We start from the raw sequence: 62,206 nt of genomic DNA on the forward strand, positions 1-62,206 counted from the left end.
CAGATAAACCCTTCTATTACATCCTTCCGGTCAGGTCTTCCAGTCACAGGAATGAAAAATCAAATAATAACATCAAGTCTTCACCTGATATCTGTGTTTCTCCAGGGATGGTTTCTAGAGATTTTTTGGTGACTGCTTCCTTTTATGAGACAGGGTCTCCCTGTGTAGCCCAGGCTGGCCTCAAACTCAAAGAGATCTGCCTGCTTCTGCCTATGGAGTGCTGGGATTAAAGATGTGAGCCATTATGCCTGGCATATGGTTGCTCTTTTGAATGGGTAATATTTCCCTGTTCCTTTGTATGTCTTGATGAATTTTGTTTCCATCTGGGTATGTGAAAATTATAATTTGGTAGCTCTGGAAATCAGATACCCTTTTCTCCAGGATTTGTTAGTTTTATTTATTTATTTATTTATTTATTTATTTATTTATTTATTTTATTAGTTCTAGTTAGGGAACAAGTCCCATTTATTTATTTTGAGACAGGGTTTCTTTGTGTAGCCTTGGCTGTCCTAGAACTAGCTCTGTAGACCAGGCTGGCCCTGACCTCACAGATCTACCTACCTCTGCCTCCCAAGTGCTGGGATTAAAGGCATGCACCATTACCACCTGACTTTTTTTTTTTTTTTTTAATTGTTAAGGGCTACATTGGCTTGTTTGTTCTGAGACTCCCCTAGACTACTTTTGTAAAGATTATTTATTGTAGGGGTGTGATGGGTGTCACTGAGTTTCTAATCATTTTGGTCATGTTTAACTAAGGCTTTGATGGGTTTTCTTAAAGAACAGGAGCTAAACCAAGAAAGAAGGAAACAAACAAATGTACAAACAAACACAAATCCAACAAGAAAAAGAAATACAGAAAACCAAAACAGGGTTAAGAAATGCCCAGCTACGTCCCCCAGTCTTTGCAGCTGAACCGTCTGGACACTCCTTCAACTTTCAGCTAGTCTTGCTGAGATCCTAAAGGTCAGCCTACAGTTGCTTTAGGTTTGGGATTAATCCAAGGTGAACACTCCAGGCTTTCTCAACTCTTTTCTGGGTGTGTGTCTTGCCTGGGCATGCGTGTTGTTTTCCAAACTCCTTTACAAACACAGTTCCTTTGAATGTCCTGTTTGCTAAAATAATTTTTCTCCAACTTCTGTAGTCCTTAGGTAGTCTTTAAAAAACAAAAAATAGGGTCACATGTGTTCTAGGATGATCTTAGACTTGCTATGAAGCCAAGGATGACATTGAATTTATGATTCTGCCACTACCTCCCGAGTGCTATAGCTACAGGGACATATCAGTTTATGTGGTGCTGGGGATTGCACCCAGGGCTTTGCACATGCTAGGCAGGCACTCTCCTAAGCAGGCTGCATCTCCAGCCCCACGGCACCAGCAGCATTTTTGTTCAGACATCTCTGAGCATGTAGTCTACTTTGTGTCCTTTGCATGCAGTGTCCATCTAACATCCACCCAGAGAGGCATAACCTAGAACTTTACAGCAAAACCCAGCTTTAGGAGGCCTAGTAGACTAAGTTCAGACACTTGTGAAAACACACCAATTAAAATGGTTAGAAATTGGAGAGTGAAGGGGTGTGTGTGTGTGTGTGTGTGTGTGTGTGTGTGTGTGCGCGCGCGTGTACCTATTTATGAGTATGTGCTTGTGTTTGTGTTGGGTGTCTTCCTCAATCACTCTCTATCTAGTTTTTTTAGACACTGAACCTGAAGCTAACTGAAGTTGTCTAGACTGGATGGCTACTGAGCCTCAGGGATCCTCCTGTCTCCTGAGGTACAGACTGAGGTACAGACTGGAACTGCTGTACTTGGCTTTTGACATGGGTGAGATCTGAACTCAGGTCCTCCTGCACATGCAGCAAGCACCGTATTGACTGAGCCATCTTCCCAGGCACTGCAGAAGGGAGATTTAATGGTTATTGCAAAATTGGGAAGTACAGATAAAGAGGTCAGTGACCTCCCCCCCCCCGTTGAGCCTTAGGCCATTTGTCTGGTAGCTAAGTGGCCTTGGTCAAGGTGGGTCTGCTTGATCAGTATCTCGGATCCAGCTTTACAGGTTGCTTTGAGGAAAGAAGTCCTTACTGCTTGAGGGCACAGGCCAGTCCCTAATGAATGCCGGTTCTGGTTGGGGGGTGTGTGATCTTACAGGTGGGGTGATATGTCCGCAGGCTCTGAGGTTCCTGGAATGTCAGGTGAGTGTGGCTCAGGCCAGTGACTGGGACGCTTCGGGCATCTTTTGGGGGTCTGATTTAGTACATTGTAAAAGCTGCTGATTCAGTTTCTCTTATCTTTGTCTCTTGCACCACAATGAGAAGGGTTAGGTAACACAGGCACACCTTAGTAATTAACATGCCTACAAAGAGTCACGTCCCTGACTGTCCTAAAGAAACAAGTATCACACAGGAATTGATGCCCGCTGTCACCCCACTTCTAGTTCCCTTGTGGGCCTATATGAGAGGTCAAATAGCCTCTAACGAGAACTTTCTAAGTGTCGGGTCTGAGATCATGACAGTTGTACACAGTACATTTCAAATAAGGTGTGTTCCTTCTCTGGTTTGAGAAGGAACTGGACGATGGCTGCCAAGATGGGCAGGGGCATGGGCCAGATGTGACATTTCTTCAGGGCTTCCCTGTCATTTTGAAGGTGACATTTCCCTCCCTGGCTGTGTGTTTGCTCAGCTGCGGCAAAATTTTCACTGCTTCACAAAGCACTGAAAATGCTGGTTTTGACAAGTTTTTATTTGTTTGTTTGTTTCCCTGTTTCTGTGGGGAAACCAGGGGCTACAGCTTCCTACCCCACCATTTTCATCACTGCTGTCCTGTTTAATTGTGCGCCTTTGTAACCTTGCCTTTCAAGGCATTTTGTCATATGAGGTTGGTCACACTAACTCTGGAATAATGAACAGAAGAGGTATCACACAGGATTGAGTGACAGGAGGTGGGGCAGTTAGGGGTCATCTTAGATTATTTTCTAAAGAAAAAAAGGGGAAAGTTACCCTCAAAAGATCACAGTTGACAGTCAGAGATCTGACACATCAAAGCCGGATCTTTCTGTTGGAGAGGTGTAAAGGCCTGGATTCAACTCAGACAACAACGACTGCTTTGCTCTGGCCTGACACCCACTCTGTGGCTTGTAGGAATGAGTCAGACAGGCTTCTGCCTTTGAGGAAACCCCAGACACCTGAACAAAGTCCCGTGATCTTCCAGGGCACCAAGTGGAGGAGTCTACCAGCTCAGCATAGCTGCCGGGAAACTTTCAAGAGGACCCCCCTCCCCCCCCCAATTGAGTTTCCAGAGATGGGAGAGTCGGTAAGATTGAGTAAATATGGTCACTTCACCTCAAAAGATGGGAGAGTCAAGGGAAAGGAGGAGACACTGATGAGTGCACTCTAAGCAGAAGCTGCTGTGTGAGGATAGATCAGGGTCTCATGGGGCAACATGAAGCATTACACTTACTATGAAACATCTTACAGTGCCGAACATAGAGGTAAATCTGTGTGTGTGTGTGTGTGTGTGTGTGTGTGTGTGTGTGTAATGTGTGTGGAGGTATTTGCCAGCACTGCACATGTATATGTAGAGGCCAGAGGTTGATACTGGGTACCTTCGTTTATCTCTCACAACCTTGTGTTTGAGATAAGCTCTGTTTCTCACTGAACCTAGAACTCACTGTTTAGGCTAGACTGGCTGGCCAGCAATCCCCCAGAATCTGTCAACCGTTTGCATGGATGCTGGGACCCAAATATAGGTCCTCATGCTTGCACAACAAGCATTTCACCCACTGAGTCATCACCCTAGCCTGGAAGACATTTTTTTCCCCAAGACATAGTTTCTCTGCCTAACAGCCTTGGTTGACCTGGAACTCACTCTGTAGACCAGGCTGGCCTCGAACTCACAGAGATCTGCCTGCCTCTGCTTCCCAGAGTGCTGGGATATAAGGTGTGTACACCACAGCTTGGAAGACATATTTTAATAGGAGAATTTACACAGTTCTATGAGGACACTTTAGAGCTCACTTGGAAGGAGCAGGAAGGTCATTTTGTAGGAGATTCTTGGGTTTTAAATGGGTGGAAAATAATGGCAGAAAAAAGCCATTTCCAGCACAGTGAAGAGCTAGGAATGCAGGGCCGAGGATGGGAAAACTTGGCATCCTTCCATGAGGAGTGGCCTGAGGCCAGCTGGATGAGATGGACGTTGGGGGGGGTGGTCTACACAAATGGGTTGTTTGCAGTGTTGTAGTATGAAGGGCTTGTGTGATTTTGTGTCCTTAGGGTTTTTTTGTTTTCTGTGTGTGTGTTTGGGGGCGGGCAAGATCTTATTAGCCTTGGATAGCCTCAAACTCACTCTGCCTCCACCTTCGGAGTGCTGGGATTAAAGGCATGTGCCTTCATGCCCTGCATATCATTAGTATTATTTTTAAAGGTGGATTTTACTTTTAATTATGCCTGTCAGTGTGTGTCAGTGTGTGGGTGTGTATGTGTGATTTCAGGTGTCTGTGGTGTGGGTTTCCTGAAGCTGAAGTTACAGGCAGTTGTGAACTTCTGGACTTGAGAGCTGGCAACGGAACTCAGGTCCTCTGCAAAGGCAGCAAGTGCTCTTAACTGCCCAGCCATCTCTCTAGATCCATCCTCAGGTTTTGAACCATGTCCTTCCTATTGTTGAGGAAGGTTGCATTTCAGTGGTGACCACAGGGCTGGGACTACAGCTCAGTGGTAGAGCACTTGCTTAATGTGCCTAGTACTCTAGCTTTTACCCCTAGGTAAGGAGGAAAAAGATGGCTGCATGATATCTGAGGATATGGGTCTCTTCAGAGACTTGCATAGTAACAAACACTACAAATTATTCATTGATTGATTTAGGGTGTGTGTGTGTGTGTGTGTGTGTGTGTGTGTGTGTGTGTGTGCGCGCGCGCGCACGAGCGTGCACACTCGACACTTATCTAGAAGTCAAGGGACAATCTGTGGGAATCAGTTCTCTCCTTTTACTATTAGGGTTCCAGGAATCAAACTCTGGTCATTAATTAGGCTTGAGGAAGAGTAGCTTTACTCATGGAGCCTTCTCACCAGTCACAGATATTTATAAATGCCTAAGATAATTTACACTTAAAAAGAGTTAAAAGAATTTCCTATTTATTAAAAACTCATGTTTTTGTTTGTTTGTTTGGTTGGTTTTTCAAGACAAGGTTTCTCTGTGTAGCTTTGGAGCCTATCCTGGCACTCACTCTGGAGACCAGGCTGGCCTCGAACTCACAGAGATTCTCCTGCCTCTGCCTCCCAAGTGCTGGGATTAAAGGCATGAGCCACCAAAAAACTTATGTTTTTTATGGGAAAATGTCTAAAGAAACAAACAAACAAACAAACAAACAAAACAAGAGAGAGCCAGGCACACCTTTAATCCCAGCACTTGGGGGACAGATGCAGGTGGATTTCTGAATTTGAGGCTATCCTGGTCAACAGAGTTCCAGGACAGCCAGGGCTACACAGAGAAATCCTGTCTTGAAAGACAACAACAAACAACCCCCCAAAACAACAACAACCAAACAAAAACCCCCACCAACAATCCCCCCTAACAAACAAACAACCCCCTAAACACCACCAAAACCAAACCAAACCAAAATAAAAACCCAACAACAACAAATGGAGAACAAAACATCCCCAAATCACTACTCAAAGGAATTATTTGTTAAATTTCAGTGTATATTTTCCATATATATGTATATGGATTTTAAAAGCCTCCAGTTGTACCCTTACATTGAAATGAATTGTAGCAGTGTGTACTTTGAAAATGATGAAATTGGGGTGGAGATATGGCTCTGTGGTGAAGAGTGATTGCTGCTGTTTCAGGGGCGAGAGTTCAGTTCCCAGCACCCAGGTGCCTCAACTCTAGCTCCAGAGCTCCATGGGCACACACATGTGCACACATGAACATAGACTCACACATGTACACATAAAAATAAGAGCATATTTTACAACATATATAGCTCTTAATTGACACTTTATTGAAATGTAAATCTCAAAAAAAAAAACAAACCCTGAGTATTTTTACATTTTCTTAGACAAAGTTAGAGGAGCCGGGTCAGAGAACAGGTGTACCTTAATCTTCTGCTCTATGCTGCCAGATTACTCTGGAGAAGGGAATGCCAGCGTGGCTGGTGGCATTTTGTTATCGTTCCTTGGTTTAAGTTAAAAGTCCTCTTTATCTAGTAGCAACAGAAGTCTGTGAGAGCCCTCCAGTGGCCAACTTAAGTTTTGCAAAGATTATTTTCTGTGACGTTAAATACAAAGGTTTTTTAATTTTAGGATTAAAACACCAAAGATTTTTAAATCTTAGCAGAGGTTTATCTTGGCTGTTTAAAAGGCCTTTTCTTAGCTGGATGTGGTATGCACCTTTAATCCCAGCACTCGGGAGGCAGAGGCAGGTGGATCTCTGTGAGTTTGAGGCCAGGCTGGTCTACAAGAGCTGGTTCCGGGACTGCTTCCAAAGCTACAAAGAAACCCTGTCTCGAAAAACAAAAAAAAAAAACCAAAACAACAATAACAAAAAAGACTAATGTTTCTTGATCACCTTCTACTGCTCCAAGCATTTTACATATTTCATGTACACACACACAAACACACACACACACACACACACACACACACACACACCTTTCAGGGATTGGCTCTCTCCTTCTGTCATATGAATCCCATGATCAGACTCAGGTCATCAGGTTTGGTAATACATGCTTTTAGCTGCTATACCGTGTTACGGGCCCATTATCCATCTCTTGTTTTAATTCCTCTTTTTTTTTTTTTTTTTAACTGACTCTTAATTGGAATGTAAACCGTGCCTTCAATTTTTACAGCTACAATGAAATAATTACTATTAACAATATCGTTCTGTTGGTGGGAAACTAATCACAAAATGAGAAGGCTACATATGTCATTTGAGTGACTTAGCCAGGGTTTCAACCCAGTGTTCATAACCATCTCACAGCAATGTCTCCTTGGTGCTTGGTGTCCAAGCATGTCCCCATTCAGGATAACCTAGAAAGAAAACTATTTATGTAAGAAACAGAAAGGGGACTGGAGAGGTGGCCCAGCTGTTAAGAGCCACTGACTGCTCTTTATGAGGACTTGGGTTCAATTCCCAGAACCCACATGGCAGCCCACAACTGTCTCTATCTCTAGTTCCAGGGAATCTGACAACCTCACACAGACACACATTCAGGCAAAACACCAATGTACATAAATAAAGTTAAAAAAGAAGCAGAAAGAAAAAGACAGACATGGTGGGCATGTCTGTATTCTTATCACAGAGAGTCTGAGAAAGCAGGAGTACTAGTTAGAGGCCAGGCTGGTAAACATGAGACTTGATCTTGGAAAAAAAAATGAAATAAGATACAGAAAAAGACACCACAAGCTTCCCCTCTGGCTCTTTACAAAATGAAACAGCTGAATAGTGTTGATAACAAAACTTCTCTTTTTCAGAGGCTACAGCTTTTTATTATTTTAAATTATGTTTATGTGTGTGCATGGGTATATGCACACAGGGCTTGAAAATTGACAAATTGGTCATATACCAATGTCCCACATGGTTAAATGACAATGCTCGTTCTTACTGTCTGAGCTACCATACTCAATAGTGGACTTTTAAAGATTGTCTTCTCATTTTCCATCCAACACCCATGTATTTCATTATTGTCATGTTTTTAGGAAAATGTGATCTCCAGTGTAGGGTTGACACAGTCCTTTTACTAAGGAATCAGGAAGTGTGATTCATGGCTGAAACTCATGCCGTCACCCCTACTCTTCTCAGGCTCCTGGAAGAAGAATGAGCTGTCTGAAGAACACAGAAAGGACACAACCCCAAATGCCAGCTGTTTCTCACAGTCATTATTTCACTTGTGTATAACTGGAAGGAAGGCAAGTTTGGGATAAAAATGGGCTCTGGGCCAGAAATTGCACCTGTAGGCTTTCTTGAGTACAGTTCTCACCCCTATTGCAGAAGCTTCTTGCAGCAGACAGAGGCTATTACAGAGCACCACAAAGTGACTGTGGAGTGTTCAGCCCAATAGGACATGCATAAGACAATACCTACACTCAAGGCTCAGAGAACACTGCAAGTGGCAGGGGGCAAAAACTAAAAGCTGAAGGGTAGGCAGGATTTCAAGGATACAGCGTCTTCTGGACAGGGTGGGATGTGAACCATGAACTCCCAATAGTTGTGGTTGTCTGCGTGACCTGCACAAGACCACACCAGTCAACCTTCCAGCATCAATGAGTGTCTTAGTTAATGTTTCCATTGCTGTGAAAAGACACTGTGACCATTACAACTCTTATGAGGAAACATTTAATTGGGGCTGGCTTACATTTCAGAGGTTTAGTCCATTATTTTTTTTTATTTTTATTTATTTATTATGTATACAGTCTTGTGCCTGCATGCCAGCAGAGGGCACCAGATCTCATTCAAGGTGGTTGTGAGCCACCATGTGGTTGCTGGGAATTGAACTCAGGACCGCTGGAAGAACAGTCAGTGCTCTTAACCGCTGAGCCATCTCTCCAGTCCCCCTGTGCATTTATTTTTTATTTTTTTTTATTTTTGGTTTTTTTCAAGACAGGGTTTCTGTGGCTTTGGAGGCTGTCCTGGAACTAGCTCTTGTAGACCAGGCTGGTTTAGACCATTATTGTCACAGCAGGAAGCATGGCAGCACACAGGCAGACATGATGCTGGAGAGGTAGTGGAGAGTTCTACATTCAGCTTGGCAGGCAGCAGGAAGAAAGTGAGATACTGGGCCTGGCTTGAGTATCTGAGACCTCAAAGCCCATTCCTAGTAACACAGTTCCTCCAACAACATCACATCTACTCCCAAAACACCACACCTCCTAATTGTGCTACTCCCTCTAAGTCTATGGGGGCCATCATCACTCAAACCACTACAGTGGGGAAGAGCTTACAAGGTCCACTGAGGGAGAGTCTGTTTTCTTTAAGGACAAGTCCCTTGATGGGTGGCCCATGCCCACATAGTTAGCTCTACCTTAACTATCCTTCCACATACAGGCATATGTGGAAGATGGCACAAATTTGAGAGGGAAATATTGGGAAATATGGGAGGAAGGAGGGTAGATGTGATAAAAATATATTGTACTTGTATGTGAAAAAAATTAGAAAATAAAAATGAAGGCTTTTGAAGAACTGGTTTAATTGAAGATGGAGGCCCAGAAATAGAGCTGTGAGCATGTTCCTAGTAGCTGATTTTTTTAAAAAACATTATTTATTTATTTTTGAGATTGGATTTTACTATGTTACCAAATCCCCCAGTTTAAGCAACCCTCCTGTTTCTGCCTCCTGATTAGCCGAGATTGCAGGTGTGCATGATGGTCCCTGGCTTTCAGCAGTCTGCTGTTCTAGATGAAGCGATGTGTGGAAGTCACTCTTTGCCAGTAGGTTTACAGAAGAGGCTGTTGGCAACCGGAAAAAAGCAGAGGTTTTGACGACAGGCCAAGCAGTCACAGCTCTTCGGTTGGAAAAGCTCTAAGAACAGCAGGTAAATGACTGGGACCACAGAGGCTAGACTTCACCTTTGCCCATTCCCTAAACCAGTGCGGGTTCCTTCTGATGTCTGCACACAGTGTCTTCAGATTCCCTTCCTAGGGACTTGGAGGCTTTGGAGCTCTGGCGGGTTCCTTCTGATGTCTGCACACAGTGTCTTCAGATTCCCTTCCTAGGGACTTGGAGGCTTTGGAGCTCTGGCAATCTCTTCTTCTATGTCTTTTGATTAATATGTATTGAATGTCCTCATAGGTGCCTCAGGTTTCAGTGATAAACACAATAGACAAAATCCTGAAAGCATGGGGCATTTAACGTTTTAAGTCTTCTTTTGACACACTTGTGAATCTGTTCTACAGTAATTCTAAAAAAAATGCATGTGAAGTTTTTGTATTACCAAATATTAAAATCTACCATTAATTTTTCATTTAAAAATAGATGCTATTAAGACTGGTTCAGTTAATGGATTACTCAGAAGCAAGAATGTTTGATCTTCAAAGTCTATGTAAAAAAATAGGCTGACTTTTTGTTGTTGATGGTTCAGCAGTTAAGAGCAGGTACAGCACCCACATCAGGCAGCTCACAATGACCCACAATTCCAGTTCATGGAGCTCTGATCCTTTCTTCTGGCCTCTTCTGGAACACACACACACACTTAAAACAAAATTCGTTAAACAAAAATGTGTGCTTGGTGATGTGCATTGGGAATTCCATCTCTGGGAAGGTGAAGACAGACAAACCCCTGGAGCTAGCTGGTCAACCAGGCTAGCTTACTTGTTTCATTCCAGGCCAGTGAGAACTGAAAACAAACAAAAATGTAAGAGGTGAATGGTGCCCAAGGAACAAGACTGGATGTTGTTTTCTGGTGTTTGCATGTGCACACCCACACACATGGGATCCCACCCTTCCACACACATATGCAAGACAATTTGTAGTCTTAGAGAAGTGGGTTCATACACATCTTGTATTTTCTAAAGAGATGCATATTTTTAGCATATGAAAAAAAAACTGTCCCAGAAAAATGCAAATTTTAGTTAAGTCTATCACCCACTTGACATGTGTGAAGTTGAGGTTAGGTTAATCCATCACCGGGTTATCTCATAACTCCCTCCCTTCAGTTTTTTGGTTTTTTTGGACACCTATGCAACAACAAAATCACTAGTGGGCGCTAAGAGCACACTTATCTGACCCAAAGTTCTCAGCATAAGCATTTTGATGCGGGCTAGCAAAAGCCCTAGCCTCATGTTAAACCAGCTTTCTAACTGAATGACCAATGTCATGTGTAAATGGTAGGCTAACAATTAACGAAGCTGTTTTCTTTTCATGCAAGTCTGAGCTTTAGTGCACTAATTGGTCTTCTAAACACTCCCTTTCAAATATCTTCAGGTTAGAGGACAGAAACTCCTGTAGAACTTTCCAGTTCCATGATAAACCGTGGGAATGTGGAGAGGTGACATGGCAGGGTTTCGATGAGTAAACAAGCCGAGATGGGATAGTCTGGGGACCCACTGGTGACACTTTCTGGGTATGGTTGGACTTAGATTCACGGTCAGGGTGGAAGGTTGCCTGGGATTTCCAGGGTCTTGGAATGCTGGTTTATTGAGTTGTATTAGGTGGGAAGTCAGATCCCTATTACAGGGAAGACTTGGGATGCAGTCACAGTAAGGAATGTGGGAGAAACCCTACCTCGAATAAAATAAATCGAAAAAGGAAAACAAAACCACGATAGAGCTGGTTGGCTTTCACCGGAACCCAGAGAGCCCTGCCATGGGATTGCATCCTCTGCATCTGGTACCCACGAAGCCATGTCCTATGGCTAGTGAAGGATTCTCAGGGCTTTCTTCCACTTGTTGGTCTCTGTGCTTCAATCGCTGGCTGGCTTCCTTTGGAGTGGATAATCTTTTTACTCATGCCTAATTTATAAAGCCATGTTATATGTGTGCAGCCGCCCCCCCTCCTCCCCAGGGAGCATTTTGTGTGTACTTGTCATCAGAAAATGATAATAGTAATTGTTTAGTGTCTTGTAGCTTACATTTTCAAGTGCTATATGGTACCTTAATCTTCACGATACACCTAGGGGGAAAATTCATGCTTCTTATTTCCAATTGAAGATGGTGAGAGTCGTGTGGGTGAAGGGACTGTTCTAGAAGGAATGTGTACCCTGGGTGTTGTCCTCCAAGATAGAAATTTTGACAGCTTAGCAAGCCATTTTACTACTTTGTGCCTGAGTTTTGAAATCTGACTTTGCAAATGTGTGTTTGCGTGTGTGTGTGTGTGTGTGTGTGTGTGTGTGTGTGTGTGTGTGTGTATGATGTGTGTGAAAGAGAAAGAGAGAGAGAGAGAGAGAGAGAGAGAGAGAGAGAGAGAGAGAGAGAGTTTGTTTACACTAGTGTGTGAGACCTGTGGGTAAGCAGGTCGTTGCTCAACTCTGATTGAGCAACGACCAATCATGTGTAGAACATTAATTCTAATGGGGTCCCAAGAACATAAATTTCATAACTAGTTTTGTAGTGCTTGGGGTTTTTAAATCTTATATTGTACTTAGCACAAATCTAGTTTTGGGTGTTGTAAGAGAATATCTGATAACATCCAGGTTAATAAATCCCATGATGAAACACTCCGTAGAATTGATGTTTCATTCACAAAGAGGATATAGTCCTACAAAATAGTTTGTGCAAATGCTCACCTTTTATGAATGCAAGAAGAATGCAAAAGCAAGAATTCTGAGCACCATATTGTAACATAGTAGCCAGGTTTATTGAGTATTTGTACCAGACATTACTTTCAGCTCTATATGTATAGTGACTTACATACTCATAAAGAGAGCTATAAGGTAGGTTCCATGTTTACCTCCACTTTACAAATTCGAGGAGGCTAAAGAAACATTAAGTAGGGTTGGTGAGATGGCTCAGGTAAAGGCACCCGTCATCAAGCCTGAAAACTGGAATTTGATTTCTGGGACCCACACGGTGGAAGGGGAGAACTGACTCTAGCATATTGTCCTCAGACCTCTACACATGTGCCATGCAATTCCCCCACACATAAATACATGCACACAGAATGAGTAAATAAAAATGTAATTAAAAAGATACATTGTGAAATTCTCAAGGAATTAATACAAATATTATATTACAAAAAGCAATGTGAAATGTTTTAATCCCATAGGCAGTAGTAGTGGAGCCAGGAATAGAACTGTGCAGCCTGGCCAGGTAGCACAAATAAATAGTAACTGACATTGTCAACAGTACCAGCCCCGTGTCAATCGCACTGTAGGGTTATCCCACTGAGCCCACAGTAGCACTAACGAAGTGTTTACCATTCTCATTCCAAAGTCAAGAACCTGTGAGTCACACAGGTTAAGTGATAGTCCACTGTCTCCTCAAGGCCAGTAACCCTAGAAGACTTGGTGACATTCAGTGACTCCAGCATGGGAATGGCTCTGATACCAATGGTGTGTGATTGGTATCTGAGTCTTCAGAATGTTGAACACCAAGTTTTTGTGTTTGTTGAAATCCTTCACCATCTTAAATAGAATAGGTGGTGAGCAGGAAGTGGCCCAGATGACTAGAACAAGAATACTTTCAAGACTAGTTCAGAACATACAGTAAGAGAAGCCAAACGCTTTCAAGATTTACAACTATGCAAGCCTGAAGCTATAACTGAGTGGTAGATCACTTGTCTGACATGCTCAAGTCCCTGGGTTCCCACCCAGTACCTCCTTCCACCCGAGGAGCACACAAGGGGCTTTATCTGAATGCACATAGAGAAGGGGGCTGCCAGGCTGTGGTTGTCGATAGCTTCCGCTTCCCACTCAATCTGGGCTGGCGGTTTCCTCAGTGGAGAAAAGAAGCTAACTTGTTTACTGTGATCTGGGCAGAGTGCTTCGCTTTTAATGTATCAAAAGTGGAACACCAAGCTCTTTGGAAACGTTCAGAAAGTGATAACCAGGATGTGTTCCCAGGAACAGTCAGGGACAGTGATGAGATAGACCCACGGAGTTTCCTTTTCTCCTTCCTAGCTGTGTGAACTTGAGGAACTAACCCTTTTGGGGGTTGTTTTTTCTGTGTGGAATTGACTGTTGTTCCTACTACAAAGTGTGAATTCAATGAGCTGTAACATAAAAATACATGTACATAATAAGCATTAATAACAGTACTGTGTGTAGCTATTGTCACCGTTATCGTGACCAGAGCTAATGGCTGGTTTGCCACCACAGGAGAGTATCTTTATTGCTTTATTCGTTTCTTATGGAGTGTGCATGTGGTATGTGTGCTGGGCATTAGGAGGATGTCCCATGCTCTGCTCTGGCGCCATCCACTTTATTCCCTTCAGACAGAGAATAGCACCGAACCTGGAGCTAGGGTGGCAGTCGGCTAACCCCAGAGATTCTCCTCAGGCTTTTTTACACACCAAGCTTTTTTTCGGGGGGGGGGCACTGGGGATTGGGGTTCAGGTTCTCGGTTGTGCATGTGAAGCAAGTGCTCCCACCCACTAAGCCGTCTCCCAGTTTTTTCCTGTAATGACATGGGAGTGCTGGTCCCCTCGGTTCCTTAGGAAACTGCCCTAAGAAACTGTACTGGGTACCCTTGGAAGAGTTTACAGCTGGGAATAGGGAACGAGTTGGGAGTGGGTAGAAGTTGAAGAGGAAAACCCAACCACAGAGACAAGAGAGAGGCTTCAAGAAGAGAGACTATGCTCACTAAACACAACAGGAGCGGGGCGCGCCCCTTGCACTCTGCAGATCTCCATCGGGATGGTATTGATTTACTTTCCAGCACTGACCGTGCGTCACCCAGCCCCGCGGGGCGGCCTGCTGCCCCCTCCCTGTCCCCTGCTCCCTTCCACACCCCCGTTCCGGAGCCGGCTCGCGATTGGCCGGCTCGGCCGGGGGTTGTCGCGGATTGGCGCTTGCAGGCCGGGGCCACCGAGTTTAAAGAGGGGGCGGGGGCGCGCTGCCCAGCAGCGCTGCTGTCTCCGCCGGCTCACCTGTCTTCGCAGCAGCGCTCGCAGCCTCTCCCGCTCCACCTCGAGTGTCCCAGAGCCAGAGGCTCGCGAGGGCGGCAGAGGACAAACTTAGGGCAGATCCTGTCCTGGCCGGTGCAAGAGGCACAGTCTGTGAGGGGTGAACGTCGCTGCGACCACCATGGTAGCCACGTGCCTGCAGGTGGTGGGCTTTGTCACAAGCTTCGTGGGTTGGATCGGCATCATCGTCACCACGTCTACCAATGACTGGGTGGTGACCTGCAGCTACACCATCCCAACCTGCCGAAAAATGGATGAATTGGGCTCCAAGGGGCTGTGGGCCGACTGCGTCATGGCCACTGGTCTCTACCACTGCAAGCCCCTGGTGGACATCTTAATCCTCCCGGGTAAGGACCTTGAGCTTGCAAACAGCTTTCAGAGGCAGGATGGACCAGAAATGGGGGTCTTAGACAGGGTTCTCAGAAGTTTGGGCACTCAGAGTCCCTGGGTACATTTTTGACCTCTCCAATCCCATCTTGTAGGAGAATTAGCCCGGAACAACCACCTGTCGGCCTCAGTTTCTTTATCTGGAACATGGGGGTAATAAAGGCAATTTGGCCACTGGTAACACTGGTCAATGGCTTTGAGAATTTAGTGAATCCAATCCTATACACATGGTAGGAACTCACTCTTGTTAATCCATTACTTTGTCATCCCAGGTTCCCAAGCTAATTGACCAAAGATCCTGAAGGCTGGCCCCTGCCTTCTCTGATAGTCTTCTGATTAGCATCAGTCTGTAGATCTGAGGAGGAAAGTACACAGTATGAGCAATCTGGTGCCTCAAATAAGTATAGGCCAAGCTTCTGAGACTGTATGGGACTCAGAGCCATCCCAGTGAGTTTAGGTTCACATTCAAGGACTGTCTAGATTGGCCAGATGACTGAATCTCAGTTGGTTCTCTCAGGTCTCAGGACCTGTCTTATCTGACTGGTTACCACCTGGGGTCCCAGCGTCCCTCAATAGCAGGCTGCAGTGATACCCCTCCCCTGCTAGGGTGACACCCTTCCCCAGTTCCTCCGAGCAGGCTGCTGGGTATTGAGAAGATCCAGCACCCTGGGAGAGTCCAGGGCTTGCAGCTGTGTCCTCGGGGAGTGTGTGGGAGGATTGACGAGCCTCTGAAACACTGGGTGAGGGAGGTTGGGAGGGAACATCTCCCTTTGGGTGCTATGGGAAAGTTTGTGGAAACAGTTTAAAAACCTGTGGACAGTTGGATGACTTGCGAGGCGGTGAACACCACTTAAAGATTCCTGCTAGAACTCTGTCATGCCCGTGGATTTACTGTCACCTAGGTGAGTTTGCCTGGATCCATCTGGCCTTTGATGATGTGTGAATTTAAGACAGCCAGTTCTTAAGATGAGGAGAAATCAGCCCTCAAGTTACTGGTCTGAGAGCAGCTGAATTTGTGCCTTCTCCATAGTACTTGGCTTTCCAGAGACCCTGTAGCCCCCTTTAACAGCCCAAGTGCCCCCTCTCTTCCAGACAGCACATTTGGAATTCACCCTCCACCCATCTCCCTTACTGCTAACTTTTTACCTCCATACCAGGATTCGGTATTGGCAATCAACCTGGGACTTTGTTCATGTTAGGTGAGCTCTCTGCAGACTGAGCTATACCCCCACCCCTATTACATTTTAAATTCTATTTGCATTTGCTCCTGGCCCACACTTTGCCTCTGACACATAGTAGGAGGGTACAGTGCATGTCAGACCTGTTTTTCATTGCCCCTTTCTCCATTTGGACACTTGGAAGGCCAGGTGTTAGGGGACCCTGGTGTGGATTCAGCTTTAGTTAATGCTGGCTTTGGTAGACATGGGTCAGACATGGCAAATGTCTTTTCTACTAATAGATGGGCATGGCAGTAGAGATTTCTGACTGTATAAAATCCTTTTGTTTCCTTCCCCTGGAATTACATTTCCTGAGTTTTCAATGCCAAGTGGCTTGTTTTCAGAGCACACAGGCCGTGCTGGGGGCAGGGAGTGTATTTTGTGGAGAAGCTTAATTGTTTTATGCTTCCTTACCTTACCCATTGTGTGTGGGTGGGGGCAGTCACTCCTCTATCTCCAATTTCTGATTTCCAGACATGGCCTTGGGACTGTGGCACGTGGACAGCCTTGTGCCATGAATTTCAGAGCATCAGTTTTTTAGTTGAGTGCTGCCTTTGTGTAGGCCCTGGCTCTTTTCCCAGCTGCCAGGAGGGGCTGGGCTTCAGACTTTTCTGGGGGCTCCTCCTGGGATCTACAAGTCTATGATACCTGATAAGGTATCTCATTTTTTTTTCCCCCAAGACAGGGTTTCTCTGTATTGCTTTGGAGCCTATCCTGGAACTTGTTCTGTAGACCAGTCTGGCCTTGAACTCACAGAGATCTGTCTGCCTCTGCCTCCCGTGTGCTGGGATTAAAGGCATGTGCCACTACCTCCCAGCATGGGTATCTCATTCTTAAGATGAGATGGCCAGTGGTTGGAAGAGAGCCCATGTAGCATACCTTGTTAAGGGGCAGTGTTGGTGCTGCCTGTTGGCACAAAAGGGAGGTTGGCTGGGTCTGACATGGGTTCCTGGTATGTGGAAAAGAGTTAGGGTCAGTTCTTGACTTTGCCATTAGCTCAGCCTCATTCAGGCCACTAGCTCTAACTCTGTCTAAACAAATGAAGCAAAACAGACAGCCATCATTTATAAATGCAACACTTGTTTTTTTAAGTGGGGAGAATGTTTCAATGAGAAACAATAATTGACATAAAAGTAAACAGTAAATTTAAATCTGTGAAATTTTCCTGGTGTCCATTCAGCTTTATTTTACATGATGTTGTGCATATTACAGTCTGTGTCTTCACAAAGTTCTCACTTAGAAATTTTATAGTGTGGATAACTTTGCTCTGCATTTCTCTATCAACTCACCTTTTCCTTCATGGATAGTTATGCCATCTGTTATGGGGGCGTGAAGACTAAGATAGATGTCTATGGGAATCTGCAGGGTTGGAGCGACACCTTTTAAGCATTGACAGACCACCGGTGGAGAAACATGCCCAGGAACCATTAATAAGGCAGGAAATGGAACTTGGCCATTTAAGGGGATGGAGTCTCGAGGATAGCAGCCTCTGGGGAGGAGGGAGAGAGGGGAAGTCTTAGTCTTAGCTTACAGTACAGTCATGCCTACACATAGTCACACCCAGTGTGAACTGAGGACAAAATCACACAGTGCACTGAAGACAGCAGCACCACACCAGGCTGAGTGTGATGCCTCATGCTTGTAATCCCAGCACTGGGGAGGCTGAAGCAGGGCATCATGAGACAGAGAATTGTAAGGACGATGGTGAGTTCCTGTCCGGAAAAAAAAAAGTATCGCATCAATACAGGCCAATAATGTCAGTAATATTTGCTGCCAATTCTTTCAGTGCTTAGCATAGAACATTTTCTAAAGACTCTTTGAACTGTGGATTCTATTGCCAGTGGAATTCTATTAGGGAGGTGGAGGGCCTTTATTATTATAATTATCACTCCGAAGACAAACAAGTGAGATGCAGTAAGTAACTGACTTGCTAAGGTTCCACAGACAGATGATGTCGCAGTAGACTGGTGTCAACAACCCACCATCACAGGTGACCTTTTGAGCATTTGAGTTTCTAGCTGAATCTTTAACAAGGTGTGATAATAATGTAAGTAAGTGCTTGGCCACTCCACTGTGGCCAAGTGGTCTTCACCCTTATCTTGCTTCTGTTTTTCTGGCACACTCACTGCTGTTTTCATCAAGCTCTTTTAAAAGTTGAAAATGCGGTGATCTTGGACATTTATCAAATTTTAAGTCTTAGAGGGGACAAGGAGGAGGAGGAAGGTGGTGTTGAATTCATGAGACATGGCATTTAGGAGTAAGAGGATCCCCAGTCTAACCCACTCTCTCTGTTCTCTTGTTCCCAGGCTACGTGCAAGCTTGTAGAGCCCTCATGATTGCTGCCTCAGTTCTGGGTCTGCCAGCCATCTTGCTGTTGTTGACGGTTCTTCCCTGCATCCGAATGGGCCACGAGCCTGGAGTGGCCAAGTACAGGCGAGCCCAGCTGGCGGGGGTGCTCCTCATCCTGCTGGGTAGGCTTTCTCTTTGGCCCCCAACTCTAGTGAATGTGAAGGAACTCAGACCTTACAGTTGTTACTTCAAGAGAAATGTGAAAAGAAGTCAAGAGAAACCCAGAATCTGTGTCCCTTTAGATCATATTCCAGAGGAGTTTAGGCAGGACCCTAAGTTACATCTATGAGAAGAGCCAGTAGGTTAACAAGAAATGATTACTCAAAGAAAATTGGAAGGAAGGGGTTCACAAGGAGCCTCATGTGCAGGATCCTCAGTATAATCCCTTTAGAATGACTTGTTTGCAGACTTCATAGCAGATCAATTGGAACTAGAACTTTCTGGAGGTCAGTTCAGGAAAGATAATTTTTAGGAGGCTCCCAGGGTGATTCTCACTTCAATAAGAAATGAGAGCCTAATTAATATATAACAAAAGGACAGAGAAAGAGGAGCATAAAGGAAAAGGTGTGTGTGTGTGGAGGTAGACCAGTAGGCGATGGATCAATATTTGTTCAGTAAATGTTCATTAATCAAGTATAGCAGGCACTGTGGTAGGCAATGGGGACCATGATGAAGAAAAGGAATGTTGTCTGGGCAGGTCACCTTAAAATGGCTTGTATGCAATATACAGGGAGGAAGACACCTAAGTCACACTGGAGGGGTTTCCCACAGCATAGGAATCCAGGGAGTTGAAGAGGTGACAGGCTATGGGTTGGAGGGAGGACCAACCTAAACTGAGGAAGTGCTCATTCAGTTTTGCTCATCACACCTGTACACAGGAGCTTGATCTGACTCCCTGCTGAGGGTCTTGTCTCCTGTATGGCAAAAATAAATGCTGGCAAGAAGCACACGTGTATTCTTAGCCCTTACAAGGTGAAGGCAGGAGGGTCAGAAGTTCAAGGTCATCCTCTTGGTTAATGAGGATGGCCTGAGATACATAAGACTCATTGGGATACATGAGATATATTGTCTCAAAAAAAATTACATTTTTTCCTTACCTTTCACATAAGAGTTCCAGGATACCTCCAAGTGAGACAGCATGTTTCAACAACTGCAGACCAGTCTACAAGAAGGAGAGGAGCAAATGAAGTGAATAGATGCAAATTGTGGTTTTTGCTTTGTTTTGCTTCTGGTTTTTGAGTTTTTTGGGGAAGCAATGAGTGGTTTGAAACTTCTCAGATGAATTGGCATTTCTTATCTTTTTTTTCTTTTTGAAACAGAGTTTATGTAGCCCTGGCTGTCTTGGAACTTGCTCTGTAGACCAGGTTGGCTTTGAACTCAGAGACCACCTGCCTCTGCCTCCCAAGTGCTGGCATTAAAGGTGTGCACTATCACCTGGCTGGTTTTTTTTTGTCTTATCCTTATTACTTTTTTTTTTAAAAAACATTATTTATATGTGTGCACCTGCACAGAGGCCAGTTGGTTCTAACCTTCCACCATGTGGGACCTGGAGAACAAGCTCAGGTTCCCAGCATTGACAGCAAGCTCCTTTGCCCACTGAACCATCTCACTGGCCCAAGTTTTTCCCTACTTTTGAAGGTAGGAAGACAGTTTGATAGCTGAGGAGAGTGAGAGTGAGGTGGGGCTAGAGAGAGGGTGTGCTTCTATCAGTCCCTGTTTGTCTCCATTCAGTCTGTGGGCAAAAAGAAACCTGAGCCTAAGGAAGTTGCACCTTAGGGTGCATGAGCCCACCCTAAGAATGGGATGGAGGAGTGTGCAGTCCAGTTTTAGCCTCACATTTTGATACTGCCTGCCTTTTCTGATTGCTGTCAGATTTCTTTCTCAGCAGGTCTCCACTGGCCTTCTGGTTTCATTTTGTCTTGACTGGATGTAGCTGGCTCATTGTTTCAAGGGTGTTTCTGCTTCATGTCTTCTCACCCCCAGTCACAAGAGCCTTGTTTCCCACCCTTGGGGATGGGTGGGAGAAGCCTCAGTGTGAAGGCTCCCTTTGTGTGTAGCTCTGGGATGTTTTCTGCCTCTCTTCACTCTCTGGGGAGAAGTTGGTCCTGAGCCCAGGCTCTGTCCTGGGGGGTCACTGATGATGTCTCAGCTGAAGTATGGCTGCTGAGCATGAAATAGAGCCGGAACAGTGTCACAGCCGATTTTGATGTGGAAACTGAGCATGATTCAGCTCTTTCTGGCCCTGAAAATCTCTGACTATTTTTCTGAAGGCTTGAAAGAAAGCCTGCCTTCTGGCCAGCTCTGTCTTCTAATTCTGTATGTGAAGGAATAGGAACTTGATTCTGTGGCTTCTCAAGCCAGAGGCAGTGTTCAAAGAACAACATATGCCTGAGAGCTGGGGAGGGCCGAGGGGGGGGGATCTAGCCTGTCAGTTTTCAAGGTACAAGGCCCTGGGCCCTAAGGTTTTTCATCTTGTCGGTTGTAGTCAAACCAACCACCCTGAACTAGGATGCCACTGCCTTTCAGCAGTGTTGCTTGGGGCAGCTACTGTCTCTCAACAGCCGAGCTTCCTTCCCAGCTTAGTGAGAACAGCAGTGAAGTATGGGAAATATTTAGCATGCTATCTGGCACATAGTAGGTCGTGGTTGCCATGATTCTGGTTGTTGGCTGGAGGAAGAGCCAACCTAATTACGTGTGCATTCTGCAAGAGTCATGTCTATGCACAGAGCTGGAGAGGAGTGGCATGATATTGCACTTACGGAAATATCACCGCATCCAGACTTAGTGGAAATGGTTCTCCATAGAAATGAGAATGTGGGTGCCCACAATGGAGACGGTCACTGTTCCCGTCATGAAGGAACCCTGACTCCTTGTTCTGATTAGGTTCCTTCTTCTCTTGCTGCACAGCAGAAAGCCCTTCAGCTGGACGTCTCTCAGGAGTGGGCAGGGAGGAACCGGTGCTCAGCTTCCTCAGGGACTTTTTTCATCTTTTCTTCTCCCCTTTAAACATCCGGGCCTGGTGGCTTTATTTATGGTGGACAAAGTTGTTTCAGCTGCAAACTTTCGGGTTAGTGGTGGATTGTACTAGAATCAAGGGTGTGGGCAAATGTGAGATGAGCTGCATGTTATACTTACAGCTTTCCTACAGGGAAAAGTGAGGGTCTTCTTTTTTGAAAAGTGAGGTTCTTAACCAGGCAGAGGAGAACAGCCCGAGAAACCTTCCGGGCTTGTTTACTATATACACACAAATACTGTGTGAACCCTTTCTGTGATTTTTCTATTTCCTTTTTTGAAAAATATTAACAAGCACCTGGATATGTGGCATAGTGTAAAGTAACTGGGGAATAGCTTCAAACCCTAGCAACACATATGCAAACAATAAATAAGAAGAAGATTAAACTTCTATGAGACTTGTTTGAGAATGCTGTAGGGAAAAGTAGATGGTGAAGCATGTGATAAAAACAACAGGAAAAATGTCAGTGTTGAAAGCTGGCCAGGAAAATAATGGACTTGAATATTCCACTGACTGATGACAGTGTAAATGCTAGGCTTTCCTGACAATCACTGTGTGGGAGCATGGCCATTGTTTTAGGAAACAATAGGCAAGAAAAGAAAAGAAAAGCTCAAGCCTTTCTAGATCCACATGGGAAAAGAACAACAAATAAATAAACACCACGGTTCACTGAGAAATATTACTTGTTCCTTTATTGCTCCTTTATCCCCCCCAATCCCATATGTGGGCTTCAAACTCACATCCCAGTGCAGTTCAGCTCACCCCTCCCCACCATTCTTCAACATTTTCATCCCCCGCCGCCGCCGCCGCCGCCGCCGCTGCCGCCCAAGGCCAGAGATGTTTCTCATAACTATCTCAGCCTACCGAGGAGGCTACAGTCAGAACACTCAAGTCATTTAATGGAGCTTTAAAAAGTCCCTTTAGTACCCAGTGTAGATGCAGCAAAGACTGTACACTCAAGTGCACATCATGGAAGAAGAGATGCCAGTGTCTGGGGATTCTCCACATTTTGTTGTCATTTTCTGTCTCTATTTTTCTCTCATTTGTTACCTAAAAATTCGGACACATCTGCATTAATTTTATTTAATTTCATCATATCTTTTTCCTCTTTGTGTGCATGTGTGTGAGTGTGTGTGCAAGTGTGTGTGAGTGGTATGTGTGTGTGCACATGTGTGTGCGAGTTGTGTGTGTGTGTGTGATGTGCACCTGAGAGGGTATAAGGAGAACCATAGTTGTACTCTATCACTTTTTGCCTTATTCTCCTGAGACAGGGTTCACTCAAGTTGGAGCGAGGCCGGAAGTCAGCAGGTTCCAGTGACTTTCCTTTTCTGTCCTCTCCAGTTCTGGGGTTACAGGCACAAGTGGCTATTCCCAGATCTTCACATGGGTGTTGGGGACTTGAACTGAGGTCCTCAGGATTGTGCAATAAGTGCTTTTTTTCTACTGAACCTTCTCAGTCTACATTTACTTTTCTTTTGCTATCCAGTCTACACCTAATACATACATACTTAAGAGGTTGTGTATATCTTATTTACTTAATTTCTGAATATTACTATGTTATTTAACCTCTAAAAAGATGGAAAGATACACTTTAATTTCCCTTTTGTAAACTGTCTTCCTAAATACTTTGTTTAGTTGAGATAGATCATAAACTTTTAGCAAAGATGTGTCCTGTCAACTAAAGAACACATTGTATTTCATTATTTAAAAATTGTCCCTAATACAGGCTAATGTTATTACTCTTTAACAAGGAAGAGGTTTTACTTATGAGAGGGCCAAATCTGGTGTGTGTCTGCGTAACTTTCTTCTCTCTTCCCCGCCCCCTCCCTTAGTTGTTAGCTTATCTTTCCCTGAACAGACTGCAGAGTCCTGCTCCTTCCTTTTCGAGTTAAGGATGGCTTCTACTGAGGGAGTAAGATCTGAGAGTGAAATTGCTGCCTTGTCTTAAAGACTTAATTTAGAAACAAATTCTGTCATAAATAAAGAAGGAGACATCTGGTTATTTATCTTTCTTTTCCTTATGGGTGACTGTGATTTTTCATAAAAACCTATTAATTTTTTCCCAGATAACAGGGCCATTTCAAACTCCTGTTTTTTTGGGGGTGGGATGGCAGGTATACAGATGGAAACAGGCCTAGCAAGCCTCTGCCTTTGAGAATGCCAACAGTGGTTGCGGTTTTATCACTCCTTTAGATTTTTCAGTGAGGTGGTGATTTGACTTGTATTTTTTAACTTTACTGGTCAGTCAGCACCCCACACCCCCTCACCTGCCCAAAACTACTACTGACATGGAGTGTATTCTCTTTTTCTCCTTTGTTTGTGTCTATAAACATTTTCTTTCCAGGTCAGTCAGAGGTCACCGCAAGCTGGTCTCTAACTCTCTTTCATGTGTGGTGGCCTGTCATTTCTCAGCGGTTTTGATGTGGCTTTTCTTTTGAGTTCATCCATCTGCTAGGAAGGAAAGAGCTGCGGGTGCTCATTTGCCTTGTTTTGCATGGATTATGAAAGAGGGAAGATTTTAATGAGGTAAACTGTGAGTTTGTGACTCTCACTATTTGTGAATGGGGTATAAACAGGGGAAAGCAGAACCAAAATGAGACTACCTTACATTTCTCTGTCCATCTATCTGTCTTTTATTTGTCCACCCACTTATGTGCCCAGTCCTATGTGGTCATTATATAAATGTATAGGCATCTCCCCCTTGTCTAGTGAGTTTCATAGAGTAAATCTAACATCTCCAATACATGCAAAATCAGCCATCAATCCTAGAACACAGAGCCTGACTCTTCCTGGCTGCTTTATCTATGCTTAGGAAATAAAGGACCTCTAAATGGATTGGAGACCATTTCTGGTCTTACTGTATTAAAGCTAAAGTGAATCTGAATGTTCTTCGTTTTCAGAAAGGTGAGGAATGGTGTAAGTGCTTGTGTGTGTGTGAGTGTGCATGGGTGTTCAATGTGTAAATACAAAGTAGCCCAAAAGAATAACACTTAATTTGAAGCATGGAGTGTTTTGAAACCAGCTAGCTGTTTATGGTATAGACTGGTTGCACTGACTCAAATTAGTTGTTTGGGAATGAGACCTTTTCCCCCTTATACTTCTCTATCCTTCTCCTGATCCTCTCAGTGTGACTGGGCATTAAAAAACTTTTACTGGTGGCTGGTTGTGTCCTCTTTAAGACTAGGAATGGCCTCTTTTTATTGTGTATCTATATCTTGCTCAGGGGGTGAATTTAGTCCATTGTTAATAAGAGCTCTTGTAGACTACACGACAAATGTGATGAGATAATTTCAAATCTTTCTGAATAGGTAAGACTTGAATCCTTAGTTTACAGTTGTTGTTAAAGAAAGACTGTATTTCCTCTCCATGGTCAGATAGTGTTAAGTTAGAAAGCTTGAGTTATAGCCAGAAAAGTAGATTGCTGCGTTGAAAGCAGCAAGGGCACCCCAGGTGGCACATGTTGGACCGGTGTGTGGTGCTATAGCTTGAACTTGTTCATGATTTTTAAGGATGCCAGCTTGGAAATCTTGTTGTTCTGATGAGTGTCATGTCTGGCAACTCTAACCGGCCATCTCAAGTTAAGATTTTTACTAAAATATCTGTCCTGCTGTGGTTGAGAGAAATCAGAGTATACTAAAGGGAACCATGGGGTTGTTGTGTCATCCAGTAAAATAATCATTAGACACATGTGACCATTTGAATGAAAATCATTAAAATTAAAAAAAAAATCAAAATTTCAATCTCACTAGCTCCACGGCATAAGTGAAATGGCCCTATGTAGCTTGTTGCTACCCTATTTGGTAGAGCCAGACTAAATGTTTAATCCCTTTAAAAAATCTGAACTATCGAGAAGGCTCAGCAGGTAGACACACTGGTCTCCACGCCTGACAGTTTGAGTTCAATCCTTTGTACCCACATGGTGGACCCCTGAAACTTGTTCTCTGACCTCCACACACACCCCATGACATATGTGTTCACTGATACACATACTCACATGTAGTAGATAAATTAAAATATAAAAAAAAAACCTTCACTAGATGAACTATTTTTACCCCAAGAACTGTTCATTTGTGTGTTGGTGTTTTGTGACTATGAATGACATCGCACAAATGCAGGCCCTTGCCTGATCCTAGCAATGTTCACTCCAGCAAGAGAAAAAGAGTAACTCATCCTGGTCTTTGTAATGTGGATTGATAACTCAAGAAAATGGTGTGGAAAACTGAGATGGATACCATCTTGTTTCTCATTTTTGAAGAGCCTGATTATTTTATTCATTCAGCCAGGAGACACTGAGCTGAACATTGAGTTTCTACACATAAATAAGGCATGGCCCCTGCCTTCACAGAGCTCAGAGCATGGGGCGAGCAATAGACACAGAAAGCCGTAAGTCTAATATGAGTAGGTAAGTATAATAATAGAATTGTAAATGCAGAGGTAGGGATGAGGCTCAGTTAATAGAGTATGCCTGGCAAACCATGGGGTTCCATCCCTAGTACCCCATAAACTGGTTGTATTATCTCATGCCTGAAACCACAGAATTCTGGTGATGAGATTCAAGGTTATTTGCTACATGACATGATTAGATAATGAGTTCAAGGTCATCCTGGACTACAGGAGGCCCTGACCTGAAAAACTCAAAACAACAGCAACAAACACACACAAAAATGGAACCTAAACTAAAAGTAACTAAAAGTAACACGATGTGTAAGTAAAAACAAATACATTAGTTTGGGACTTAAATGGTTATATTAAGTCTTTACAAGGGTGTTGTCTCTGCTGCCTTTTGAGAAAAACAAGGACCAGAAAACCATTGGACATAGCCTATTGTAAGTCAACTATAGGGCAGAGGTTGCCAAATGAGCAGTGCTTTGTGTATTGGCATTTTTGGAGTTGAGTGGAAGGGCCATCCATATCTGTGGAGTGAACTTGTCTGACCAGTGCACTTGGTATGTGATGGTTGTGCCCACTCAACCTCTCTCCCTGTCTCTGCAGCTCTCTGCGCCATTGTGGCCACCATCTGGTTCCCCGTGTGCGCCCACCGTGAGATCACCATCGTGAGCTTTGGCTACTCACTGTATGCAGGCTGGATCGGTGCTGTGCTGTGCCTGGTGGGTGGCTGTGTTATTGTCTGCTGCTCCGGGGATGCACAGTCATTTGGAGAAAACCGTTTCTATTACTCTTCTGGCTCCAGCTCACCAACGCATGCCAAGAGTGCCCACGTATAAGAGGGCTGCTCTGCTGCCCACCGAGGTGCTGTAGATGCTGGGCCTGGGGCCCTGGGTTTGCTCGCCACAGTGGGGGAGAAGCCCACTCTCTGCCAGGCACTAAAGCCAAAGGTCTAGAAAGCATCCTGACTAGTGGTTTGCAGTAGTAACACCCCACCCACCCCACTGCTTCTCGGTTCTTAAAACAAATCTCTAGCTCAGATAATGCCCACATAGTTTTTTCATGGTGTTGCCCGCTGTTAGCCCTTTCCTTGGGCATTCCATTGTTGTTGATTAAAAAAATATTTTGTTTCTCTCTTAAATTCAAATGTCTTGGGAACATTGCTGACTTGGGTGTGGATTGAGAGAGAAATAAAATACACTGCTCAACGGTTACCGATGACAATGGAAGCCTCATAGAGACACCTCTCTGTTTCATCTTCCCTCTTCAGTTTCAAGGCCACTTACACATAAGAGATAGAAAATGATAGACTTGGGAACACATGTGGGAGGGACTTGGGAACATTCCCTCTGTGGGAATACCTCCCTTTTATAAGTTGTGGGGTTGGGACTCTTTCTTAGTTTGTGATTTTACATTTATCTGTACATACTTTTTCAAGATTGATCGTTTTTTATAACCATGGGTTTCCTGAAATTCTCAATTCACCAATATGAAGGAAATGAACCAAACTGGCTTTAATATGCAGTAAGTAACAGTACGAAGATTATAACTTTAACTGACCATCCACGATTTCCAGGTTTGTATGCTGTAGTTTTTAATTCTACAGTTGTGTGTGCTTCAAATTAACACATTTGAAAAGTGTTTCTCCCCCTTCCATCTCTGTCTCTGTTCTGTTAGCAATCTTGAAGCGATGTTGTTTAACATAGATTTTACTGTTGAATTTGGCTTCCTGGGTGTAAACTCAATGGTCTGTCAGTATCCGAGACTCAGGACACTCCAAACAGGGTTGGTGCATTTTGTTCAGGTAAAATCCATGCAATAAAATAACAAAGTGTCTCCCAAACTGGTCTTTAGTCTTCTGTTGTATTCAGAATATCAACTGATTAAGAACAAAACAGAACTCAGCAAATTGACTTCTGATCTTCGACTCAGAACAAATCATTTGGGGTTGGGGAGTGGGCTCTGCCGCTACGGTGGTTAAGAACTGGCTTAAGTTCAGTTATAGTCAGCTAAGTAAAGAGCCTGACAAGGGGGGGGTCATGCCTTTCTTTTTTTTTTTTTTTCCTTTTTTGACACAAGGTTTGTTTGTTTAGCCCTGGTTGTCCTGGAACTCCCTGTGTGGACTAGGCTGCCTCATAGAGATCCACCTGCCTCTGCCTCCCAAGTGTTGGGATTAAAGTCATGCACCACCACCACCTGATTTTACACCATTAGTATCAGAATGTGGGAGGCAGAGTAAGGGGAATATCTGTGAGTCCATCTTCGTCTGCAACGTGAGTTCCAAGATAGCCAGTGCTACATAGAGAGATCCCATCTCAAACAAAAACAAAAAAACAAAAAACGACCACAAAAAATGTGAGTGGCTGGGGGAGATGCCTGGCTTTAACCTCTAGTTTCCATGGGTACCTGCATGTACACACAAATGTGCACATGAGTGAGGGAGCGGGCGCGCGCGCATGCGCGCGCGCGCACACACACACACACACACACACTGGGGGGGGGCAGGGATGATTTTGGATGGATTTGGCTGTATCACTGTGGTAGTGCATGATCATGAAAATGTAGCCTCACTGTTCTCTAGGTATCTTAAGTGTGACTTTCTTGTCTTTGTGTCAGGGTAAACATGTAGTCACAAGAGCCAAGTCATAAGCATAACACAGCCCAACTATGGCTTCAAACACTCAATGAAAAGACTGGGTAAGCCTCAAGGTAGCCTTGAATAAATTCATTTTATTAGGTTTTAGTTGTAATATCTAGATGTGTTTTGTCCAAACATGCATGAGACAATTCGGACAAAGACATGTTAAGTGCAGTTTTATTTACTTATTTTCTAGTTCAGAAACTGTCAGGTTATGAGATTGCTCTAAGAGACCCGATTATAATATATTTTGGCTTTTTCTCCCAAATTATTCAGGTTTAGGAGAAGGCTCAGTGGATAAAGTGCTTGCCATGCAAGCCTGAAGGTCCAAATTCCAGGCTCCAGAAGCCATATAACAGCTGGAGTAACAGCTGGAGGCAATAGCACTATAACCCCAGTGTGCCCACGTCAGGAGGCAGAGGCAGGGATAGGGCAGTTACCGGAAGCTTGTGGATCAGCGAGCGGCAGTGAACCCGAGAGACCCAGATTCAGAAAGTAAGGTTGAAAGAGAGGAAGGACATCCAGGGTTGTTTTCTGACTCCCACATGTGCCATCACACATGTGCTCCCCCCCCCCCACAACAACACACACACACACACACACCACACACACACACACACACACAGAGAAGAGAGAGAGAAGAGAGAGAGAGAGAGAGAGAGAGAGAGAGAGAGAGAGAGAGAGAGAGAGAGAGAGAGAGAGAGCGCCTGAAAACGCTAATTTCATTACCGAGGGTAATGCATCCTTACGATCAACAAACATTCTCTTTGAAAATGCCTGTACCCAGATACCACAGTGGAAACGATTTCTAAGTGACTTATGCAGAAAAGGCCTCCGCCATGTTAACAAACACGTTTGATTTGTTAGGATCCAGTGTTTGTAAGGCCGAGTCATATGAGAGGACACCCTTTGCCTCCCTGCCCTTGTCAGGGCTTTAGGATTATGAGCGTGAAGGACAAACAGAGAGAGAGGGCACAGGAAGCCGGATGCCTCCTGTGTTAACCAGTCTGAAGCATCATCGCGCAGGGGTTCTCTGTCCTGGAGACTTGTACTTTTTCTCTCCTGGATCTTCCTCCGAGGCTGCTGCAAATGAGGCTCTAGTCTCCTTGATGATGTTCCCTGACTAATGGAGGAGCACATGTTGTAGGCCAGGCCTGAAGTGTTACCAGTTTGTGGTAGGAGACTAGATGATCTTTGAAAATGCCACCATCCAACAGGAAGCAGTGAGCCATGTCTGAGCCTTGAAAATTTCTGATAGCCACATTTTAAAAAGGCTAAAGATAAACAAGTAAAATGAATTTTAATATATTTTATTTAACGGAGTCCATTCAAATTATTCTCATTTCAGTATGTTCACAGCTATCAGATTCTCCACAATGTTCCCTTGGTATTAGGATTTTGGGTTCTGGTACAGTAACTACCTGACAACTGTTTTATACTTACAGTTCGTCTCCGTTTGGATCAGCCATATTTCAAGGGGCAAGTAGCCATGGGCTGGAGGTCATTGAATTAATTAGCCCAGCTACAAAATAATAGGTTCTGTCTCTATGATCCTAGAAGGAATTAAAATTTATTTTATCTACTTTCTTTGAGTTCCATTAGAATGTGGCCAATACAACTTTTGAACAGTCAGGGCAAATCTTAATTCATGTGGGGACCCCACAAGCACACCCCAAATGGCAGCCTCAATATACTGTCCACCTAAACCACAGGGAGCAGAGAGCCCAAGGTCTTGGGACCTGGGCCTGCAGGAGCTTTCTATCTTTTATCCTCCCACAGTCCCCGCTCTTTGGATGAGGAAACAGAGTGGAATGTTTATATGGCTTGTGAAAGTCAGGTAGTCACTGTACAGAACAGAAAGGGACTTAAGCCAACTTAAACATAAAGCCTTTATTCTACATCTAAAAACCCCATCACTCCAAGGGGTCAGGCATTAACTTTCTTCTCTGAGTCCAGAGCCAAGTGCATAGATGTTTTTGGGTGTGTACTGTGGCCACTCTGCTGGGGTGACCTCCAAAACACACTCGGAGAAACAGTGGATTGAAAACAGTTTCTCATGTTTTTCTGGGGTGCAGAAATCCTGTCCTTTGTCCCCTCTTTGATGGTCACTGGAGACAGGATGATTTTGAGAGTGAGACCATCAGTTCTCCAGCCAGGAGGGAATCAATCTTGCATTGAAAAGAAACCAGTTCTGTTCATGCTTTCTAAGAACTTGATAGGAACAAAATTACAGCCGAGAATATTTCCAGGCAAGTGCTGGATTTGGAGATGCTGGTGCTGGTGACAAGGCTGGGACAAAAGGAGAAGCCTATGAGCTTGGAGAATGCAAGTTACACATCCATGCTGCCTGGGTGGCTTGGTGTAACAATAGAACAAGGTCCGGCTGTCTCTTCATGCCTCTTTTCTTGTTTTAATTAAAAATAACCTGCGTGTCAGTGTTTCTCTATACAATGTACACAGTGAGCTGCAGCATCTTAAATGTTTGGCAGGACATTTGTGCTCATGACATCACACACTGCGAGGACAGGGAGGCCACTGTGGGACTGGCCCTGGGGATGGGCAGCATCAGTGCAGCCTTTGAGATGGCCCCACAAAAGAGTGTGTGACAGCCAGATGTGCAGCTCATGGAGACTGTAGCGGGATTGTGGGAGGAACGTTGGCACATGCTGCTCGTGGCTTGAATAGCAGCTCTTGAGGAATCTATATTTCTTTAGCTCATGTATACCCAGAGCTCAGGCACTGCGGCTGTGTCTGGAAGAGTGAGTGGAGATGGGGGCACTTGTCACTGCTTCATGTCCCCTTCTAGAAATGAAAAATGTGGGAATGTGAAGCCATTCCTAGAGGACTGTGGAGGGCAAGAATCACATCCAGGGAGGTTCCAGAGCAGTGGTGACCCATTGTCACATCCCAGACTTCTTTTGTTTAATTATGGCTGTTTCTCTCTCTCTCTCTCTCTCTCTCTCTCCCTCTCTCTCTCTCTCTCTCTCTCTCTCTCTCTCTCTCTCTCTCTCTCTCTCTCCTCCCCCTTCCTTTCTCTCTGGCTATTTGTAGCTCAGCCGTGAGTCTTGTTCAAGTGCAAATTCTGATCAATGCTTGTGGTCAGACCTGAGATTCTGCATTTCTTAAAAATAACAGCATGGAAATTCTTTCCCTCTTTTTAAATTTAAATTAGAAACAGGCTTGTTTTACATGTTAATCCCTATTCCCTTTCCCTCTCCTCTTTCCCTGCTCCCCACTGACCCCCTATTTCATCCCCTTTCTCCTCCCCAGGGAGGGTTAGGCTTTCCATGGGGATCTTCAAAGTCTGCCATATCATTTGGAGCAGGCCTAGACCCTCCTTGTGTGTCTAGACTGAGAGACTATCCCTCTATGTGGAGTGGACTCCCAAGGTCCATTCGTGTATTAGGGATAAATACTGATCCACTACCAGAGACCCTATAGATTAACCAGACCTCCAAACTGACATCCTCATTCAGTTGGTCTGGAACAGTCCTATGCTCATTTCCCGGTTATACGTCTGTGGTCCGTGTGCTCCTCCTTGTTAAGGTCAGCTATTAAGGTCAGGGTTTCTCAGCCTAGTCTTGACCCTTTGCTCGTCACTCCTCCCTCTCTGCTACTGGATTCCAGGAGTTCGGCTCAGTGTTTAGCTGTGGGTGTCTGCTTCTGCTTCCATCAGCTAATGGATGAAGGCTCTAGGATGGTATATTAGGTAGTCATCAATCTCATTATCAGAGAAGGGCATTTAAGGTACCTTCTCCAACCTTGTAGATCTCTGGATATTTCCCTAGTGCCAGATTTCTCTTTAAACCTATAATGGCTCCCTCTATTATGTTCTCTCTTTTCTTGTTCTCCTCTATTCTTCCCCTGACTTGATCTTCCTGCTCTCATGTCCTCCTCTCCCTTCCTCTTCTCCCCTTCTCTTTCTCCTAACTTCCTCTCCCCTCCCCACATGCTCTCAATTAGTTCAGGAGATCTTGTCCCTTTCCCCTTCTCCAGGGGACCATGTATGTCTCTCTTAGGGTCCTCATTGTTTCCTAGCTTCTCTGGTGGTGTGGATTGTAGGCTGGTACTCCTTTGCTCTATGTCTAAAATCCATATATGAGTGAGTACATACCATGTTTGTCTTTTTGTGACTGGGTTACTTCACTTGGGATGGTTTCCTCTAGTTCCATCCATTTGCCTGTGAATTTCAAGATTCCATTGTTTTTTTCCCCACTGAGTAGCACTCCATTGTGTAAATGTACTACATTTTTCCCCTCCATTCTTCAGTTGAGGGGCTTCTGGGTTGCTCCCAGATTCTGGATATTACAAATAATGCTGCTATGAACATGGTTGAACATGGTCCTTGTTGTATGAATGTGCATCTTTTGGGTATATGCCTAAGAATGGAATTGCTGGGTCTTGTGGTAGACTGATTCCCATTTTCCTGAGGAGTTGCCATACTGATTTCCAAAGTGGCTGTACTAGTTTGCACTCCCACCAGCAGTGGAGGAGTGTTCCTCTTTCTAAACATCCTTTCCAGAATAGACTGTCATTGGTGTTTTTGGTTTTAGCTATTCTGACAGGAGTAAGATGGTATCTCAGAGTTGTGCCAATACCAAGCTGTTTTCAGGACTATAGCTCTATAATAGAGCTTGAAGTCAGGGATGATGATGCCTCCAGAAGATTCTTTATTTTATTTATTTATTTATTTATTTATTTATTTATTTATTTATTTATTTATTGGTTTTTTGAGACAGGGTTTCCCTGTGGCTTTGGAGGCTGTCCTGGAACTAGCTCTTGTAGACCAGGCGGTCTCGAACTCACAGAGATCCACCTGCCTCTGCCTCCCAAGTGCTGGGATTAAAGGCGTGCGCCACCACCGCCCGGCTCAGAAGATCCTTTATTGTACAGGGTTGTTTTGGCTATCCTGAGTCTTTTGTTTCTCCATATAAAGTTGAGAATTGTTCTTTCAAGTTCTGTGAAGAATTGTGTTGGGATTTTGATGGGGATTGCATTGAATCTGTAGATTGCTTTTGGCAAGATTGCCATTTTTTACTATGTTGATTCTACTTATCTAAGAGCATGGGAGATCTTTCCATTTTCTGGTATCTTCTTTAATTTCTTTCTTTAAAGACTCAAAGTTCTTGCTATCCAGGTCTTTCACTTTTTTGGCTAGCGTTACCCCCAAGGCATTTTATGTTGTTTGTGGCAATTGTAAAGGGTGATGTTTTTCTGTTTTTCAGCACATTTATCATCCATATATAGTAGGGCTACTGATTTTTTGAGTTACTCTTGTATCCTGCCACTTTACTGAAGGTGTCTATCAGCTGTAGGAGTTCCCTGGTAGAGTTTTTGGGTCACTTATGTAAACTGAATCATCTGCAAATCATGAAAGTTTGACTTCTTCCTTTCCAATTTGTGTCCCCTTGATCTTCTTTTCTTATCTAATTGCTCTAGCTAGAACTTCAAGGACAATATTGAAGAGATATGGAGAGTGGACAGCCTTGTCTTGTTCCTGATTTTAGAGGAATAGCTTTGAGTTTCTCTCCATTTAGTTTGATGTTGGCTGTTGGCTTACTGTATATTGTTTCATTGATTCTTTGTATTGTTTTCCTAGTTTCTACTTTATTGATTTCAGTCCTCAATTTGATTATTTCCTAGTGTCTACTCCTCTGGGGTGAGTTTGTTTCTTTTTGTTCTAGAGCTTTCAGTTATTCTGTCAATTCTCTAGTGTGACTATTCTCCAGTTTCTTCATGTGGGCACTTAGGGCTATGAACTTTCCTCTTAACACTGCTTTTAAAATGTCCCATAAGTTTGGGTATGTTGTGTCTTCATTCTCATTGAATTCTAGGAAGTGTTTAATTTTTTAATTTCTTCCTTGACCCAGGAATGGTGCAATTGCGAATTGTTCAATTTCCATGAATTTGTAGGTTTTCTGCAATGTGTGTTGTTGAATTCTAACTTTAAAGCATGGTGGTCTGATGAGATACAGGGGGTTATTCCATTTTTTGTACCTGTTGAGTGCTATGTTGCCAAGTGTGAGGTAGATTTTAGAGAAAGTTTCATGTGGTGCTGAAAAGGTGTATTCTTTTGTGTTTGGATGGAATGTTCTATACATGTCTGTTAAACCCAATTGGGTCATAACTTCTATTAGTTCCTTTGTTTCTTTGATAAGTTTCTGTCTGGTGTTCCTGTCCAGTGGTGAGTGTGGGGTGTTGAAGTCTCCCACTATAAGTGTGTGAGGTTTTATGTGTGATTTGAGTTTTAGTAATGTTTCTTTTACAGATGTGGATGACCTTGTATTTGGGGCATAGATGTTCAGAATTGAGACTTTATCTTGATGGATTTCTCCTGTGATGAATATGAAGTGACCTCCTTCATCTCTTTTGATTGATTTTAGTTTAAAGTCTAATTTGTTAGATATTAGGATTGCTACCCCAGCTTGTTTTTTGGGTCCACTTGATTGGAAAATCTTTTTGAAACCCTTAAATCCGAGGTACCATCTGTCTTTGAAGTTGAGGTGTGTTTCTTGTATGCAGCAGAAGGATGGATTCTGTCTTTGTATCCATTCTGTTAGCCTGTGTCTTTTTTTTATAGGCCAGTTAAGACCATTAATATTGAGGGATATTAATGACCATTGATTTTTCATTTTTGTTTGTTTTGGATTTGTTGGTAGTGGTGGAATTGTGTGTGGATTTCCACACCTTTTTTCTTTTGGCTGTTGATAAAGTGGGATTATCTATTGCCTATGTTTTTCTGGTTGTAGTTAATTTCCTTGGGTTGGAGTTTTCCTTCCATAACTTTCTGTAGGGCTGGATTAGTGGGGATGTATTGTTTAAATCTGGTTTTGTCATGGAATATCTCGTTTTCTCCATCTATAGTAATTGAAAGCTTTTCTAGGTATAGTAGTCTGGGCTGGCATCTGTAATCTCTTAGTGTTGGTAGAATATCTATCCAGGACCTTCTGACTTTCTGAGTTTCCATGGGGAAGTCAGGTATAATTCTGATAGGTTTGCCTTTATATGTTACTTGGCCTTTTTCCTTAGCTGCTCTTAACATTTTCTTTATTCTCTATATTTGGGGTTTTGATTACTATGTGGTGAGGGAATTTTTTTTTGTGGTCCATTCTATTTGGTGTTCTGCAAGCTTCTTGCACTTTCATTGGCATGTCTTCCTATAGGTTGGGAAAGTTTTCTTCTATGATTTTGTTGAATAAGTTTTCTGAACCTTTGATGTGGGTTTCTTCACCTTCTTCTATACCTATTATTCTTAGATTTGGTCTTTTCACGGTGTCCCATATGTTCTGGATATTTTGTGCTAGGGATTTGTTGGACTTAAGATTTTCTTTGGTCTATTTCTCCTAGTGTACCTTCAATGCCTGAGATTCTCTCTTCCATGTATTCTGTTGGTTATGCTTGCATCTGTAGGTCCTGATCATTTACTTAGCTTTTCTATTTCCAGTATTCCCTCAGTTTGTGTTTTCTTTATTGTCTCTATTTCAGTTTTCATGTCTTGAACTGTTTGTTTCCTTCATCTGTTTGTTTTTTTTCTTGTCTTTCCTTGCTTTCTTTAAGAGATTTATTGATTTCTTGTATTTTTTGGTTTGTTTGTTCTTCCATTTCTTAAGGGATTTTCTCAAATCCTCTTTGAGGGCATCTATCATTTTTATGAAGTTGTTTTTAAGGTCATTTTCTTCTGCTTTACCTGTGTTCAGGTCTTGTTGGTGTAGAGTCCCTAGACTCTGGTGGTGTCATATTGGTTTTTCTGTTGTTGAATGTGTTTTTATATTGTCTTCTTCCCATCCCTTCTTCCAGTGGGTGTAGGAGGAATATCTTCCTCTCTTGGTGGGTACAGGTCCAAGGTTCCCTTCTGGTGGGTGCAAGCAGGTCCAATACTCTAATAGCTCTCCTTTTCCCGTGGGTGGAGACATGACTAGTAATGGGGCCTTGGCAGTCTCTGGGTGTGCTGGATTGCCAGAATGGGCTCCCCAGTACACAGTCTCCAGGCCTCAGGTGGCTCTGAGCACTGGAAGGCAGCCAGAAACAGGCCCACGCTTATCTCGCCCCATGGGCCGAGAAAAGGACTAGGACCCTGGCAGTCTCTGGGTGGGCTGGACCGCCGGGATGGGATCCCCCCATGCACAGTCTGCATGGAAATTCTTGTTTTTCATTTATTTGCATGTGTGTGGTTACACAATACTATACTGTACATATGGAAGTCAGAGGACAGGGGACCAGTTCTCTCCTTCCACCACATGGGCCCCAGAGATTTACCTCAAGTTGCTGGACTTGGCAGCAAGCACTTTTCCCACTGAGCCATATCACTGACAGGGTTCTTCATCTCTAACAGATCTTCTGTTGATGCTGATCCAATGTGACACCTGGGGTGGCCATCCTCCCTAGGCTGAACACAGGCTGTCCTTATACACGCATGTCACAAGGGTGCCTCTTTGGTGAAAGTTCCTGGGACTCAGTTGGTGTCTTTCTGAATAATTCCAGAGCTTTGTTGGCTGATAATTGTGGTGTAGAACCATTCATTTGACTTTGGGTCTTTTGTTCTTCATGAAGGTATTGAGTACCCTGTAGGCTGACCCATACAAGTGAACTGTCTTATCAAAGATGGCCACTTAAGGCCTAGGTGATTCCAGATCAAGCATTCAGAGCTGTGCCTCTTAGGTGATTCTAAATCCAGTCAAGTAGAGAATGAAGACTGTCATTACATATGGTCTCAGGTGAGATGCTGTAACTTTCCTTTTTTTCTGCCTTCTCCTTCCTCTCTTCTCCCCTCCTACACTCCTTCGTCTCCCCTCCCCCACTCCTCCTCCTAATCTTACTGCTTTGAGACAGAGTCTTACTTTACAGCCCAGATAACCTGGAGCCCATTATGTAGGAAACTCTGGCTTGGAGACTCACAGCAGTCATCTTGTCTCCGTCTCTCACAATCTGAGACCTTTTACCAACTACTGGGATTTTGTGTATAAGCCACAACATGTGGTTAATTGATGTTGTATTCGGTTAAAAACCTCTTCCGGGGAGCTGGAGAGGTTGCTCAGTGGTTAAAAGTACTGGCTGCTCTTGCAGAGGATTCCCAGCACCTACACAGTGGCTCACAACTATCTGCAAATTCAGTTCAGGTTTCTTCTTTTGGCCTCTGTGGGCACCAAGCACACATGTGCAAATACTCATCCAACAAATAAAAATAAATAAATCTTAAGGAAAAAAACCCCTAAAAAACAAAACAAAATAAAAAAAAAAGAATTGGTGTTTTTTTTTTTTTTTTTTTTTTTTTTTTTTTTTTCCCAAGGAAAGGGGATGGAGATGCTGAGAGAATCCAAATAGTAAGTGTCCATGACACTTACCAATACCCAATGGTTTAATTCAAGCTCTTAACTTCTTGTGCACTGTCCCCACCCCCAGCTGCTGTCAATCCATGACCTCACTGAAGGCTAATCAAACACTAAACAAAGGACACTCTGTAGGACTGTATCCTGCAGAATTGTGACAAACTCTTCCTCTAAAGCCATTTACATTTTCAGTAAATCTACAAAGTTTACATTAATTAAAAAATCCCCCTGATCTGTCTTCCCCACAGAAAGAAAAGCTTCTGAATAAGCAGTGTGTGGTGTCAGAAATGGCTTCATTTTGTTTCTTGATCACATTAGCTTTCTGACACAGGGATTTGAGATCTCGCTTATCTGGTGTTTGAAAGTTCACAGTCTTTTAAAAGTATGGTCATTGTAATAGGTTTTGTGAGCATCTGCTAAGATTATATTTTATGTGTATGTATCTGTGTATCTATGTGTGCATGTTTGTGTGGGTGCATGCATGTTGTCCTGGATAGCTTTATGTCAACTTGACACAAACTAAAGTTATCTAAGAGGAGGGAACCTCAACTGAGAAAATATCTCCATAAGATCCTGCTGTAAGGCAGTTTCTTAATCAGTGATTGATAGAGGAGGGCCCAGCCCATTGTGGGTGGAGCCATCCTTGGGCAGGTGGTCCTGGGTCTATGAAAGAGCAGGCTGAGCAAACTATGAGGAACAACACAGAATGTTATAATGAGAGTGAAGATGATCCGTAGTCCGTAAGGTTAAGATAACTTTATTCAGATAAACACCGACCAAGCATAAGCCAGAGCGTGCCCAGAGGCAGCAGGCTAGGGAGGCCAGAGAGAAAGAGCTCCCATGTGTCTGCGGGCCCCCTTAAGAACTCCCCACACGGCATCCTGAACCTCCCCTGACCACGCCCCGACAGACAAGCACACCTGTACCTAGCTCCTAGGAGACGGGGCTGCAGTATCTCCCTACAGGAAGTAGCATCCCTTCATGCCCTCAACATTAGCTCCTGCCTCCCAGTTTCTGCCCTGCTTGGGTTTCTGTCCTGACTTCCTCCAGTGATGAACAGTGAGTGATATGGAAGTATAAGACAAATGAACCCTTTCCTCCCCTACTTGCTTTTGGTCATGGTGCTTTGTCATAGCAATAGTAACCCTAACTAAGACAAATGTGGAGGCCAGAAGACAACTTTGGGTGTTATTGCTCAGGCGCTTACCCATCTCTTTTTTGAGATGAGGTCTGTCATTGGTCTGAAACTCACTAAGATGGCTGGACTGACTGGCCACTGGGCCTTAGGGATCTGCCCATCTCTGTTTCCTTAGCACTGAAATTACAAATAAGACAGGTTCTCGCTATATAGCCTGGCTGGCCTGGAACTTGCTGTGTAGACCAGGCTGGCCTTGAACTCACAAAAATCCTCACATTTCTGCCTCCCAAATGCTAGGATCAAAGGTGTGCATCACCATGCCTGGCTATACTCCACTTAAACAATTAACATTTATTATTATTATTATTATTATTATTATTATTATTATTATTATTATTATATGTGTGTGTGTGTGTGTGTGTGTGTGTGTGTGACAAAACACATGAGAGGTCAGAGGACAACTTTTAGGGTTCAGTTTTCCCCTTCTACCTTTATGTGGGTTCCAGGGATTGAACCCAAGCTTTTGTGGCAAGCATCTTTACCCACTGAGCCAAGTTGCTTGCTCCAAATTCAGGTTTTTAACTTTTTTAAAATTAAAATTATTCATTTATTTTTAATGTGTGCTTTCTTGCCTGCATGTGTGTATCACAATAATTGCCTGGTGTCCAAGGAGATCAGAAGAGAGTGGATCTCCTGGAACAGAAGTTATACATGCTTGTGAATGGCCATGTGGGTGCTGGGAATCAGATTAAACTACAGTCCTCTAGAAAAGCAGCAGTGTTCTTGACTGCTGAGCCACTCTCCAGCCTCCATTGCTTAAAAAAGAATATTTTTAGTCTATTCCCTGACATGTAAACATATATCTCGATCATATTCACTTCCAGCTACTCCCCTCCTGCTCACCCCAGCATGTTTCCCTCCGTTTCATGCTCTCCCTTACTTTTTTAACTCGTTGGGTCCAATTAGTGCTGCACATTGGATGTTGACTGGTGTTGGCTTCATCTTGTGCAGGCAATTGCAGCTGCAGTGAGTTCATGCATGTACTGGCTATGTCATGTCCAGAAGACGGTATTTCACATAATTCTTTCCCATTCTCAGGCTTTTGCATTCTTACAGTCCTCTCTTCTGGGATGTTCTCTGAGCTTTGGAGATAGGGATTGATATAGATATCCCACTTAGGGACATGAAACAAGGGCTCCAGGGATTAAACTGAGATTGCATGCAAGGCAAGCACTTTATCAACTGAGCTGTCTCCCCAGCCCTATACTGTTGATTTATGGTTCTTTTGTTGATTAAATAACCATGCAATGATCACTTGTCACATGACAGCCACACAGTGACCATAAGTTATAAAAGGACACATAAAAACAGCCTCAGCCTCGAAATAGCTCAGTTTAGGGTTGTAGTCATCAGTGATGGCACTGCCAGTGCCTTGTGGCTTTCACCTTGAATCTACACTGGGCAATCACACAACAAACACCCATCACTGGACAGATTACAGATAAACTGTATGACATTTGATGTACGCATGGACACTGACTTCAACATTGCACATTTTTCAGACAATTCCTAAATTTTCTGGTCTAGTGTTTTTTTTTTTTTTTTTTTGAGACAGGGTTTCTCTGTGGCTTTGGAGCCTGTCCTGGAACTAGCTCTCATATAGACCAGGCCGTTCTCAAACTCACAGAGATCCATTTGCCTCTGCCTCCTGAGTGCTTGGATTAAAGGCGTGCACCACCACTGCTAGGCTAGTGGTTTAATCATGAAGAAATAGTGAGGTATTGGCAGAGAAGTGCCTGTTTAAGGCTTCCTTGGGTTTCCTGATGAAGCCCCTGGAGGAGCATGGTGCTCCTTTTTAGGGCTGCAAATTAGTTGAAGGCATCTATCTTTAGTTTATCTAGATGGTGCATGCCTTTAACCCCAGCACTTGGGAGGCAGAGGCAGGTGGATCTCTGTGAGTTTGAGGTCAGCCTGGTCTATAGAAAGAGTTCCAGGACAGGATCCAAAGCAATACAGAGAAACCCTGTCTCAAAAAAAAAAAAACAAAAATAAAATAAAATAATAAAAAAAATCACCGTCCAGGTGTCCGAGCTCAGCTTCTGTTGCAGCTGTGCAATGAAAATACAGCTGGTTTAGCTGGTCCCCCAGTCAGGCACAGGAGGCAGTGTGAAGCAGGAACTTGAAGCAATGGCCCCCCATACTGGGGACTGTGCTTGGTGTAAGGATGTATCTCCCCAAAGGCAGATACGAAGAAGAATGGGGCCTTCCATAGTTGCTTTAAAAGCCACTCAATTAACAGACAGTAGTAGCATACATCTAGGCACTGACTGACACTTGGGCCAAATACACCATTGGATGAAACATTCCTGAAATCCATTTTACAGAGCACCATCATGTGATCTAGCCCAGGTCCAGTCTAGAAGTGTTCATCAGGGATCCCAGCTCCTTCCAGACCACTGATTCATCTATCCCAGGAGGCGATTCTCAGTAGAAGACAACAGCATTCATACTACAGGTGGGAAGGGCCAAGAAGAGGGAGGGGCAAAGGTCCATGTCTGAAATCTCTGGGGGAAATTCTTGACGTTACCATAGGACTCGCGCGCGCGCGCGCGCGCGTGTTTTTGTCTAAATAAAAGCCAGAGGATATTCTTAGTTATCATTCCTCAGGTGCTGTCTGCCAATGTTTTCTTTTTAGGTAGGCCCTCATGGTGTCCTGGAGCCTGCTTGAGTAGGCTAGGCTGGCCAGGAAGCCTCTGCTTCCCCAGCACTGGGATTACAAGTGTATACCACTACACCTGGCTTTTTCACGTGGCTTTCGGGTGTTAAACTCAGGCCCTCATGCTACAAGGCCGGTACTTTACTGACAATCTCCTCGGCCCTCCCAGGACTCCTCGAGTTATGTTGCCATACCACTCCTAGCTGCAAATGAGGCTGAGGAAATACAGTTGCTTCCAAGGCTTGTTAGCTTGAGGAAACAGAAATATAGGATGCTTTTTACTTCCCCATTATAGGTATGAAAGCATAATGCTTTGCCTTTTAAAAATGCCCCCTCTCTCTTACTGTGTTTTTACTATTTAATATTATTCTCAATAAAGACAAATACATACTATGATGAATTTTGCCATTTAATTTTCATATTGTGCAATACCATTTTAGAAGAAATATTCATTATTACTTTTGTTTGTGAGTATGTCTGTGCATGTAACCTGCATGGGAACCACTGGAAACCAGAAGAGAGCATCAGATCTCCTGAACTGGAATAACTGGAGGTTGTGAGATGCCAGATGTGGTTTCTGGGAGCCAGACTCAGGTCCACAGCAAGAGCAGCAAGTCATCTCAAACACTTGCCAGCTCTCCAGCTATAATATAAAATTTACATAAAGCAAAAGAGCATTTAACTTTTACCCCAAGCAGAGAAATGTGACAATTGTTATCTAGTCACTTGTATGTGTATTTGTATTTTGCTTTTTTAATGGAACAATGAAAATATTACAATAACAATTGGACCTCTTTTTGAGACAGGGTCTCATGCAATGCAGCCTGGCCTCAAACTTATTTTGTACCTGGTCTTCTTAAGTGCTGGGCTTAAAGGTAAGAGCCACCATGCTAGGCTTGTATCTCAGTAAAAGATGTTTCCAGGGCTGGAGAGATTGCTCAGTGGTTAAGGGTGCTCTTGCAGAGGACTGGAATTTAGTTCCTAGCACCTAAATCTGGCAGCTCACAACAGGCGGTAACTCCCACTTCAGAGGGTCCCACACCTTCTTCTGGCCTGCCTTGGCATTTGCACTCACACTCACATGCACACACACTCACATACACACACGCTCACATGCACACACACTCACATGCACAACACTCACATACACACACACTCACATGCACACACACTCACGTGCACACACACTCACGTGCACACACACTCACATGCACAACACTCTCACACATACACTCACATGCACACACTCACATACACACGCTCAATGCACTCACACTCACATGCACACACACATAACACACTCACATGCTTACACACTCACATGCACACACACTCACATACACACACTCACATGCTTATACATTTACATGCACAATACTCACATGTACACACGCTCACATGCACACATACTCACATGCACACACACATGCAAACATATTCACATGTACACACACATGCACACACACTCACATGTACACAATGCACACACACTCACATGCACACACTCACATACACACACACTCACATGCACACATGCTCTCATGCACACATGCTCACATGCACACACTTACATGCACACACACATGCACACACTCACATGCACACACTCACATACACACACACTCACATGCACACATGCTGTCATGCACACATGCTCACATGCACACACTTACATGCACACACACATGCACACACTCACATGCACACACTCATATGCACACACACACACCCCTTGAAAAGTAAAATAAGTCTTAAAAAGTATTTCCCCAGTGTACACAAACTGTGCTCCTGCTGATCCAGGAAGGACTGGGCTGCAAAGAAATGTTTGTCTCTTTCCTTCTGTGTCACCACCTTCACTGTAAAGTTACTGACTAATACAGTAAACTAGAAGAAGTAAGGATGTGTTGGGTTCCTTGGTCATTTGTGTTTCTCAGAACTCTTAAAAGAAGTTCTGGTTTCAGTGGTAAGTGTGGCCCCTCCCAACCCCAACACACAGTGTGCATCTACCCAGTCAGAGACACAATGTACACTTAGCTTTGAACTTGCTGAACTCCCTATCCAGCAGGGTCCACCTGGTTCTATGTTCATGGGGCACTGTGAATGAATGGTACCTACCTGCAAGTAGGGCCTTTATTTACACACACACACACACACACACACACACACACACACACACACACACACACACGGAGCACACGCACGCAGAGAGACAGAGAGGAAGAGAGTCCTGTGGTCACATCAACAATTTCCTCCAGAGAGATCAGCTGACTTCAGTGATGTCATTATCAGTGAGTTCCAGAGGTTGACAGCAGAGCTTTAAGCTAAGGGCAGGCTCCTTCTGTGTCTGGGATGTTGAGACTGGCATGATGTTTCTCTGTGAAGCTGGCCCCAGTCTTTTAGCTAGCTGGCTGGATGCCCAGTATAATTTTCATGAAGTCTGTAAAAAGAAGAGACTAGGTTTTGAGGGACATTTGCACCTTAAGCCACAACTTTTAACAGTTCCCTGGGGGGGAGGTGTCCTCTCCTTGCAGTATGAAGAAATGGGAGTGGCTCAGGGAGCTGTAGTAGGGAGCCAGGATTACAGCCAGTAAGAGCCAGTATCCTTATGCTCAGGTTGGCTCCCACCCTGCCGTGATGTATGCAGTGAAATGGAATCATGTTTATACGAATAGAAGGAGCAAGAAGGAAGCAGTGAGGATTGTCGTCATAGGACGGACACAGGAACGATTCTATTTAAAACCATAGACAGCATACACAGCTCAGAGACATTAATTCATTTTCCCTAGTATCGGTGATTAAACTTAGACTCATGCATTTGAGGCAAGTGCTCTATCATCGAGCCACTAGCAATTCCTGTTATATTTTATTTTTATAGAGTCTCAGGTAGCTCAGGGTGGCCTTGAACTCATTGCATAATGAAGAATGACTTGCAATTCCTGACCTTCCTTCCTCTACCTCCTGAGTGCTGGTAATAAACTGTGTGCCATTAGCCTGACTTACGTGGTGATAGGTCTGGAGCCCTGAGCTTCATGCCTGTTAGACAAGCACTTACGTATGCAATTCTTAGTTAGAGGTTAAGCGTACTGGCTACTCTTCCAAGGGTCCTGAGTTCAATTCCTAACAACCACATGGTGGCTCACAGCCATCTGTAATGAGATCTGATACCTTCTTCTAGTGTTCAAGCATACACATAGGCAGAATACTCTATAAAGAAATAAATAAATACATGAAAAAAAAGAAGTCCCATATTCTGGTGTTTATTAGTGTATCTGTTTTTCAGACAAGAAAACAGAGACCCTGAGAAGTGGAACAAACTTCTTCACAGTAAAGATGCACCCCCCACCAAGTCCGAGGTGCCAACCGCTATGCTAGCCCAGTGAGAGTTTTCCCTAAGGAAGCAGGGTGAATCCTGTTGGAAAGCTATTGCTGGAAGCACAGGTTTGAGGCCAGTGTTAAACCCTTGGACATAAAATATTAGTTTTAGGTGTAGGGTTAATTTCTGCATCTCTTTGTCTACCAAACTGACATTCTTAGACAAAGACCTCTGTCATCAGTTGGGAATAAGGAGAGGGCAGGCCTCTCCACAGTGTGAGGGCAGTGGGATCCTGGCTCTGGAGAGAGCAAACATACTCCTTGACACCACTCCACACATGGGTTCTCAAGAAGGGTGGATGCTAGCCAAGGGTGTAGGTTTTGAGGACTGAGTAATGGGGGAGGTCATGGTTTATTCAAATGCTGGAGTCACATGGGAGCCCCTGTGCTAGGAGTGCTATAGGCGATTCAGCACTTTCCCCGAGACTTTAGTGGCAACGGGACAGTGTTCAGGCTGTGGGTTTGATTTGCAAGCAAAGTCAGCAAGTACATGGACTTTCGAGGGAGCTTATGAGGTGTGTGTATGTGCATGGTACTTGCATGTGGGTAGGCCATCCAGTGACTTCTACTATTACTTTTTACCTTATTGCCTTGGGGTAGGGTCTCTCACTGAGTCACAATCTGACCATTTAGACTAAGCTGTCTGGCCTCTGAGTTCTCAGATCCACTGTCTCTGCTCTCACCTCAGAGGCCCTGGGATTGTAGGGCATGCCCAGTCACGCTGGGCTGAATATGTGTATGTGTGCTAGTGATTGGAAATCAAGTCCTCATGTTTGCATAATAATCTGTCTTACCACCGAGCCACCTTCCCACTCACACTCTTCCTTTCATTTTAAAATTTATTAGTAAGAAGTCATTTAGCTGGAAGTCCTTGAACATTCTGATTATTCAATAAGCCTCCTTTAGGAACAGTGTATGGTTTTTAGAATCTTTGAAGTTAAGCAATTTGGGCTTAAACATTGAGAGCACACAAGGCCAGCATATCCTTCTGAGTGGATTTTTAAATCCTGGAAGACTCTCAGAGGGCATCAGGACCTCTGTTTGCTGTTTGAAAAGTGGCTATGTGGTGGAAAAGCCGGAGAGTCAGGGATCTGATTTCTTAGCACTGTGTTGTCCTCCCTGGGCAAGGAGAGAGCATTACAGGGAACCCAGGTGGCCATCAAAGGGTCCTGTCAGGATTGGGAATGTCCTTCTGATGTGAAAAGAACTAAAGCATCTCTGGCTGTGTCTATCTGGGTGACTGTCGCCCTCTGGGTAGGGCAGAGGCCGGATAAGTACCCTCCTCAAAGACCACCTCCCCCATCCAAATCCAATGCTTTTCTTTCTAGCAAGCTGGAGAGTTATTCTTCACAGATTCTCTGAACCCTCCTTGAACCCTGAAATGTTCCAGCTAGCCTGTCACTTGGAGTTAACAAGCTCCGTATGTTTGCCACCCATGGTGAGAGTAGCTTTCCCTTTTGTTTGTCCTCAAATTGTCTCATGCAGGCTAGTTACTTTACCCCATCAGTTGTTCATCTGGCCATCTCATTAGGTTTTAACACCTGGAAAAGCCATTCACAGGCGAAAGTCTCACTGAAGAAACCCAGTTAACTGTTTTGCAGGCTTTCTGCACAGAGTGATGAGTGAAGTCAATTCAAAAGCATCCATCTTCTGATCCATCACGTGGAAACAAAAGCATTGCAGGATCAGCCAGAAGAAAACTAAACATGTTTCCATCTCATCTTCAAAACACTAAATTGCTACAAAATGATAAATGATGAAAATGCCTCTAATTTCTTCTTGTGCTGTACTTGTCCCGAACCACAGGACAGCAACCTAGGGCAAGAAGTCCAGAGAGGGGAATGGGGACAAGAGACATGGAAAGAATGACCACAAGACAGGATTCTGATCAGGTGGCAAATTTTATTTTTCCCAGGCTAGCTTATATAGTCAGTAGAGTGGGGTAAAGAGGAAAGGGAAAAGAGGCCAAGAGCCAGGTTTTAGTTTAAGCAGGATGTCAGAAAACTATAGGAGGAGGATATTGGCAGGGTAAAAAGTTCATGGGTGGTGGGGTGAGGGAGTGTTACCTAGGTAAGTGGTGGGGCGAGGGAGGGTTGCCTAGGTAAGTGGGCCTGTGGCTGGAACAAAGGATTGACGTCTGGGTCATGTTGTTTCTTCTGGGTGCTCATGCTTCTAGAAGCCATTTATAATCAAAGACAGTTCTATAACCAAGTGGCTTGCCAAGTTTGGCCTAAAGGTTCATGCCAAGCTGTATGGCTCCCAACATTGTGTTCTTTCCCCTATTGGCTGGGCATTTTCTGACTTCATAGGCTTTCATCATATCCATGAATTCAATACTTATTTTGATTTTTCTGCCACCCAGAAGTACACATTTTAATTGTTCCAGGCTTTGGAATTATCTCTCACATTGTCATTTATTACGCAGGTAAAAAAGAACCATTCAGGGATACAGGAATAGTATGACCCATAACATCCTAGGTTTTATTGTATGGGCTCGTCACATATTTGCAGTAGATTTAGAGGTAGATACCTGAGCTTATTTCACATCAGTCCAATTAGTGTATTCTTAGGAGAGTTACTAGATGTGCTTTTGTTTGGTAAGATGAATTTGTTTAATAAACAGGGTTTTCCAGAAAATGGCACATTGGATATATTTTCGAAAAATGTTTCCCCTATATATACTTTCTTACATGGAATATATGTGTAACTTCTTGTTATCTTTTATTCAGTAGTACAGATCAAACTCTAGGCTGATAAAATTTTAGAGGATTTCTTTTCCTACAATTATTATGAAATAAAACAGTGGGATTACCTCCTGTGTTAGCTACTTAATTCGCTGCTGTGACCAAATAATTTAAGGAAGGCAGGATTTATTTTGCCTCATGGTTTCTGTGTATAGTCTGTTATGGCAGGGAAGGCATGGCAGCAGGAGCCTTAGCAGCCAGCCACATTGTGTCTGCAATCGGTAGAGAGACTGATGGAGGCTGGTGTTCAGTTGGCGTCCCCTTTCCCTCCTTATTCAGCCTGAGATCCAGCTCACAAAAGGGGTGCCACTTCCATTAAGGTTGGGTCTTCCCACCTCATTTAAATCACTCTGGAAAAACCCTCCCAGATAGGGGTATAGGTGATTTAAAATCCAATGGATGGCAAAGAATAACCATTTCTTCCTCTCCTTAGTGTCTCTTTTCCTTATAGATATCTTAAAAATCTATGCTAGTTAACCTTACCACGTTTTCATTATGTGAACTTTTGTTAGCTATCTCTTCTGTCTAGAGGTGTATGCTTATGTTTAGTTATTTTTAGATGAATAATTACATACAAATTGCACATTTGTATTTAATTATACAAATGTTATGCATGGTATAAGATGATCACAAAATATTGGAATAACAGAAAAGACAAAGCAACACTTAAATTTTGTTTCATGTTGTTTATTGATGACACAAACTCTTTTTATTTATTTATTTATTTATTTATTTATTTATTTATTTATTATGTATACAGTGTTCTGCCTGCAGCATATATTCCTGCAGGTCAGAAAAGGCGCCAAATCTCATTACAGATGGTTATGAGTCACCATGTGGTTGCTGGGAATCGAACTCAGGACCTCTGGGAAGAGCAACAAGTGCTCTTAACCTCAGAGCCATCTCTCCAGCCCGACACAAACTCTTTTTATATCTTGCTTTCTCACTAATTATTACAAGTTCATAGACTAGCAATGTTTAGTGTGTTTTAAAATTCCCACCAAGTAGCAAACTTTTGTACTTTTGCCTTTACTATTTTTACTGTAATGGTGTCTTCGTAAGAGTATTTCAAAGCACCTTTTTCTGGGGTTAGTTTAATAAAAATGATAGTGAAGTGTACTTAAAAGGGTACTTGTGATCTACATTTACCATATCTTATGTGCCACATTTTCATACCATGTCCTATGCATACATTTGCACAATTGCTGTGTCAACTACAATATTTCTTAGAAATTCATATTTGGGACATGGGGAGATGGTTCAGTTGGCAAAATGCCTCCCGCACAAACATGAAGAACTGGATTTGGATCAGATCCTAGGGTATAATGGCTAGCTGTGATGGAATGTCTGCAACCCCAGTGCCAGAAGTTGTGTGTGGAGACAGGCTGATTGCAGGAGCTCATTGGCTACCAGTAATCAGCCAGTGAGAACCAGAGTCAGTGTGTAACTATGACTCAAAATAAGGTAGGGAGTAACTGAAGAGACACCCAATGTCAGCCTCTGGCCTCCATGTTCACATGCAAAAACATGCACACACTCCAGCACCCACGGGAACTTCCTCACAGATGTGTGTACACAGAGTACAGAAGTACACATGTAAATCCATGTTTTGACTAAGGAGTGACTGTGGTGCTGTCCGTTTTCCTGGCTGATGGGGATCTTCTTCCTTGATTATAAGGCCCATAGAAATGTGACTTGATGGTTGCGTGACCCCCTACAGAATCTGTAATAAGCTCTACAACACAACCCAATGCAATGTAATGCAAACTGCTTTTTTTTTATGTAGTTTTATGTAGTAGGTTTTTTAAATCTTGGCTATACTTTATATCAGTATCCTACCTGATATTGGATGTTCATTTTTTTTGTTTGTTTTGTGTTGTTTTTGTTTTTCCAGATATGTTTCTCTGTGTAGCCCTGCTGTCCTGGAACTTGCTCTGTAGACTAGGCTGGCCTTGACCTCACAGAGATCCTCCTGCCTTTGCCTTCTGAGTGCTGGGATTAAAAGTGTGCACCACTATTGCCTCGTGGCAATATATGACTTTAACTTTTTCTTAACATTTAGATCAGGAATAATCTAGGATAATTGTTCTAATATATGCATGTTTCATATCTTCTTGGACACTTGATATATAGAGGCAGAGACACATAAGCAAATAACTGATTTGACATGTAAAATATGATTGTACATGACGCAGAAGGTTCCATGGAGCACGAGGCATGTGGTTGGTAGAGAGGGAGGTTCAGAGGACAAATCCTAGAAATTTAAAGCCAGGTGACACACTTAAAAGGAATTTGAAGGGTAGAACTATTTTGAATTGACAGAGAAATGACAGCGATTTGAGAAGCCACAGAGGGGGAGGTGACCATACTTACACTGAGGAGTGTGGGGTCCAGAAAACAGGACTCCTGGGGAGGGTCAGAGGAGACCAGCTGGGTGGAAGGGATGCTGGTTATGAGGCTTTGCTCTGACAGCCTTAGGGACCACCGGGGATTAAAATAAAGGATTGACCATAGTGAAAGACATATACCATTTGTAAAGCATGAAGAATATGGATGTCTTGAAAATCATTTTTGGTAAGTATAGATGAAATTCTTTTCAATCTAATTTACCAAATACTTATTTGGTATGTTCTTTGTCAGGCAGGACTACTAGAGCAGGGCAAAAGTAAATCAGAACATGTTTTATATTTGGTGGAAGTACTAAGCTGATTATTTGCAATGAAATACACAAACATGTTCAGTTGTCCTTTAAAACTTGTGGATGGAGAGATGGCTCAGTGATTAAAAGCACTGGCTGCTCTTCTAGAGGATCAGGGTTTGATTCCCAGTACCCATATGGTGGCTCACAATCATTTATAACTCCAGTTCCAGGCAGTTCCATGCTTTTTCCTCCCCATGAGTACCAGGCATACACATAGTGCACAGAATAACAAAGGCAGAACATACATATACATAAAATTAAAATATTAAATAAAACTGTGAGTTTTAAATTTATCTCTAATATCTATAACAAAGAAACCTTAGTGTTCAGAACTTAGAAACATAAAGCTGTGCATTGCATCATTAATTTCAGTTAAGTGCTGGCCACACATGATAGTAGCTCCTCTTTTTACAACTCCTAACATGTATTGCTTTATAACATTGTAAACATCTTAGGGTTTCCAGGTATACGTAAATATTTGCACAAATGTGAGACAGTATAATGCCACAGCTATGGGTGTATCTTTCTTGTTAAACAACATAACCTGCTGTGTATGTTGGGATATATGTTGTGAGACTATGCGATGAAGGAGGATGTGTCCCCATGATGTTCTTTAGAAGTCAATGTTGTAAAAGTCTATGGCTGTAGAATCTGGGCTATAACAATGGTGAATATATTTTCAGAAATTCCCAATACACCTTTCTTTCCTAACTGAGAAAAGTACCTATCTATTTGTCTGTCTGTCTGTCTGTCTGTCTGTCTGTCTGTCTGTCTATCTATCCATCCATCCATCCACCTATCATCCATTCATCATCTAATCATTAAGTGGTACTTGCCCTCCCAGTGTAGTTGTGAGCCAAGCATCCAAGCTGAATGAGTGCAACCTCTTGCTCAAGTAGATTGTATTATTTCTTTTTCTGTTGTGATAAAACACCATGACAAAAGCAACCTACAGAAAGAAGGGATTATTAGAGCTTACAGTTACAGAGGGATATGAGCCCACAGAGGTGGGGAGGTGCAGCAGCGTCAGGCATGGTGGCAGGAGCAGGAAGCTGAGAACGCACCTCTTCAAACACAGTCGCAAAGCAGAGAGAGGAAACTGGAAGTGGCATTAAGTTTTAACTCTCAAAGCCGCCCTCCAACCCCATGACATGCTTCTTCCATGAAGATGGCACCTAGTAAACTTCCCCAAACAGTGCCACCAACTGGGGACCAAGTGTTCAAATATATGTGCTTAAGGGGGACATTTTCATTCAAACCACAAAGGATGAAGGACCTTAACCTGCATCACTGATGTGGGGAGGGCTGTCAGTATAGTGTTGAGAACACAGCTTCTGTTACTTGTGGGAGGGACCAGGATGACCCCTTGGTTGTCTGTTAAGGACACAGCAAATATCCAAAACAAAACAAAACATCACTGAAACTTCTAGCAGCCCCAAGTTAATCAGGGCCATCATTGTGAGATGGCTCAGCAAATGAGGGGACTTGACATGTTAGCCTGACAACCTGGGTTGGAACCCATGGTGGAAGGAGAGTGCTGGCTTGGGAAAACTGTTCTTTGACATCTACATATCTACAGCCACACACACAATGACCAATAAAAATCAATTGAATTGAATACAATTAATTGGATTTTATTTCTAGTTATGAAAGTAAAATGTGCCTTTGAAGGAAAGAAAAAGTATAAAGGAGAAAATACAAAACCAGACCCAGTCAAACTTCTCAGGGTTACTATTGGCCAATCTTGTGTGTGATTTCCTCCTAAACACCTTTCTAAACTATGTAAAACACACATATTTTCAAATTCTATATAGTCATTGTATCCTACATTTAGAATTTAACACACTGAATGAAGGATCCTCATGTTATGACACGAGTGACACCATGGGCTCTCTGCGTCTCCTTTCAACTAGCCTGGCAGTACTCGAGAAGAGACATCTGTACTGTACCGTACGAGTACAGCCTTGTTTTCTTGTTATTAGCCCCCAAACGTTATAATATGACAAGTGTTTATACAGCATTTACATTGTACTCATCATTGTAAATAATCTAGAGATAATTTAAAGTCTGTGTGAGAATTTATGAACCTATATACAAATACCACATCACTCTGTATGAGGGACTTGAGCATCTGTGATTTTGGTACCTTTAAGGAAACCTAAGAGTCATCCCATATGGGGATTGTCAAAGGATAGATGTCTTGAGTTATTTTGTTGTACTTTAATTAATTTGAACCCCACCCCTCATTTTGAGACCTGGTTGATTGCATTTTTCCTGGTGATAATAAATATATCCTTTGGTATAAACATTCCACCACATCTCTATTTATTTGCTCACGACCAGTTTATGAATGGAATAGAGGGGACCTGGGGTTTGTCAGACATACAAGCTGCTGGACACTCGAGTGGAAAGATGGGAAAAAATCTCAATTCTACAAAAGCACAGCAAGAAACTCTAAATGGTTAGCGAAGACTTTGCTTCTACCTATTCATTTTTTTTCAACCAATAGCTTTGGCGTGCATTTTGCAGCACAGGCTGTGCACTGGAAGCAGGGGAAACATGTACAATTCTGCTGGCAGTGACCTGGAGAGCTAGAAATCTTGGGTCAGCATGTTTCAGGATGAGGAAACAGAGAGGGAGTGTCTAGTCAAGTTTATATGGTTTGTCATGAGTGATGGACAGCTGGTCCAAGAATCACAGTTGAAAGTTCTTTGTCCCCCACCAGCTATTTGTTACCTCAAAAAGGTCTCTGGGGCTTCAGATTAGGGCTGGTATATCTCTGGGCAAGATTGTAAGGTAAATAGAGCCACGTCTAACTTTGGGTACCCTGACCTCTCCTTTAGGTGCCACTTTCTTTTCATGAATTCCCCCAAATTCTGCCCCTACACCCAAGAGACCCAGTAATCATTGCTCAACACTTACTCAAACTGTTTGCTGAGAAGGAGTGCATGATATCAGCCACTCTTATCTTGCTATGGATGAGTTAAGACACTGTGTTTCTTCTTTGTGTGACAGTGGCAGTTAGCCAGAGACATTTAGAGATCTCTTTTTACCAAGGACCAACAGACATTGTTTCCAATGAGAGAGTCCAGCCCCAGATAGCAGACAGGGCAGAAGGACTTTTCTCTACTGGCCCTAAATCTCCCAGATTGACGTGAAAGGATTCTACTTGCCTGCCTCTCTTTCTAGGTCAGATAGCATAATCTCAATCTTCTCCTACAAGATGGAAGACAGAGTGGGTTGAAAAATCAAGGACATTATATTAATATCCCAAGGCCCCATTCTATGACCTAGAAATCCCAGGTCTCCAAGCTTTTATTACAGATGTGTTAAAGCTGGTATTCAATCATCAAAGTCATTAGAATGTTTTTGGACAAATGTAACCGTAGTCCATTCAAGGGACTCCATTGGAAACAGAGCTTCATAGACAAGGAAAAGCTCACTTTCAGGAACCTTTTCTTCCCTGTTTTCTTTGCCCTACCCCACCCCATGAGGAGTATCTCTGTTGGGGAGGAAATTTAATCATTGTCTTCCAGCCACCAGAATTGAATTTGGATTCTGTTCCAAACTGCATTCCTGTTCAGTGTTTGAGGTTAATGAGAGTCACAAATCATTCCTATTTCCCTTCTCTGTAAGAAAGCCTGCCACAGTACTGATGTCATCCAGCTAACTGATGAACAGAAGGCTCATTCCTTTCCAAAAACATTCTAATGACTTTGATGGTTGAATACCAGCTTTGACACATGTGTAATAAAAGCTTGGAGACCTGGGATTTCTATGTCATAGAATGGGGCCTGGGGATATTTTTTTGACTTTGCATGGGTCAGCATTTTGCTGCAGTGGGTTTATTTGAGGCCAGCATGAGGATGGGAGAAGTTACCCTGGCCAGGGGAGACAGAAGAAGAAGGTGATTTAGAGCAAGATAGACTGTGAGACAGTGAGCTGTTGACAATTGGAACACAGAAGAACTGTCAATATAATGTTTGGAATAGAGAATTTCTAAAATTTCTAATGGAACATACAATTGTGCATGCGTGTGCACATGTACGTATGTGTGATGTATAGACAAAGGCTGATATACTGTGTCTCCACCTTATCATCATCATCAACATTATTAATTTTAATTTGTTTACTATTTTTTGAGACAGGACCTCTCAGTGAACTGGAGCTCAATGATTTGGGTAACCCCCCGTCACTGCCTCCACAGATCTAGAATTACAGGTACTTTGCCATGCCGGGCTGTTATGTGGGTGCTGGAGATCCAAACTCAGGTTCTCACAGTCACATTGCCGACCCTTTGCTGACTGAGCCATTCCTCAACCCCTGAAACATTTGATTTTAACAATAGTTTTAAAGTAATGGTTTAAGGTAGCAGTGGCCTCTGAATCAGCTCTGACATTGATTTAAAAAAAAAACCTGTGGAAAAATGAACATGGCATGAAATTTGCCATCTTCAGCATCATTCAGTGGCATCAAAGACATTATTTTGTGGCTTTAGCAGTACTCCCTCCTGAATGCTTCATCTTGCAAAAGTGAAACTCCACATGCTAGACTACAGCCCCCTGCCTTCCAAAGGCCCCACTGCCCTTCAGAGCCCCCCACACTCCAGAGCCCCCCTCCAAAGCTTCCACTGTACACCAGAGCCCCCTGCCCTCCAGATACCCCTCCAAAGCTCCCACTGCCCTCCAGAGCTCTTGGCAGCCCCGTTCCACTTCTCTATCTGACTACTCTAAGTACTCCATGGGAGTGGAATCCTACAGCACATGCTGTTTTGTGACTGGCTCATTTCAGTTAATGTAATGTTTTCAAAGTTCACCCTGTGACCTGTGTCAGGTTTTCTACTCTTTGAATGTGGAAAATTCCATTGTTATTATTTGCCACATTTGCAGACCTGCTGATGGGCACCTGGGTTGCACTCATGGTTTTCTATTGTGAATAACACAGCTGTGAGCAGGGGTATTCATACAGCTGTAAGACACTGTTTTTACTTCTTTTGCAAGCATATTCTATGTAATTTGTGGTTCTTATGATAATTCCCTTATGAAGTACTTTGGAGGTAATGTCATATTATTTTACATAGGAACTACAACAGTTTACATTTCTGCTGATTAGTATACAAAAGTCCAATCTATGCACACTCTAACACTTATTCAGCTGGGTGTTGGTGGCACACACCTTTAATCACAGTACTCGGGAGGCAGATGCAGGCAGATCTCTGTGAGTTTGAGGCCAGCCTGGTCTACAAAGTTACACAGAGAAACCCTGACTCGAAAAATAAAAATATAAAAAAACCAAACATGTTTAACAATATCCTTCTTTGTATGAGATCCACAAGGATGTAATTTAGAATATTAATCTAATAATTTTAAATATTGATAATTTCTGGTGCCAAGATGTCCCATGACCTCTTTTTGATACTATTTGCAGTTTTTTCCATGGTAGAAAAAAAATGGGTCACCATTCTACCAGTTATGTGACAAGAAGAAGGACAATATGCAGTAGGGAGGTCTAGTCAGCCTAAAGATGAAAAGCCTACCTGCTATTCCCACCCTATGATGGGGAGGGGAAGAGAAACAGAGGTAGGGTGGAAAAACTTGCTCAAACCCTCCCCACAGTGCTGCTGGAGTGGGGCAAGGAAACCCCCAACAGTGGGCAGGCAAGTGGTATACTTAGTGGGAAAGGATGTAAGCAGTGATGCAGGAAAGGATGTGAGCAGTGATGCAGGAAAGGATGTGAGCAGTGATGCAGGAAAGGATGTGAGCAGTGATGCAGGAAAGGATGTGAGCAGTGATGCAGGAAAGGATGTGAGCAGTGATGCAGGAAAGGATGTTAGCAGTGATGCAGGTAAAGATGTAAGCAGTGATGTAGGAAAGGATGTGAGCAGTGATGCAGGAAAGGATGTGAGCAGTGATGCAGGAAAGGATGTGAGCAGTGATGCAGGAAAGGATGTGAGCAGTGATGCAGGAAAGGATGTGAGCAGTGTTGCAGGAAAGGATGTGAGCGGTGATGCAGGAAAGGATGTGAGCAGTGTTGCAGGAAAGGATGTTAGCAGTGATGCAGGAAAGGATGTGAGCAGTGATGTGCAGCTAAATGTGTGTATAATAAGCTCCTTTAGAAAAATAAAAGCCAGTGACATTAAAAAAATATTTGTCAATTTCCATGGTGTGACCACTCCTACCATGGTTAATTTCAAGCTAGTGATGTGAACTATAGTTAGCGAGAGAGGTGAAATCATTGTCTAGTAGTCCCTTCACATAGATGAATAATCTCAGGAACATAGATAGTAAAATATAATACAATCAAAAATAAAAAATTAGTGAAAAATTAGCTGTTAATATTTGTTACCTTTTACTAACATCCTAACATTATTAGGTTACTTACAAGTTTAAATAATGGTTGCATGAAATGTTATTCATCATCTTTAAGAAAATCTGGTATATACTGGCTCAAAGCTTCCATGAACAGAACTCAGAAATTACAGTGCGTTATTGGAAGAGGAGAAGGCTGCATAACTGAGCCTGAAGCAGTGCATCTGGCCTCTCAGGTCTCAGGACTATATGCAATGGGTTCTAAAGTGGACTAGCAAAGGCTTCGATTCTGAGTGGAGAGGCACCAGTATTCAGCAGAGTTACAACTGACGTCAGTGTCAGACTGTGACCAGATGGTCCTGTCCTCTTTAGAGGATACCTGTCCAGGGGCTGTCTAGATAGTGAGTGTGCAGCCATGGCTATTGAAGACACAGAACATGCTAGTTTTCACCTCTGCCTTCCATATGAGATCATGCATCTCTTGTGCATGTATGTGTGATGGATGCTACATGTGTGGAGGCTAGAGGACAACCTGAGTGTCTCTCATTACTTTCCACCTTATTTGAGATAGGATCTTTTGTTCATTTACCACTGCATATGATGGGCTAGCTGGCCCTTGGGCATCTGGGACTTTGGGGGATTCTCCTGTTTCTGCTTCTCATCTAATATTCTCATCTAATAGGAATGCCGGAGTTGCAGGTGCACACTGACATGTCCAGCTTTACATGGATGATGGATGGGGATCTGAACTTACTGGACCATCTCCCTATCCCTTTTCCCCCTTTCGACAGGGTCTCAGATAGCCCAGACTGGCCTTGAACTTGTAATGTAGCTCAACACTACCCCAAACACCTGATCTTTCTGCTTCCATCTCACAAGTGCTGGGATTACAGGTAATGTAACCAGGCCTAAATCATTATCAGGTGTAATTCTGTGGCATCAAAAAAGACAACATTGCTGGTGGTGGTGTCAAATGTTTTTAATTCTAGAATTCAAGGGGCAGAGGCAGGTGGATCTCTATGAGTCTGAGGCCAGCCTGGTCTACAAAGCAAGTTCCAGGACGCCCAAGGCTGTTACACAGAGAAACCCTGTCTAAAAAAAAGACAATATTAAGCCACTATGGTGGCTTTATGCCATGGTGACCGGTTTGGGATGGTGGGCAGTCCAGGTTTTCCTAATTTGTTTTTTAAATGGATAGGAAAAGTGAATGGAATGCTCCATATTAATCTCAGGTTCATACTGGAGGCAGCAGCTGTGGCAGTGGGGATGAGACAGTGAAGGATGCAGTCATAAGCAAGGGTCCAGACAGAAAATGACCAAGGAAGGCTCTCCTGGAAGGTCAGCTGAAGCAGAGATTCTGTGCCCTCCTCCAAGGAGAAAAGTGAACTTAAATATTGGACAGCTCTGATTTTCTGCAAGTTTATGTTGTTAGTCGATTAGCTGTGATTTTAAAAATATTTTAATGCTGAAAATGATGTTTCACAATAATGTGAGCAGTTTAAAGTGAGGCCATTTCTCTATTTTTTCTTCAAAGGATAATCGAAACCTGTAAACCAAGAGTCACTTACTCATCTCCATGTTGGAGATGGAAGACACTGCAACGTTAATTAGCAGAGGAGTGCCGGGTTCCCCCTTTCTTCTGGTAGTCCTCAGAATTAAGCTTTACACTACTGAGTTAGCAGCAAGACAGTTTTGTTTCTGACTTTTTTAATAACCAAAAATTTAGATGTAAAGGCACACAATAAAGCTTTATGCATTTATTAAAATATACACATTTTGGTAAATTTATAACTTTCCCTTTGTACTTTGATAAATCAAAATATTGTCAACACCACAGTCATTTGAAAATAAAACACACTTTATAGTACATCTGCATATCCTTTTCTTCATGGTACATTACAACACCCCATTGTACAGTGCACCAATGGGAATTAAAAACCACAAAACGAACACACATTAACAATACAGCAATTTCATACAGAAAAAGAAAGTAGCAGAGAACACACCAGAAATGACCATCTGCAAAATGCAAGTTGTACTTTTTAAGGACCATACAAAACTGAAACAAGTTAGTGAATTTACAGGGTTGTATTTATAACTTTGGGATATGAATTTAATGGTCATGTTACTTTTCCACAGTGAGAAAAACTACAATGTGGGGTCCTGTTGTTGTGACTACATGGAATGAGGACATTAGCTGCCCTCTTGGAAGCCTGCAGCTCCTTTTCTCAGCCCAGATAGTTGAGGTATTTAGGTGCTTTTATAACATTAACAGCGTCCCTGCTTTGGAAAGTGGGGTGCTTATGATTCCCAGTGTAAATTCTCAACTTCTTGACTGTGAGCATGACTAGTAAGTATATCAGCAACTGCCAAGAGCACTCAATGGATGTCCCTAGACCAGGACATTATCCCAAAACTAGAATGAACACAGTCCTTCAGAGTCTGTACTTCTGGCAAAATTCACACGACCCACAGTTTCCTTTAGCCACTATCACCAGTGTTAATGTCAGGAAAGCTTAGGAACAAAAAAGAGCACAAAGAGGTTTTCAACATAAAAATCCAGGCTGCCCTTGTTTCCTACTTCCAACACAATGCTACTTTTCTTCCTTATGTGATCCAACATGCACTAAATATTCAGAAAGAGTGAAAGATTAGAGCCATCGGTGATCAGGAGACTTCAAAACTACGATGTCTTTTTGGAAGTCTCCTTTAGGATGTGTGATTCCATGCATGTATTGATGAGAGATCTCAACACTATTCTAGCGATATGGCAGGAAACATATGCATTTCTGATGGACTTAGAATTTTCACTAATCCCTTTGGGCTTAAAGCCCTAAAGAGGAAAAGAGGACATTCCATATTTCTTCAAAGAATTATTTTTATTTAAAAAATTATGTGTATGTGTTGTGTCTGTGTTTGAGTATGTGCAAATGGGTACAGTGCCTGAGGAGGCCAGAAGAGGGTGCTGAACATCCTGGAGCTGGAGTTACAGGTAGTTATGAGCTGCCATGTGAGTGTTTGCAATCAAACTCAGGTCCTCTGGAAGATCAGCAAGGATTTTTAACCACTGACCCATCTCTCCAGCCCCACATTCTGTATTTCTTAGAGAAGTAATTTTGGCAAAAGGCAAGTGTCCAAGTGTTTCAGAACAATTCGATAGTTGCTGAAGCAGAGGGAGAGAGGCGATGAGATGAAGAGAGCATTTCAGAAAGAAAGTTGCTTTTGAGGAAAAAAACATCAAAGCAAAAGCAAATGACATGGTCTGTGTTCTAATGTCTTGGAGAAAGTAAAGCAGGGCATAGGACTGGCAGGGTCTTTCTTTCACATGCCACCATTCCCAACTGGAAATGCAGTGACGACCCTGGGGTAAACAGCCTCTGGCCCTGCTGGTGTGGACACTTTGGGTAGGGATGCTGTTTCTAGCCTGAAATGATGTTGACTAAAACTCTGGACTCTTTCATGGTCAGGTCACTGCTGATTAACTGCTGGTCTTAGGGTCTCCAAAGGGACTCTCTGAAGATAAACAAATAATGAGAATTAAAGAAGTACCCGGGATCAGGCCTGACAGAGGCTTCATACAAATGGGTTGGAAACACCTGTCTGAACAAGTCTTTTGAAACACACTTGAGAATGGAGAGAATGGCGCACAACGGTGGGGCACCTTTCCTTGCTTTCTTCCTTATTTTGCTCCATGGGAAATGGAAGCTATGACTGGCTCACTCCCTATGTGGAGGCTGGATTCCAAGTGTGGACCACTGCCCCCAGGCTCCCTGGAACTGATCCAGGGACTTTTGACTCTATATGGAAGAACATTCTGATAGGAGACTCAACCTGTGGCTGAGTCTCAGGGACCTCCCAGGCTCCGGGTAAAAGTTCAGTGGCAAATGGGACATTAGTTTTCCCTAGTCTCTCAGGAGGACACACAGAGAGATGGAAATTCTATTTATGACTTCATATATTTCGGAGAGGGATCCCCTGGTAATGTGATTTCCAGCAAGCACGATTCTAAGGGTGTTAAATTTCTCAACCCTTTCAATAGGGCAGGCATCTCTCAGTCTTATTTCCTAATAGTGACTGCATTGGTAGCATTACGACCAGCAGGAAGGCACAGGACTTTCAGGACCTGGATTTTTTGTATAATTCCAACATTCAGCTTCTCCCTCTAGTCTAAGCCAGCCTAGAGCTCAATTTAGATCAAGCCAGGAGCAGAGGTTTTTCTATTCAGATTAGATAGATACAAGAAGTAGTGGATTTGGTCATTGAAAGGAATTACTGGAAACTATAAAGCGGTTGAAAAATTGTGTTGCATGTCTGCGTGTTAGAAGATTACGTGTTTCTTCAGGTAACGTAAAATCTGATAAGGAAGGAAGAACAGTGCATTGCTTTGAGTATGGAGTTTTTTGGTTACTATGCTAAGTGTGTGTGTGTGTGTGTGTGTGTGTGTGTGTGTGTGTGTGTGTGTGTGTGTCCTGTTCAATCCTTGCCTGGGCAATGCTGCTGCTGCCCAGTTTTTCTCAAGTCCACCTTGCCTAACTCACCCCCACTCCCACTCGTGGAGAACCAGCGGACTTGTCACTGGAGTCTGTGAGTGATTCTCCCATACTTTCCTGGCATATTACTCTTATTGTGTCACATGTGACTCACACATAAATTATGGATAGCTACAGCCAAACCAGCTCCTTGCTTTTCCTGGAGGAAGGCAAAGAACAAAACACTCAGAGAGCAGCGCTCAGTCACAGTCTGCATCTTGGCCATCCTCTGGGTGTCTTGCCTCTCCTCCATTTCTATCTTGTTAAGACTCTGCTGTTTCCACATGTGTATACTGTATTCTTTGATCTTTTCAAAGTGTGGAAGTGTTTCCCACACTTAAACCCAAAAGCACGTTATTATCTCCATTCCATCTTCCATCTTTGATACTATTTTAAATATATTCAATTTCTTCAAAAATTTGTTTATGATTGCTACATGTGTGTGCATGGTGTGTGTGTGTGTGTGTGTGTGTGCGCGCGCGCGTGCGTGCGCGCGCGCACGTGCACCTGTGTGCCCATGCATTCCAGAACACCCATGTGGAGGTCAGAGAACAGGTATGTGGAGTCATGTCTTCCATGTTTATGCAGGTTCCAGGTTGCTAGGCAGCCTTTGATCCTCTGAGCTGTTGGGCCAACCCTCTAGATCTTATTTCTTAAGAACTGAGCCTTTCACTTATTATGGCATTAGAATATGCCATAGCATACAATAGGCACTCTATGAATAACTACTGAGCAGATAGTTTATTTTCCTCTATTTCATTTATTCATTCATTTTCATTCATTTATTCATTTCTCCCCCACTCAACCAGGCTGTATGGAAGGAAATATATCTTCCTTCCTT

The 62,206-nt window shown here is 43.3% G+C and overlaps 1 protein-coding gene across 1 annotated transcript; it reads left to right on the forward strand.

Moving 5' to 3' along the window:
- The first annotated feature begins 14,662 nt into the window (after positions 1-14,662).
- Cldn11 (claudin 11) lies at positions 14,663-26,934 on the forward strand. Its single transcript, XM_027392063.2, has 3 exons — positions 14,663-14,888; positions 18,452-18,616; positions 26,500-26,934. The coding sequence occupies exons 1-3, from the start codon at positions 14,663-14,665 to the stop codon at positions 26,730-26,732; spliced, it is 624 nt and encodes a 207-aa protein (XP_027247864.1). The 3' UTR covers positions 26,733-26,934.
- The last annotated feature ends 35,272 nt before the right edge of the window (positions 26,935-62,206 follow it).

This window comes from Cricetulus griseus, assembly GCF_003668045.3.
Source record: "Cricetulus griseus strain 17A/GY chromosome 1 unlocalized genomic scaffold, alternate assembly CriGri-PICRH-1.0 chr1_0, whole genome shotgun sequence".
NCBI classification, from domain to species: Eukaryota; Metazoa; Chordata; class Mammalia; order Rodentia; family Cricetidae; genus Cricetulus; species Cricetulus griseus.

What these genes read in the sequence shown, in the direction of transcription:
- Cldn11 (XM_027392063.2), top strand. Translation starts at nt 14,663, where the DNA reads ATGGTAGCCACGTGCCTGCAGGTGGTGGGCTTTGTCACAAGCTTCGTG. An exon ending in GGACATCTTAATCCTCCCGG is followed by an intron (nt 14,889 to 18,451) that starts GTAAGGACCTTG and finishes TCTTGTTCCCAG; the next exon opens with GCTACGTGCAAGCTTGTAGA. An exon ending in GGTGCTCCTCATCCTGCTGG is followed by an intron (nt 18,617 to 26,499) that starts GTAGGCTTTCTC and finishes CTGTCTCTGCAG; the next exon opens with CTCTCTGCGCCATTGTGGCC.